The 72089-nt window shown below is 33.3% G+C and overlaps 1 protein-coding gene across 1 annotated transcript; it reads right to left on the minus strand.

The window, feature by feature from the left end:
- Nucleotides 1-12042: 12042 nt before the first annotated feature.
- On the minus strand, nucleotides 12043-55001 carry RGS21 (regulator of G protein signaling 21). The gene is made up of 4 exons (XM_058430928.1): nucleotides 54946-55001; nucleotides 31082-31194; nucleotides 26269-26435; nucleotides 12043-12246 (listed from the first exon to the last, which is right to left on the minus strand). The coding sequence occupies exons 1-4, from the start codon at nucleotides 54999-55001 to the stop codon at nucleotides 12043-12045; spliced, it is 540 nt and encodes a 179-aa protein (XP_058286911.1).
- Between the last annotated feature and the right edge of the window lie 17088 nt (nucleotides 55002-72089).

The following is a 72089-nucleotide window of genomic DNA, read 5'->3' on the forward strand; positions in this document are numbered from 1 at the left end:
AGACACCTACAATCTTGATTTGTTATGTGTAGCTTGTAGAGAGGAGTGGTGGAATATCTAGGCACACCGTATCTCCACATTCAGATTCAGCCATAGTAATAAGGAGATCAGTGAATACCAACAGATAAGTCTAAATCATTTATTTAAATGTGGAGCTGGCTGGGCATCTCTCCTTTCTTTCCCCATTTCTTTGCTTCCAAAGGTATGGAGGAAAGAAAGGAGAGATCACTATGAGTTTCCCCCATTCCTTTTCATGCGCTATCACTCTGTCTGGTAGGTTTTTAGGACCAGTTAAAGCATAACTTTTCCCTCATATTTCATTTGAGGCTCTTCCTATTCCAAACAAACACATAGGCACACACACCCAATCTTTCTTTCTCTCTTAAACTTCCCACTGCCCCACTTCATCAATACACATACCCACAGGGCCCTCTATCAGTGAATCCCTACAATAATTTCCCTATAATGTAATCAGTGAAAGTAATATATTATTTAACCCGTTGAAATAAGTTTCTACCTCTTATTTACTTTTCTATCCTTCACAGTTAGGAAACAACCTAACGGTTAGTTATTTCCTAGACTGCTTAATGGTTGAAAGGACCATTTAGATGATTGAGCAAATAGATGAATGGATGGATGGATACATGTAGAGACTGGAGCAGTAACTCTTTTTTCATTCATTGTCTGTCAACTTGGATTATTCTTACATTCCAACAACAGATTAGGTAGGTGAGAGTAAAAACTCTGCAGGAAGAAAATAATAGCAAAATAAGCAGCAAAATAAAATACACAGAAAAACTTATTGCAAGTACTCATCCTCATTCTTAGATGTTATGCATCAACATGCCAATTTACTTAGACATTTTTGTATTTTGTGGAGATTTTTGTTAGTGTTGGAGCACAGATAGTATAAATTTTAAAATTTTAACACCAAAAATTAAACTAATTTTAATGTGTTTTGATAATAGTTTTTCTTAAAACTTCTTACTGTAGTATATTTAGTGCATGCATAAATTATATCTGTGTGCTGGATAGATTAGCAAATTGATAGGCAGCTGTCTTGTGCCACTTATAGAGGAAAAGGTGTTTAATTATTTTCAAAATTTGTATAATACTAGAATTTTGTATCATCCTCAATATACACAAAATGATTTAAACAAAGGGAATTATGGCTTTGTTATACTACAGCAAAGGGTTCTCAGGAATACAGCAACACAGTAAATGAAGCTGACTTTCAAGTGGGCAACCTTGCTCATCTGCAATGTTGCGTAACTACGATATGGAACCACAAGTAGTGTGATACAACTAAAACTATGTATGGTAAATTCAGGATTTACAGTGATGACTTCTTGTTAGAAGACAGCAAACAGTAGATTTGAGAGCAGTAAAGTTTCAGTTGAGTAATCACGCTTGTGACACTTATTTTAAATGCAATCTGTTTAGCCCAAAGTATTACCAACTTTAGAAAATACACGCCTCTTTCCCAGGGCATTTCTCTTAACCGTTTGTAGGCAGCCTGTTGAAGAGCTTTCAAAGAGAAAAATCTCATCTCATACAAAATAATGTACTTTAATATCTTTTCATTGAGTATATCTTCTCTAACAAAAGATGACTATTACCTTTTCTCTATCGATTATTACCTCATGCTCTCAGGGAATGGCTTCCTGCAAGGTCAAATGTGCCTCTATAGTCACAGTTCACACAACAAAATGTCTGAGGATTCTCTCCATGTTCCTTGAAATAAGACTAGTTATTTTCTACTCTTTGGGTGGTCGTTAGGACACAGTTCTTTACAGGCTTCTCACATCTTTGCCCATTTTGCAAGCAGAAGCACTGACTGCTTTGGTTTTGGTGCAATTTTTCGAGAATATTTGTATAGCAAACGACCTTGGAAAAGAGGCATAGTGTCTCTCTCCAGAGCAGAAGATAGGCATGTTTACTGCCCACTATAAAAGATTCAGGTACTCTAAGCTTAGCTTTTCTCTTTTGAAACGCAGGCTGCAGAGTTTACAAGTATCACCTGGCCCTCTGAGTATCATCCTGTGGAAACTGGGGCTTGAAGTTGCTGATTCTCTGGCTACTATTATTAGTAATACATATTACTAATAGTAATGTATATTACCATTGTTGTAAGCTATAACATATTTTTTCCAGTTCTAGGAGTCTGTATCTTCTGCTAGTATTCATGAAATCGTAGAAGGCTAACTTGTTAGCTTTAAAATAGGGTAATATATCATTCACAGCAAGGAAGAATGGTAAGGTAAGATATATTAAGCACTGAGACGTAGAATTAATTATGCTTTGGTTTTAACACATAGTTGTAACATATGTTCACTAACGTCTGAGTTGTTATATGGAAGTTTAGAATACTACTAGGAAGAAATGCTTCATTATAATATAGTATGTGCATTTATTCAGTGTTATAGCCAGGGTAAAATTATATTTACATAATGTATTGCATAGCTCTTGAAAGCCAGTACACTGCCTCTTTTTGTCAAGAAGTTGGTACTTAGAATTCTAAGTTTAACATTTTAATCTTGAGAGGGAAGTAATCTTAAATTAAACGTTTTGCATTAAAAATTTTTCAGATATGTCCTACGTAAAGTTCTTCAATTACTTCCATATATTTCATGTTCCTAAGAAATCGTATTTTTCCTAAGCATCTATATGAAATACTCATACTTAATAAAATTTTTTTCAATTCAAATATGATTTATATTAGAAGTTAGATCATTTATATATGTTTAATTAGTGCTATATTATTTCAAATTCATGAAATATTAAAAATTATTTATAAGTTTGAGATTATTCTTTTAAAACTATTCTGAGGCCTAATTTGAACAACAATTTTAGATAACTCAAGTACAGTTTTATAATGCATGCATTTCATAAAATAAAAAAATTAAATACCTAAAGATTTAAATATCTTTTATTTCATATTATAGATTTAATGAAGTAATTCAGCATAATCATATTGTTATTATATATTCAGAATTTTGAATTACCTGAGAAACACAAATGCAGTGGGATATAATAGCATTCTTCCTGTGCAAATTTATTACATTTTAATATTAATTTATAATAGTCAGTGTCTGATAATTATAATGTTAATAGTGAGAAATGTGTTTGAAATTAATGAGTTATGTGTATTTCATAGGTTTTCTTTTTTCAATGCCCTGCCTTTCATAGATTAACCTGGATATGTTATCAGGGACTGGCTATTTTTATTGTGGGAAAGTGAAATTTTACTCTGAAGAATCAATAGTTTAGTAGATTTTACTCTCAAAAATATGCTTTATTGTGCATTGTGCTTTTTTCTCCCTTGATTCATCTCTGGTTTTTGTTTCCGCTACTCTTTTCATATTTACTCTTCATTTACTCTTCATTCCAGGTTTCTTTGCTTTTTCCTTTTAGCTTTTTACTCTTAGACTTAGACATTGACTTCTTAAAGAACAGCTTCTGATTGCAACTACCCAACATAACAGTGAAAAACAATAGCAACTGGACTCCTTACTAAATATCTTTTTTTGTATAATGTAAAAGGAATAAGAAGGTGAGATAAATTCTTTGAAAAATAGTTCACCAAAACCGTATGTTTGTGAATGTGCTTGTGTGTGTGCATCAGCGTGATTACGAGACTCAAGCCCCAGCTATGCAGCTTGCTTTGGGACATTTAGCTACTTAACTCTTTTTTCCCTGTGCTTTCTCATTTATATAGTTAACAAATTATCCAAAATTTGGAAATAAGGCAAGGGAAAACTGCGATTTTTTTTCAGTGTCACAATAAAACATTGTGCCACAGACTCACTCAGGGGTTATTTTATTGGCTAGGGTAGGCGGTTGGCGAATTTTAACCCACAGGTGAAATCCAGCCCAAATCCCATGCTTGTTCATTCTTTGAGCTAAAAATAGATTTTGCATTTAAAAAAAGTTGTTAAAAAAGGTAAAGAAACAAAGACAAATATGTGACAGAGACTTGAAGTAGCTCACAAATATTAACATATTTACTATCTGAGCCTTTACAGAAAACATTTGTCTACCCCTGCTCTAAAGGAATGAAGCATTGTTTGATTTAACTATGTACTATTGATCAGGATTCAGACTCAGTGAAAGCAGATGATAACCAATAGATTAATAAATTACAAATGATTTTTGTCTCCTGGTGAGGCAATGATTTCTGTCTGCTTTAAAAAAAAAAAAACCAACCCAGCCGGGGGCTGTGGCTCACGCCTGTAATCCCAGCACTTTGGGAAGCCGAGGCAGGCGGAACACCTGAGGTCAGGAGTTCGAGACCAACCTGGCGAAAACTAGTCTCTTCTAAAAATACAAAAATTAGCTGGGTGTGGTGATAAGCACCTTTAGGTCCCAGCTACTTGGTAGTTTGAGGTAGGAGAATCGCTTGAACCCAGGAGGCGGAGGTTGCAGTGAGCTGAGATCTCGCCATTGCACTCCAGCCTGGGAGTCAGAGAGAGACTCCATCTAAAAACAAAAAACCAAAACCAAAACCAAAACAAACAAAAAACCCTAAAGGACATAATGGTATTACTCTTTAAGACATTAACCATTTTCATATATCACTTTGTAATAGTATTTCAGCATCTTTTTAATTGGCCGTAACTTCTTCAGTCTCATTCTCTTTTGAAAAAGCTTTACTATCCTGCTGGTTTCCTCATTAATTAAGAAAATAATCTTATTGACATGTCTTTATTTTATATTTGTATCTGAATCATCTTTTTAACTTTTAGATATTTAAACGTCAACAATAAATGGGCAGTCTGCCACTTTCCTATTTAGCTATCAGCTCTTTCAGGGTTTTAATACAACATGGTCTTAGACAGTAAGTGGACTCTATTTGCTCACCTTAAATATCAGTCTAGATGTTCTTTTAACAGAACTCCAATTAAGAACCTCTCAGGGTTATTCCATTCTCTCCAGATTTTTCAAAGACCATTTTTTAGACTAGTTTTAGGTTCACAGCAAAATTAACAAGAAAGTACAGATATTTCTTGCATCTGTCCTCATACATGCATAACTTCCCCATTATCAACATCCCCAACAGAGTAGTATATTTGTTACAATTGATGAACCTATATTGACACATCATTATCATCTAGAGTCTAGATTTTACATTATGATTCTCCATCTTTTTGATAATCATGTTTGTGGAATAGTGAATTCTTATTGCTAGTGCTCATCTGCTGATACCAATAGAGTTGTAGGTTTATCAATGACTGTCATGTTTCTCTTTTTCCTCAAGCTTCTTTATGCAAATTTTAATTATTGTTGTTTCATGATTTAATTAAATAATATACAATGAGATGAAATCAGTGCAGGGGGAGATTTAATTCAATGAAGTTGAAATTGAATGCTTTGCTAGGTCTTTGTTAAAGACATAGGTGAATTGCTAAATAATTGCCATGCAATTAAGTGTGGGTGAAGCAATAACAAGAGATTGGTGTGTTTGGCTGTGACCAGGCCTCTACTTGGAAGCATCTAATTTTGAAAACACATGTGCTACATATAAAGCAAAAGTTTGCCTATCAAATGGATAGTTTTGGAAACATAAAATAAGTCATGCTATTTTGCCTCTATTTTTTATTGTTCAAACTATCAAAATGGAAATATCAATACCGATAAATCTGTACAAATAAAATGGAAACATGGAAGATCTGCTGAATCTTCACAGCTTCTCCTATTGACATGAAATTTTTTCCTATTTATCAAAGGATATTTATTTATAGAAAGAAATAATTTTAGAAGCATTTCAAAATAAATGTTTTTTTAAATAAAATTTGTTCGCATTTCATAAGTAGGTTCCAGTGATGAATGAGTACATAAATAATTGAATAGACAATGTTGCTGATTGGGGTTAATTAGTTTAAAAGCCCATTCCCAGGGAGATTCTTCTCTCCTTAATCAACCCAAAGATCCAGGGTGCACTTAGTGAGGCATTCGGAAGGCATGGGGGAGCAGGTGTACCTTTTGCTCTAAATAGCTGAACTCTTCTCCTTTCTCAAGTAAAGAATTCAGGCAACTACTGTAAGATTCTGAGTGCTGACTCCACAACTAGACTGGGGTTTCATATACTTTTTGCATGCTTTGCCCATGCTTTCTCCTTCTCTTCTTTGCATTTTTTTCACACATCAATTTACAATTTCTCTTTGTGAAGTCTCTATTGACTCTGGTTTAACTAGTCTATGTCTTTACAATTATACATTGATATATAGTGATATGAATTACCAATATTTATATCCATGTACACTATCCTGCAATTAACATTTATGCTGTAGCTTAGTTGTATATTTTATGTGAAAATAGAATTACTTTTCTTCTGTGAAAATACTTTGAACTATGAGCTGTTATCCAAATGCTGTCTTTTCAGTTTACTGTACACTTTGGAAAGACTTAGAAAAATCTTTTTTCGCCTTTCCACATTGCCTACCTCAGAAGCGTTAATTCAGTGAGAAATTCTTAGAACTCAACTAGTCAGACAGTAGTTATTAAATGCTTAGGCATTTATAGTCACAGTCCTTCAAACTTGAGTTAAGAAATGTCCATTCACATGTCAGGGCTAATGACTGCATTTTAATCGTGGAATAAGAAGTATGTTCTACTTATATTTAGCCTATTTTTTTAAAGTTATTGATTTAGAAAATAGATCTTCTGATTTGATTAACACTGATTTCATTTTATGTTTTTCTGAGGCTTTAATCCTTTTTGAAATGGAGATACTATGAAACACAACTTATATAGACTTAAAAATAGCCAGGTGATATATGCCATTAACACTTTCGAAAAACAGAAATTTAAACAGAAACAGAGTTCATTAAGTAAATATATGTGTATATTCATATATGCCTGTAACCTTAGATTTTTCAACAAAGTTCTAAATTTACTTTAAGCTACTATGTAATAATACTATTTAATTTCCACTGGCTTCTACCACTCAAAAGCCATTTTCCCAGATGTAGTTTCTATATTATTTAATTTAAAACACAGTTAAGACTCATGGATTGAAATTTCAATCAATCTTTAACCTTCTAGTGTTAGGGTTTATTTACTCTTTTAAAAGACTGCTTCTAGATTAAAAACAAACAAACCTGCAAAGGAATCTAGAGAATCATTGGACAGCAAACAATACTTTAAAAGAAAATTTTTAGCAGGTCAATCATAACTCCAACAGTTTAAATCTCCCTTACAGTGTTCTTGGTCTTTTACATTGGATTATGGTATATTGTCATAAAAGATTCATATTCAGATATTAAACATTACTTTGAGTGATTAATAAGAAATTTATTTTTTCTACCAAGTAATAGGCATTTTCTTTGTCTTTTCCTTATAATATGTAAGAAAAAACTGTTATAACTTTGAATTCATGATTATATCTTTGGGGTAAACATGATATATTTGGAAAGTGCAATAAAAAGAACAATTTAAAAGTATCATGACCAAAATATTTACTTCTTTAAAGCTAAAACTGACACTATAAAAATAAGATATTTTAACTAAAATCTATAAGAAGTCAATGTAATAATATTTAATATAATTTTAAAAATTTAACTTTTTTCTTATTCGTTTTTAAAAAGAGCCAGCTATTTATTATATTTTATCTCTAAGCCATCATCATTTATAACATTAATGATCTAAATATTACAGCTTATTTTCCTAAATGCACAAAAGAAATAAAAGTATTAAAAAAAGAACTCAAATCATATTCATAAAGAATTAATTGCTTTAAAATCCTTATTTGTGAAAACAGAAATAAATGAAATTATGTTTTATGTGAAACTTCCAGGAATAATTAAACAATAATCACCCAAGAAAACAATGTGCATTGAATAAAGCAATTTTTTTCTTAGAAATACTCATAGCTGACTTTATTCTAGATATAACACAAATCATAAATACTCAATGGCTACCCAATAATCTGATTAAAATTCATTGGACATATATATATATATATACACACACACACACATGTATATGTATATATACATATATATGTGTACATATATATTTTTTCTTTTCCAGATATCTAGCCCTGTTTTTGCTTCTTGAACAAAAGAAGAAGAAAGGCTAATGTGATTTCTTTAAAAAAAAATGTATTTTTAAGTAAATGTTATTTTCCCACTTTCTGTTATACTTGGAAACACACTAATATATGTTCATTTATTATTAGAATTAATTATACATATTTCAACACACTCTATAAGTAGTATTTATACAGAACATATAAAAATTTCTCCAAAATGGCATAGCCTAGGTAAATAAGTTATCACTTAATATTCATTCCTGTTCGTTGCCCATTAAAATGCAGTGGCAAATCTGACAAAACAATAAGAGGAAGCTAGCCTGTGTGACTCTTTATTCATATAATAATTGATTACTGCTGTGACAACATCCCACCTTTTTCACAGTTATGAAATGAGTTCACTTTAAATTAATTGGCATCACCATGAAATAAATTACCTGGCCGTGTGGTTGGCAAGCAAATCAGGCCCACATTTGATATAACTGGGGTGAAACTGTTATATAGGGATTGTGTGAGTGAAAACTAAAGATATGATTTTTACATAGCAAATAAATGGGCAGAGACTATCAATACTGAGACCAACTTGTCTGGTTTTGTTTTTAAGGAGAATTTTCTGTTTTCAGAATAAATTTCTTAAGTTTTCCAATAATTATGTATTTATGTTAAGCATAGCCTACATGATTGGGAATATTGGCTAATTATCTTCCATATAGACAAAGAAAAGAAAGTTCAATCTAAATTTCAAGTCTAGGATAATGAACCTAAACTTTTCTTGAAATTTCAGGAAAGAAATCTAGACCATTTTCCAAAATTATGGCCCAGAATGCTACTATGGTATAAAAGGCCAGGTTGATACTAGGCTTCATTAGAAGGGATATCAGAAAAGAAACTGAAAACACTTTTTTCTTTCCTTTTATTATATCAATATGTGTTTTCATCAACAATATCCTGAGTACACATAGTTGCTACACCACACAGAATTTTAAAAACTGTAGAGCATAAAACAATGAAAGTGGGTAGAATGAATTCTACATATAGGCAGACTGAAGAAAAACCCAAGAAAGAAAAGCAAATTTGGGAAGGTAAAGTTGCAGATGAGATTATGTTTGTAATGCCCTAAAGATTTTAGATTTTTACAATATAGTATTAGAAAAAACTTTGATTATATCTTGAGGCAGAAATAGATCTTTTCTAGGCAAATATAAGAAACTGCATATAAACTTAAAAGAATCATTATGGATGGAATTATTAATACTTGAAATACAAATAAATTCAAAAGGATTTTAGATAAATTCATGGATTATGGCTCTGTAATTCATTGTTAAAAAGGTAAGATTAATTTAGAACGATATCATTTTACTTCTTTAGGTCTGACTAGTGGAGGGCAAGCAGAAATTTCATTAAAACGTATTCTGTGGAAACTATCGGAAAGTGGAAAGCACTGTGCTTGGAAAAATCTTGCAATTTGAAGGTCGTTTCAATTTAAATATCTTGTTAATTATATTAATGTTTTACTGCTTACCTTAGTTTTTAATGTTAGCACCTCATTTCTTAAAGTTGATGGAAACATTTTTAGGAAATGACATTAAACAATCATTGAATATTTAAATATATTTTCAGGAATGTTAGTGTTATTCATTTCTTGCAAATTAATTTTTTTACTTAAAATTTCATCCATAAAATTACGCATCAATGATAACTGATGAAATAAAATAACATATGGCATGAAAGAGACCACGTGTGTAAGATGTATATCTGATATTTTGTTAAAAATCCTGACTGATAAGTGTTCAAAAACCTGCAATTGTTTTCTTTTATTTAATCAGAATACCTAGAATTGTCACTCCGGGCGGGAGTGAGTTGAGGTGGTAGGTGTTGTTATTGAGGGTCTTTGGCTGGGATTCTATTAGAGGTCATTTAACATCCAATTTTCAACAAGCCATTTTGACACCAGCTGTATTTTTTTAGGTACTATCAAGCACCTACTGTTTCTAGGTAGTGAAAGTTTGATTTGTGTCTTCTTTCACATCATTAGAGAAAACTTGAGAGGCAATCATTTAACATAAAGTCTTGCTCTATGGTAATGAGAAAGAAGTTGCAAACTGACTGTAAAGAGAAAATTGAAATACCTGATGAAAGGGATCATGCCTGGGTATTTGAGGATTAGTTGGAATTTAGATTCCAGACCTCAGAACAGTTCTAAATTGGAGAGGTGACTACACTGTTCTGTCAGAGCAGGGAGCCCACGTGGGGAAAGCACTGCTCTGACCAGCTTGGTCACTTACTTGCCTTGTGATCTGAGGAAATAACTGAGATTTTTTTCTTTTCATATCTAAAAGTGGGAATGTGATTTTAATTTCTAAGTTTCCTTTTATCTTCAAAAGTCTATTTCTTCTCTGAGAATAATTTTGAAGTTTCCCATTTAAATAGAGAGTAAATTAAGGTTGGAATCTCTAGAATAAATGTTAAAAAGTGTAGCTATTTTCCACTAAGTGCACCTTAAGGCACACTGAATGCTTCACAACCAATTTCTATTTGTGCCTTCTTTTAAAGAATTTGCAAATGCATGGGGAATATTCTATTTGCATATGTTTAAATGTTTATTTTTCATGACGAAGGGGCGACAAAATTTTGTCTATCAAATGAGTAGTTCGTGAAAACATAAAATAAGCCATGCTATTTTTCCTCCATTTTTTAATGTTCAAGCAATCTAAAAGTAGAAATATCAATACAGATAAATAAATCTGTGCAAAGAAAATGGAAACATGGGAGATCTGTTGAATCTTTACAGCTTCTCATATTGAAATGAAATTATTCATATTTATCACAGGATATTTACATATAGAATGAAAAAATTTTAGGAACATCTCACAATAAATGCATTTAAAAAATTGTATCCCAGCACTTTGGGAGGCCGAGGCGGGCGGATCACGAGGTCAGGAGGTCGAGACCACGGTGAAACCCCGTCTCTACTAAAAATACAAAAAATTAGCTGGGCGTGGTGGCGGGCGCCTGTAGTCCCAGCTACTCGGAGAGGCTGAGGCAGGAGAATGGCGTGAACCCGGGAGGCGGAGCTTGCAGTGAGCTGAGATCGCGCCACTGCACTCCAGCTTGGGTGACAGAGCGAGACTCTGTCTCAAAAAAAAAAAAGTTTGGGTTTTATAAACAAGTATCAGTGCTAAAGGAGTGAATAGATACTTCCCTACAATTGAGTAGATAATGTTGCAAATTTTTAAATTTTATGACTTGCTATATACTTCATCTTATAAGGATTTATCCATGCTCCTTAGTCTTCCACTTTCTTTTATATTTCTGTTAACATAGGAAAATCAGTATTCCCCACCCTTGAGGCCTTTTTCATACATAACTCATCACATTTCATATGTGATGCCACTGAATTGAGCCAAGTGATATATTTTGAAAAACTTTGGTCCATGGTGCATTCAAGACATACATATAAATGTGTATACATTCCTGTGATTTTTTAAAAAAATAATTTGAGAGGCGTAGCAGTTTCAATAACCACCACATTATTAGAAATAGTTGGAAAGAAATGGTAGAAAAAAAACAGTTAAATATATTAAATGAAGGCTTGTGTTTTGGTTCAGAAATTCTCTTTTTACAAAAGTGAGATTTTTTTGAATAAAGCAATGGTATTTAAAATTGTGTATATGATGCTTAAAAGTCTTTCATTCCGCCACGTGAAGAAATGTATAATTCCTTACATTATAATGTAATAAGAATATTCAGTTTTGGTTTAAGACTATATTGTATCTCTATAAACTTTCTTTGTACTCCCCCAGTAGGAAATTAAATAGCTGGTAAGGCAAATACTTTCTAAACAAATGAGTTAGAAATTCAGGCTTGATGTATAAAATGTTATTCGTCTGTTTGGGTAAAAAATGTTTTCTAAATCCTAAAAACAAAGCAAAAGACAATGCATCGTGCTTGTATATTTAAAATGTTGTAGCCCTGAAGTATAGTGATTAATTAGTTAACTTTTACCTTCCTCACAAAAAAGGGAGCCATTTTTTATGATTTGGAACCTGTTGGCTATTTACCAATTTTTTATAAATCTCTGACTTTAGAAATCGAGGGAAAGAATCCTTGGCCATGAGACAATAGATTAATTTCTGAGCCTCATCAAAGCATTTGAGTGTTGGTTCAGCAATATTCTTTGAGATGAGGTCTCTGGTACTGAAGTCAATGTTAATCTGTGGAAAATAAGGTTGCATATCATTGGATTAGTTTAATCAAAGAATATATAGTTTATACATACATATTATTTGAAATTCTTTCTAAACACAAAGCTAATCTGATGCAAAACAGCAGAAAGGTCATGTATTCCTTTTCTAGAATGCAGAATACATGCTTGGTTTAATTATTTTTCTTCCATGCTTGAGAGGGGTAGCATTGACAGGAAACAGTGGTAAAACCTTATTTTGAGATGTATTTTTAAAAAAGGCAAAGTGAAAAAGCAAGCAAAATATTTTACGACTTCACATTTTTTTTCACTTACCTTTTCTTTTCTAACACTTTGACCTCAGTACATAAAATGTAATTTTCCTAGGCAGAACTATTACTAGAATTTATTAGGTTTGAATATACCAACTCATTCCCATTCTCCATATTTTCCTTTGTTCCTCACAACACTGCTTTTCTTTCTAATTTGTGTTTCTTTTTGTTTGACAAATGGATCAATAACATCCCCTCTTTACTGATTCCCATCTCTCCCACAGAACATGTGTCTACATATAATCTCCCTGTTTCTTTACCATCACCACACATAGGCATTTCCAGCGAGGTCTAATGGAGATCTATTACACTGAAACACACCATTCACCTACAAATATGTAAAATGCTCCAAACCTTCTTATAGAGCTACTAAGATCCCCACATATTCCAGGATATATTCTGAGAAGCACAAAGGTTTATATCCAAGTTATCTAACTTAAACTGAAAATAGTCATGAAGTTCAAAAGAGCTTTTTTTTCTTTTGAGACAGAGTTTTGCTCTTGTCGCCCAGGCTGGAGTGCAATGGCACAATCTAGGCTCACTGAAACCTTTGCCTTCCGAATTCAGGCGATTCTCCTGCCTCAGCCTCCCTATTAGCTGGGATTACAGGTGTGCTCCACCACACCTGGTTAATTTTTGTATTATTAGTAGAGACAGGGTTTCACCATGTTGGCCAGGCTGGTCTTGAACTCCTGACCTCAGATGACCTGCCTGCATCGGCCTCCCAAAGTGCTGGGATTATAGGGCTGAGCCACCGTAGCTGGCCTCAAAAGAGATTTTAATCTTAAAATTAAAATCTCACCATAGGCGGGTTCTGTATCTGTCTTATTCATCATTCTATTTTCTAGCACTTAGCAGAATACCTACCACATAATAGTCAATCAATAAATATTTGTTAAATGGAATTTAAATGTCCCTTGGAAAAATGCAGGAGATGGTAAAAATGTTAGAATTTTGGAGTCTGGAACTATAAATGACAATTTATGGTGCACTAAATTGAGGTTAAACAATAGGCACAGACCCCTGCAATCAAATTCCTCCTCAGCTACTTACTTGCTGTTTGCATGAGTGAAGCAGTTTCTATAATTTCCTTTCATTTTCAGTTTCCATAGTGTTAAAGAGAATAGTAATAGCACCTATCTTAAAATGTTTTAAAGATTAAATGGCACAAGAATACCAAACTATTTTAATATTATTATTCTAGGAAGAAAAGAATAAAAAAAAAGTAATTTGAAAAGAATCATCAAAAGGCCACTATTTGCTCATAGATCTTTCCTTTCCTTTGGGACTTCAGTTACTCATGATCCCAGAATATACCTCCACTTTTCTTCCTTTGATTACCTTCTTGAGTCCCTCAGCAAAGTTCCAGAACAAGTGCCAAAATAATCTTAAAGGCCTGAAAATCTGGAATCAGTTGTCCATTTATTATACCGGAAGATGGTGCAGGGCAGTGGAAACACTTGGGGATCCTTTTCAAGTCTGTTCTCTAACACTTACGACTTTGGTGACCTTGGGTGAGTTAGCTTAATATTTCTGAGTTTCTGCTGCTTCAGTTTTAAGCTACTGATAGTTTTTGACCCAGTGATATAGGAATTAAAGCAGGATGATCCGTATATTTATTATTTCACAAAAAGTTTTGAGTGTCTGTTATGTACAAGATGCTGCTGTATTTGGGGAAACAAAACCAACAACTAAATAAATGTTTTAGATTTAAAGTTGAAAGATAAGAAGAAGATGGTGCTCTAAGAATCTGGGGAACAACACTTAGGGCAGAAAAAATAAACAAATAAACACAGAGACCCTAATGCAGGAAAAGAATTGCTAGGTTCTAAAGAGCCACTACACCTTGATAGCTAGAGTGTAGGGTGTAAGCAAGGAATTTTTGTTATAATGTTGTAAGAGGAGATCCAGGCCAGGTCTTGTAGAGCTTATGTGCTGTGTTCAGGACTTCTTATTTTCCTACTAGAAGCAATAGAAAGATACTGAAAGGTTTTGTGCAGTTAAGTGGCACGATAACTTATATAATGAACCTATACAGTGTCTCTGCCTCATAGTGGGAATCAATAGTGGCTATTATCAAGATCTTGTAGTGGTTTTTAGACATCTACTATAGTCTGTTTCATAAACTTATCTGGTGTTGTGGGAATATGAGAATATATGTAGCCTGCTTCTTCAATTAACTATATTGTGAAGTCTTTAACAGCATCATCTGTGGTTTGTTTAACTTTATATTTCCCCTAGTGGTTAAGTAGAGGAACCTAACCTGTTTAGACACTCATCAAGGGAGTTTTTTACTGACAGCATGGCCAAAGTGTGCCTGCCAAACAGTGCTAGCGTATTATTATTATTATTATTGTTGTTGTTGTAACTGAACACCTATAATAATTCCTCATTTCCTACTTAAAAGGTCCAAAGCCATGATTTTGGCATTCATGGCCTTTACAATGTAATACCTACTTACACATTTCTTCTCTTTTATGTGTGCCCTGTATTCCCATCAAGCTAGACAATTCCACTTACATTTCTTGTATATTCTTACTTTTAAACATTTCTCATAATATCTCAATCAAACTGAGAGTCACTCCTTTTATCCTAAGTCTTTCACAAGTCTTTTTGTCTTTAAGACTAAATTTAACTAACACCTAACATTGAAGTTTATGTGTGGATTTTTTTTCTTTCTGATCTGTTAAGGGATTTTGCATTGCTAAGATGACATTTACATTTTGAACATGCTTTACTATGCCTTGCACACTGTAAGAACTCAATAAATACATGTATAAGCAAGTGAAAAATGGTTCTATATTTGTTCAAAATCATGTTTAAATTTTAGGGAGAACTCTTCAATTTCAATATAATAATGCTAATTAATATTATTACTGAAATATATTAACCTTGTACTTCTGACTTATGCTCGTCATTTTTCTGATTTGCCTATTTTCCTACCAAAGAACTGCCAGCATCAGCAATTGGTAGCTAAGTGATGAGCAGGTTTACTGTTCTCAGGAGATGATCAGTAGTCTTATAAAGCTGTGTCTTGGCAATTCAGCTTAATGTCAGTGACAAAACATCACACCTCCATGTTTATGTAAATGTAATTATATTTCTTAAAGTTGTTCAAACTAGAAACATAGGAATTGTCTCTGACACCTCTTTTTTCTCTGATCACTTATGTTGTGTGTTTGTGCGTGTGCACATGCACATATGAATGTAAATTCTTTTTTTTATTTTCTAATTTCACAATGGTCTTTTTCATTCTCACTCATTTTTCCAGCTTAGGGCTTTATAACCAACATTTCCCTAAGTTATGGAATTGATAATTTATCTGATACCTCTTTTTACAGTATTTTTCCCTTCTGAATACAATAAATAATATTACTAAATCAGTTTTACCAAAATATAACTTTTATCATATAAAAATTCAGCCGAAAACCCATTATTTTCTATAACATAAAAGTTAAACATCTCACTGTGGCATTTGAGATTCTTCACACCCTGACTTTAATACGTTGTTTTGAAATCAACTTCTACTTTTTCCTATTGATATACATAAACTGGACTACTCTCTGTTCCCAAAGTGAATATTTTACCTAAAACTTTTGTTTACACTGTTTCACCATCTAAAATTCCTTTTGCCCCCATAATTATATCCTGTACAGATTGTCCTCCACCTTTATCATTTACCTTAAGTTGAATATCCTCTGAGAAGCCTTCCTTGTTCACACAAAGAAAGTCACTATAATTTCCTTTTTATTATATTCAATTTTGGTTTAAAAATCTCCAGAAAATCGGCCAGGCATGGTGGCTCACGGCTGTAATCCCAGCTCTTTGGGAGGCTGAGGTGGGCGGATCACCTGAAGCCAGGAGTTGAAGACCAGCCAGATCCAACATGGTGGAACCCCATCTATACTAAAAATACAAAAATTAGCCAGGCGTGGTGGCAGGTGTCTGTAATCCTAGCTACTCGGGAGGCTGAGGCAGGAGAATTGCTCGAACCCAGGAGTTGGAGGTTGCAGTTAGCCGAGATCGTGCCACTGCACTCCAGCCTAGGTGACAGAGCGAGACTCCGTCAAAAGAAAGAAAAAAAAAAAATTCCAGAATTGACTTTTTAAACAGATTTGAATACAAAAGCTTCTGATAATGTTAAGTATTAAATGTGATTATCAGAGAAAGATTTGTCACTACAGATGGATTCAATAGTTCATGAAGTGGAATTAAGCTGTCTTTAATTTACTATCTTCTCTATTTCTTTTACTAATTTTTTATTCTCCACAGGTCTTTGAAAAATATAAGCAGAGCATATATATATTCTCCAAGTTCTGCCTCAAGTCTTCTCTTTCTAGACTTTTTCCTTAGTGATTTTGTCTTCTCCCGTGGCAAAGTATTTTGAACAATAACATCAACTCTAAAATAATCATAAGGATACTTCAGGATGATTATTTTAAGTGTAAATAATATGTTATTTTAATTAAACATTAGCACTGATGTGCTAAGTCTTCATATGGCTACTTTATGCTAAATATCACACACCCATATAAGATGGATAAAATTATCCTCTTTTGGTGGCGGAGGGGAGAGTCTTAACATATTTTGGAAAGCTATCTACTTTATTTTTAGTAATTTTTTCAATTTATTTATTTGGAGTATTTATGGAGTAGGTTCTTAGGAACTGTGCTAGGATTTGAAGATAAAAGATGATTAAGGTAAAAAGTCAATCGAGAAATCAGATTTTGAAAAAGTAACCCAAAAGAAAAAAATTGCTTCCCTAAAGAAAAGCTTTCTGACGGAAATGAAATTTTAAGCTGGTTTTTCAAGTAGTATTATGACTACGAAATATTAAAAAGGAGACTTGCACATGGAATGGTAAACTGGAAGAAGCCCTGTGGGTTTTGAGAAGAAAGATAAATCACAAAAGGCATAAAGGTGCCAAATCATGTAGGACATTGTAGGTCTTGTTAAGGACTTCTTTACTTATTCTGAGGCCAATGAGGAGAATTTTAAGTCAGGGACTAATGTAGCCACATGTTTGAAAAAGCATCACTGGCTCCCATGTGGTGTAATAGCTGGCTGTGGGTGAAGGAAAGAAAAATTAGGATACCACACCAGGAGATCAGGAGGACAATTGATGGTGAATTAGGTTTGGTAATGTCACAGAGAATAAAGGGAAGTGCATAGATTTCAAAGCTATTCAGAAAGTAGAATGAATGGGACTTGTGATTGAATAGTTATGAGCTAGGGCAAGGGAGAACATCTTTTTAAGAATAGCTGGATATTAGAAATAGACTAAAGAAAGAGATGACAGAAAATGCTGATGGATTGAATATAGGGTATATGAGAAAGAGAAGAACCAAGGGATGACTTGACTACAAATTATTTAGCCAGAATAGTGGAAGAACAGAGTAGTTATTAACAGAGATAGAGAGAACTTGGGTTGGAGAAAGCTTTGAGCAGGAAATCAGGACTCAGATTTAAATTTGTTAAGTTTGATATTCCCTTTAAAAGCCATAGAACTAGAAGATATCATCAGGAGAGTGAGTGGAAGCAGAAAATAGATGAGGAGTGTCTCTTCTCATTATAATACATGTTGGATTATGAGTAGGAACAGGAAAAGAAATGGTGAAAGAGCAGTCAGTAGGGGAGAAAGAAATCCAGTCCTAGAAGCCAATTTAAGATATTTCCATTAAGAGGGAGTCATATGTTTTGTTAAATGCCCCTAGAAGTCAATTCTGGTGATGTATGGAACTATGCTATCAAGAGTGCCTTATCTTTCCTTTTCAACTCCCTTGAAATTTTAGTAATATAGATATATATATATATATCTTACTAAATAATATATATATAACTTACTATGTGTGTATATATATATAGAGAGAGATAGAGAGAGAAAGTTACATATTGAGTTATATATAATTGTCTGTCTATATATAACTGAAATATTAAAGAGGAGACTTGCACATGGAATGGTAAACAGGAATATATATATACACACACACATATAAACATATACATATACATACACATACATACATATTTCTTCCTTTAATAGAGTCACTCCTTGGGACATGTCTGTGAACTGCACTCTCAACTTGGCACTCCTCTCAAATGTGATTTTTGGTTGTATTCTACCAGAAGATATTTGGATACATTTCTATCTCTAAAAGTAAGACAGATGAAATATTGAGTTTGAAGTATACTGAAGGTGGGACTCCATCAGGAGGTGACGCTCTAGAAACTCATACTTGCCAGTTGCATGTTGAAGGCACTCCTGAGCCTCTTGGAAGCTACAGAGAAGCTTAGACTTTGCCGAGCATCTCAAACTATGAACTGCAGAGTGTGGGCTGAACATTATATCAATTAATCAAAAAAACAGTGCCGTATGTATTTTATTTACTGACATAAATAGCTACTTGTATTGTTTGTATGGATACCCTTTGGTTTCATGACTTTCAATATTATGTTTGTGAAACATAATATTTTATTTGCTTATTTTTCAAAAGGTCATAAGTTATCTTAGATTTCTGAAACCACTACACTGCCAATCTTAGAAAACAAGACACAGGATTGTGGTTCTTAGAAAATGACAGCTGAGATGTCATCAAAACCATTTAGAGGCTTTTAAATCCTGTCAGTTTTGAAAAGGTCTTGACACAACTGACATTGACAACAATCCATTGCATTAAAATGACTGCCTTATGAATGATGTTTCAGGTAGTTGTGTAAAACAATTTTATTATGAAGACCCAGGATGTTTTAATATGCTTGTGATTTTTGTTAACTGAAAGTGATGCAATCCAAATTTATTTTCTCTACACCAGCAGTCTTAAATTCTTTTGGCTTTCAATAAATTACTTTAGCAGAAAGAATATATTTTAAAGTGTACCTGTTGGCTCTCTTGTGACCCTAATCTGTGCTTTATGTATTTTTACATAATTTGAATGAAAAGTTTTCAACTGTGCTCTCACATTCAAATTAGATAGCCTTTCCTCATTTAGAATGTATAGTGTAGCAGGAGACTGTCATTATGCAAAGGGTGTGTGCATGCATAAGTAAAACGCCTTACAGAAATGGAGCCGGCAGCATCTTAGACCTCATTCACAACCGAGCTTAAAAATTACTATTCAAATTAAAGCCATCTATAATCATGTTTTTGGTTACATAATTCTTTTAATCACCACTAACACCTCAAGTATTACTTCATTTTGGCATCATTAAAAGCAAATGAATATCCTAAAATATATTCTCAAAGGTGGCTATTAAAGTTGAATATAACAAAGTTTGTAACATCTAGAAGGAATTCATCCCTGCATAAGACTGTATCCTTTTGTTGTCATTGGCTTTGGAGGCAGAAATAGATGATACAAGGTGGGAGGTAAGATTAACACCTTAAATTGGGAAAGAGAAATGAGAGAAATATAATTCAAAACCATCTTGATTAATTAGACAAGTAGTCAAAGCAAAGATAGAACTGAATAGAAACCAGATGCTTCTCCAATTTCTGTGGTGATAAAGGAGATGACACATATGAAATCATAACATGTACGGATGGCTAAAAATAGATATACAAAAGCTACAGTTACACTAGAGCAACTGAAAGGGAATCAGATTGACCTGTTTCCATCACCAATCCCAACATGCTAAACTAAGATCATTTTAAGCGGCACAGAGACACAGAAGTGTAAAGAACACCTGAGCCTTTTGTTTTTGAGTTGAAATGCAGAAATTATTTTTTGAAGCACAGAATGATTCTGCAGATTATTAGAAGAAATACTTCTGACACTTTTTTCCTTCTAATGTCATATTTGAATCTAGGCTTCATAGTCTAAGAAGTTACACAAATTAGAGAGAATATGAGAAGAGAAATAAAACTGTTGATAGGAAGATATATTGTATGTGACTAGATAATTTTATGCTTCTGCCTTTATCATAAACATCAAGTATCCCAGGCTACGTCATAAACACTTCAAATTAGTGGTAGATCTAGGGGAAGAAATTTGAAACTGAGAAGTGTGGGCTGAAGACCTCCCTCTCCATGGATCTTAATGACTGCAGGGCTCATCATTTTATCTCTAAGCCTCAGTTTTTCACCTTAAAATGTGAATGAATATAATACTTCCCTAAGAGAGTGAACGTGATGACCAAATGAGATAATCCATGTAAAATGTCTGTACAGATATTATAGTTTCTTTAGCTCTCCTTTTCTCTTTCTCTCCCTCCCTCTTCCTGTGTCTCCCTTTCTTCTTTTGAAGGAGAGCTCTTTAAGAAGGAATGAATAAAAATGTGGAAATCATTGGGATCCAGAAGGTGCAGTTAACCTCAATTTATACTTGAACACACACAATACCAGGCTTCTTTCACTGCTGGACCAGTCTTCTAGGCATTGGCTAGTCCTTTGCTTGGCTCTTCTTCCTCTTCCTCTCCTATCCTTCTCTCTTCCCATCTTGTCTTGTTTCCCTCTATAGTCAAGTTTCTGGTCAAAGCTTACCAGTTACTTCTTCGAAATACATTCCCTGATTCTCTAGACTTGGATTTTCCTGTTGCAAACTACCATGTCACCTTATATTTCCTTGTTAGGACACTCATGGAAGTTTATTATAATTATTATTTTTTATCTGGTGTCTTTCTACCAGAATATGGGGAAGGATCTACTCAGGGACCATGACTGTCTTTCTCTTAGTTGCACCAGCATAATGCTTAGCAGATAGTAAGTATTCAAATATTGATTAATGAACAAAAACCGAGAAAATTAACAAATAAGCACATTATATCCAGAGATGATTCTGTAGTTGGGGGAGCACTGTTGGCTACCAGTCACTAGTAGGGCAGAAATAAGCTACTCAAAATAACATCAACATATAGAGGAAGTGGCATTTAAAAATGCAAAGGAAAAATACGAATATAAAATGCAGATTACAAATTGGCATCACAGTAATAGGATAAAATGCTTCTAGATGCCTATTTTCATGGGCTTTTTCTCTGTCAACAACTCATATATCTGTTTCTTCCCCTAAGACTCAATTTAAAATTATCCTTATTTATAATGAAGGTCTTATCTCAATATGCTGCTGTCTCACTGGTATTTAATTACCATATCCTTCCAGGTAGCATAAAAATAATTTCATCTTTGTTTTGCACTTAATCATTTGTTGCTTTGCCGTTTTCTCTAGTTCTATACACTTTAGTTTTTAACCCAACTATATTGGAAAGTTCTTTAGAGTCAAACTAAGGTTTCTATTTATTTTCTTCCATTTCGTTATCGAGAGCTGCCTAGCACAGCAACACATTGTGTTATACTTACGTGTTTATTATCTGTTTTCCTGCCTAAACTGAGCTTCTCTTCCATGGAGGGATTTTATCTTATAAGGATGTGACTAGGCACATAATAAGAAACATTTATTGATGTGAAAGATAATGTGACTCAATAAGCAACACTGTGCTGCATCAAAAATGAAAGTAAGAAGCCAAACACAAGTATTAAAAAGTGTCTTGCACAGACCCATGAAGATGTACTTTCCTTTATAACTATAATTTCTTCTTTGTTTTATGAGATATATTGTCCTCACATTTGGTAGATACATTTAAGAATTAAACATTTTCTGCTGTTTTTTGACTTAAAAAACTACCAATGTGTTTTTTCCTGGATTGTTGACAGTGTGAAATTGAATTTATATAATTTTTAAACATTACACCATGATATGATTTGATACTATTTTCTAATTTCATAGAATGACAATCAACATTAAACATTTCTCTTTAATGACATATTTTTCATCCTCTATGACTTTCTTTTCAATATAGAGGAATGATGACATAAATACAATATATATTTTAAATGTGTTAATTTCTTCGTTGAATATGAAAATATTATTAATATTTTTCAAATATTATTTTCTCAAAGTTAAGTAATATTTTCTTGAAAATTCAATAATCTGAAATTAGCAATCCAAACTGAAGCAAAAATAAGCACCAGTTTAAGAATTTTTTTCTTTGCCACTCCCACATTATTAGTATGTAGAAAGTAGAGGTACTTAAAAAATATCTATTGTTTCTCTAATAATTTTCTTATTTTCAAGTCACTTAGTCACAATACTTGGGTCATGATTTTTTTTTTCTGCTGTATTTTCTCCTGAAGCCATCTAGGTACAATTTACTCAATAAGCAACTCTTTTTATTTGGACCCGGCAATTTGCAAACTCATTTTTATAATATGTGTTCACATTTCCACTTCTCTTAAGTCTTAACATTGCTTATCTACATATGTTCTTAGAAATAAGCTAAGGGTTGTTTCAATAGTTAGTTTCAATAGCACTTATCGTGACTTGTTTAAAGAAAGAAAGGAATTAACATTCCTTAAAAACCGTTCTGCATGGTGTAAACCCTAGACACACTATCTCATGTATCATTCTCGTTTTTCTTATGTAAATGTATCATTATGCTTTTTCAGATGAGGAAACTGAGGCAGAGAGATAAATAGCTTATGACAGAATTACACAAGTGAGGGATCAGGATTTGAACCCAGGTCTAGATAGCTCCAAACTTTAGTTTTTCTGCTACATCATACTAACACCCTATTAATTTGGGAACCAGAGAGAATGTAACACTTTAAAGGAGAGGACATAAAATCCAGCTAAAATTACCATCTCTCATAGAGACCTGAAAGTTCAATATATAGTCTTTCCTATTAGAGTAGGAAACTGATGCCCATTAGTAATGTCAATTTATAGTCAGGGATAATTTAGTAAGTTTCATATAGTTTAATTGGAAATTGCCCAATTGCATCAGTAAATAATTATTAAGTAATGTTAGCAATGAAATAGGTGAAATAAAGATATAAAACTTTGAAAAGAAAGTAAATGGGATACAATAGGCATATGAGTAACATGACCTTGTTGTTCTTTATTTTACCAAGGAAACTGGTTATAATTTAGATTCTTTATAAGAGTCTGTTATACAACTACAGTGTAATATAGAATATAGAAAAACAGAGAATATTCTTATATAAATCTCATTCTTGATTTAATTTTCCACTTGTGCAAATCATATTTTCCAACCACCTCAAATATGTCACTGAGTCTTGTCAAGTCTGCCTACTGAATATATCTAGAATACATTCCATCATTTCTTTATCTCCACTGCTGCCTACCTATCCAACCTCATCCCAACTCCTCTACTCACGTTAGCAATATCAATACGCCTGCAATTTCTGGAAAATGCTAGGGAGCTTTATACATTGGTGCTCTCGGTGCTGGATTAGTGTTTCTTCATTCATTCCTTTCATAAAATATGACTCATTTTTCATGTGTGAACCACACTGCGAATCTAACTTTAACTCTCCAGGTAGATTAAATCACTCTTTCCTACCAGGCTAATAATGAACTTTAAATGAAGCTTTATTATTATATCACCTATTGTGTATTTGACTAGTTTTATTACATGTCAGTCTCTTCTTTCACTCTGTAACTTCACTGTGCGAACAGATACTCAAAAAATCAGTTTAATGAATAAACATACTAATAGCATCACTATATTTAACACATAACTGATGAACTATAGAGAAATACCTTGAAGATTGCAATTGGTATAATATATAACAAGCAAACTTCCTTTAGTAATTTGAATAGGAAACAACTAATAGAAAATGATAGGAAACAGAATAAGTATTTCATATATATATATGTATATATAAACATAGGGTATATATATTTATACTTGCATATTTTCAGTTAATTTGGTAATATCTAATAGCATTTTTAGAGATACTTCAGGGAAAGACTATAATTTATTATTTGAAAAGCAGCCTTCAATTTAATTATAGTTTGTTTTATCAAAATTAATTAGATGGACAATCTATAAAAAGCTGTGAAGTTTTATATCCCAAAATAATAGCTATACTATTTAGTTAAATTATTACAATATAAATTAATTTGGAAGAAAGGGTTAGGAAAATAAATAAAACTATTTTATCAAAATTGATGGTTTATTATATGTTATAACCTTAAATTCAGCTATAATTAAAAGATGACATTTTGTGTTAGAAGATTTTTCACACACAATGTTTCAAAATATTATCCTAAAGCAACTGCTATTAATTAGATGAATTCATAAAGGAGGAAAAAATATGACTTTCAGACCAATATAACAATAAGTAGGATATCTTTAGGGTTAATTTCAAAGCAAAATGACACATCAATCAACCTGACAAATCTTACATGCAACATTTTCAATTTTCCAGAATTATTTATTGATTCTTAGATGATGACTTGGAAATAAATGTTGAAATAGCTCTACAGGAGTTAAAGTTCTTTTTCCACCCCGATGAATTCCAGGCCATGCTTCAGTGGTTCACGTGACTGTTAATGTTATACTAGACTAATATATGCTGCAGTAATTAATGTCTATCTAAAACTTGAACTATGGTAACTAACTTTGTGTCTCATATTTTATGAAAGTGTTTGCATTTCATCTAGTCTATCTTTTTTTCCTATAAGTACAACCATCCTCTCGTACCATGAATCCTCGTTTTGCATCAGAATACATAGTAACTGTCACTTATAAAGATGTCAGCATTTTACCTCTGTAGGAAAGATGACTGGTAATAGTAGTTGGTTTGGTACTAGTAGTTTTAATGGAGCTTCCTGTTTGTAAGTTACTTATACATTAACACTCTCTGTTTATGTAATATATTCAGCAAGAAATCCAAAGCAGTTTACAAATATAAATTACTTAAACTTTACAGTTAAAATTTTAAAAGGATTTGAAGATGATTATGGTTTTGGCTCTGGAAATTAAATCAACTATAAATGAGATATTACACATATAAAACACTTTTGGGGGGCTATTATCAGAGTCATTGCAGGTTTCTCCCCAAGGCTCTTTCTAGTTTCCTGATTTTTTTTTTTTTTTTTTTTTGAGACGGAGTCTCGCTCTGTCGCCCAGGCTGGAGTGCAGTGGCGCAATTTCGGCTCACTGCAAGCTCCACCTCCCGGGTTCACGCCATTCTCCTGCCTCAGCCTCTCTGAGTAGCTGGGACTACAGGCGCCCGCCACCACGCCCGGCTAATTTTTTGTATTTTTAGTAGAGACGGGGTTTCACCGTGGTCTCGATCTCCTGACCTCGTGATCCGCCCGCCTCGGCCTCCCAAAGTGCTGGGATTACAAGCGTGAGCCACCGCGCCCGGCAAGTTTCCTGATCTTTAAGCAGCACAGGTGAGTCCTGATCACTTGACATAGAGCCCCACATCTTTGGCTCAATTTTACCATCAAAGAAATAAAGGCAAGCAACATATTAATTTGTTTAATCCCCACACATTAATTTGTTTTTAAATATTCGAGAATGTTATCCATATTGACTTTGTCTAATTCCTAGTTTAGCAAAATAAAAACAAGAAACTACACTGGAAATTCAACAGCATTTTGAAGTAGGATTTATATTGGGTTGACTTTAGCGCTGTTTGAGATATTAGACGCTATTTTTCAAGGGCCTGAGTATTGTTCCAAAGAGACAGAAATATTAGTCATACCTAGCCCATAATAAGTGTTGAAAAATACTTACTGAATCAATGAAAAAAAAGAGAGTCATCTTAAGGAATTTCTCTTGGAATCTACTGACATTTTCTATTTAAACACATAGCGAGAATTTGATTATCTTTTAGATGGATTTAAGGTCTTCTAATTGGGAACAGATCTGTTACAGGATGACTCTTCACTGTTCTGAAGGGGTTCACTCACCTCTTTAGGTGCATCAGCTTCAATGAATTCAGAATAAATCATCTTGGCTTTGGAAGCAATTTTTTCTGTATTTTTCGTTTTCTTAAAGTCTTCACAGGCAAGCCAGAACTCAACATTTTCTTCACTGAACTCTGATTTTAGAAATGTTCGAAAAGCATCTAGACCAGCTATGAAATATATAAGAAAAAGTTTTGTATAATAGCTTACAGAGTAGTAATATGACTGAAATGAGTACATTGTATAGTATGAGCATTTACTGGATATTCAGTGGCAAATATTTATCATTCCACCTACACGTAATGTATGTTTTAGTTGCTAACTTTAGAAAACTTTATTTTCAATCAGTAATTGTTAACATATATATCTTATATATATAACATATATATAAGCTATATATATATAAAACACATATATAACACATACATAAGCTATATATGTTATATATCATATATGTTATATATGCTCTCTCTCTATATATTATATATATGCATATATATTTCTACCATTAGCTTCATTAACAAAGAAAACCTGTACTTTTTCTTTCTGTATTTGAGAAATCTAGAAGCTATGTTTAGGAGATCTTGATGGTAGTTACTTCACAGGAAGCCCCACGGATTTTGCTTTTAAGATTTATTTCACTACGCTCAGGTCAAATTAATTATGTTATACTCAATTCAGGGTAAGAATATCTTTGTTGCTATGAGTTGGTGCAGAAACAAAGTTTGATGCTAACGTGTTGAATTGTATTGGTTTGGGCTTAAAGCAAAGAAGGAAGAGCTAGCATTTATTAGTTTTGGGTAAACGTATAGGCCAACTCAATCTCAAAACCAGGAAAGTAACTGGCAACATATTTGATGTGAATGCTTCTCCCCTTTATGTGGCAATGAGCAACTTTAATTCCATAAGGTAAATACAAATACGTAGAGTTTTTCTCCAATGTTGCCTTAAGGAAAATATTGATGCTTCCCATTCTCCCCTGTAGTACCTGTTTATAGCGTTTTCCTCCTCCGCCCAGGTATTATGCTTAGCATGTACTTCTCCAGAAACTTTAGATCAGAAACTGCAATGGAGTCACTTATTCACCCGCATGTTTGCTTTCACTTGATTATGATATGCTCTTTTAAATGTAATAACAACAGGCAGGGCTTGCAGTCGGTGATTCCCATGAGTCTCACTTCTTTCCCTTATCTTACTTTCAGTCAAATTGACACTTATATCCCTTGCTCCTAAAGATATTTGATGTTGTGACCACTTGTTTAGACCCTTCCTTCTCTATTTTCCTCATCAAAATGGGCCAGGAAACATTCTTCTTTTGTATACCCAGAGCTTATGTGAGAAGGTAAGGGCCTCTAGTTAGACAACAGGTCAGAAAGATCATTATCACATTCCCACTGTGGACAAAACTAAACCAATACATTTAGGTCATGTTATTCAGTGTCACAGTTTGCCCCCTTTTGCTGGCTGTCTCTATTTTTGAGAATGTATATCTCTCTGAGGAGTAAAACACATCAGCACTTTTTCCACTCAGAGAAATTTGCCTTCCAAAACGTTGGTGGTTTTCTCCTCTTGCCAGGGAGGCCCCCTTTGCATGTGCTCCAAGCAGCTGCTCCTTTCCTGCAGGCGGAGAGAGTTAATCCTTCAAGTTCCAAAGTACAGGAGGAATAAGTTTATGGAAAAGCAGGGGATAGGCAAAATTGGCTAAAGAAATAGAAAACAATAAGAGAAAAGTGAATGAAAACAGGCTTAAGTCCATTGTTTATGGGTTGCTGCCTGCAGAATGCAAAAGTGAAGTTTATAAAGATAAAATAAAAAAGGACTTCCTGGAGCAGAATTAAAGTGTCTAAAAACACTGGATTAAAATAGATTTAACAGATTTTTTTTAAAGTTATTTGAAATAAGTTTGAAATAACAAGTCATTGCAAAAGGTAATCAGGTACCAATTAAAATTCTTGGTTGAAATACTGGAGTGTGTGGATGCAGTTAATATATGAGCACTATATAAAAATTCAATTAACTTCACATTCCTTGCATTTAAAAATACATTCAAGAAGTTTCTGTGACACCAATTTAGGTTATAAAAATCCTCTTAGTAATACTCAATTAAAATTGTTCTTGAATTCAGTTCAAACAATGATGAAATTTCAGAGATCTAAACAGAATTTATGCTAAGATGTATTTTTATAGAGAGAATAAAGTGTTCTTTAATAATAGAGAAAGAATATTGCAGATTCATGCCTGGCAATATTTTATATGTGCATCATCAAGGCATATGGAGCTTCTCCCTAGCAGGATTTTCTAAATGCATCCCAGAGAGATGGGAAGTTAGAGATCAAGATACAATTATTATTTTCCCTTGCTCTCCACTTTTAATGACGGGCTACTCTCAACTAAAAATTAATATCTTTCCTCCTCCTGTAGCTTGGTTTAGAACCCAATGGAACAAAATAAACAGCTTAAAAAACTCAACCTGAGGCTAGTTATCTGTATCTTGAATATGATATTTTGTTGATTTACTCTCCTATACATACAGTTTGAATGTTCAAAAGATGCCAAATGATTTTAAAGTAACAATGCTACATAAAATTAAACTTATTATCTGAGGGCACTCTCCATAGAATGGAATGCTTACTGGTTAGCATCAACAAAGGGCGTTAAATGGAATATGTCAGCATTATGCGGTGAAAACTAGGCTAATGCCTATGCTTAGTACATGCAAAGTATGTCTGCAAATCAACAAAAACAACTAGGCAATTTGGTGAGTCCTTTAACTGTTTAAAGCATTAAAAACCATTCATACTATTGCCATTTCTCTGGTATTATGAAAAGCAAAACCAAACAACTGTTCAGATGTATATGACTTTTCTATTTCATGTGGGCGTGAAATATAAAATCCCAGAGGGTATGCAGAGGAATGAGTTTGCCTTCATCTCACCCTTCCTGCCTCTCCTCTATAGTACTGTTGTATGGACTTCCACCACTCTGGAGCCTTCTGAGTCACAACACACAGAGAGATAAATTCAGTAAGCCTTTTAGCAAACTTGATCTGTCCCATTGGTTATACACTTAAGGAGAAAGGAAATACACCATATAACACTTAATAAACTGCAATTCCATATTCACATCTCTTTAATATATGCTCTTAGGTTGATTCTGGTAGTTATGTGGATCCTTTGATGTTTATACTCTAAAAATTAGTCACCTACAAATAATATGTTTATAGTATCTAAATTCTTCTAAGTCAATCTAACTTTATACATAAATAAGCAGCTGTGAATTATTCAGCTCTATTGTGTTTTATATTTTTCTAATATTCTAATTTTTATTCTTTATGAATTTAAAATAAAATGCCATTTGATTTATACAAATAATGTTATACTATAAACATTTTCTCTCTGTGTTTCACAGTGTCATTTTTCCTTATTCAGATGAGATAGAATTGCAGATTATTTATAACACAAACAGAAGTTATACCTTTGTAAATGATTATTTTGTATGTAAGTTGTGTTGACTAAGATATTTTATTAAAGACTAGGATGTTTTATTTATAATTGGCCAAAATTGCCTTACTGAACCATTTTATCAATTATAAATACATATTCACACATATACATATTAATACAAACATATACATTTAAATATGTTTTCATATTCACTGAAAGAATAACATAGTTGATATAAAGTACTTTAAAATATTTTTTATTTTGACCAACAGTGCACGTAAAACAAGTGATTTATTTAAATTTTCAAATTTTTCAACAGTTTGTATGTTTCTTTCAACTTGTACCAAAGGCAGTCATAATGTACATCAAATTATAGTGAGCCAGCTGTGCGCAGTGGCTCATGCCTGTAATCCTAGCACTTTGGGAGGTCAAGGCAGGCAGATCATCTGAGGTCAGAAGTTCGAGACCAGCCTGGCCAATGTGGTGAACTCCTGTCTCTACTAAAAATACACATATTAGCTGGGTGTCGTGGCATGCTCCCGTAGCCCCAGCTACTCGGGAGGCTGAGGCAGGAGAATCCCTTGAACCCAGGAGGCAGAGGTTGCAGTGAGCAGAGATCACGCCACTATACTCTACACTCCAGTCTGGGTGGTAAAGCAAGACTCCGTCTCAAAAAAAAAAATATATGTGTCTAGACACACACACACACACACACACACACACACACACACACACACACACAACACACACACACACACACACACACACACACACACACACACACACACACACACACAGAGCAAGCTGAGGGCTAGCGCAGTGGCTCACACCTGAATTGAATCCCAGCACTTTGGGATGCTGAGGTGGGTGGATCACCTGAGGCCAGGAGTTTGATACTAGCCTGGCCAACAAGGTGAAACCCTGTCTCTACTAAAACAAAAATTAGCCGGGTATGGTGATGCATGTCTGTAATCTCAGCTACTCAGGAGGCTGAGACAGGAAAATTGCTTGAACCCGGAAGGTGGAGTTTGCAGTGAGCTGAGATCATGCCACTGCACTCCAGCCTGATTGAGAGAGTGAGACTCTGTATTAAAATAAAAAATAATAAAAAATGTTAAAGTGAGTCTAAGGAAAAGGAAAACTTCACTCGCAAGTTTGAATTTTCCTTTTGTTTTAATGCACAGAGTTCCTATAAACTTATTTTAGCCCCAACCTGATTCTATTTAGATTTCAGATTTTTATGAATTTATGTTTCTTAATAATTTTATACTTAAATGATTAAACTCTTACTTTATGATATGTTACCAACTTTAAGAATTTAATAATTTATATTTAATTATTGTATTTTAAGCCCATTATTAGTTAGATCTTACCTTGGTTGGCTAAAAGTGTGTCCATATTTTCAGACCATGTCATTGTTTCCGCAGTTGGTGACCTGTAGAAACAGCATCTAACCTTGACAATAGCATTGTGATCTTTTTCTTCTCTAACCAATAGTAATATTTGAGTTATGTGTATTTTGAATTACATCATTCAAATGAACTTCACGCTGTTAAACAGCCAAATGTCAAAAAATTATACAATGCTATTTACAGTAGTTATAGGGACATAAAGTGGGATGTAATTTGACATCAGCAAATTATTTATTAATCTAGCTGACAGTGTTAATAATATTTGAGAATTCTTAAATTCTAATAAAGGTATAAAAGATATCGGTTCTGTGGATCAATGGTGAATTTCTTTTCAACTATGAGTATATTATTTGTTAATTTATGTGACATTACTCTAGTCAAAAAGTTATGATAGCAATGGTGATGAATAAACTATTTTCTAAATTTTTATAGTGTAAAGATTATTTCACAATTATGCATCTCAAAAAAGTTAATGTTTTAAGAATTTCTAGCATGTGATGAACTTGAAAACATTTCGTTCGTAATATTTCAAAACGTCTTTACTTACTCTGAGGCAGCCTTTATTTCTCTTTAGACTGGTATAGTTCTAGTTCTGAGTTGATTTATTTAAATCTAGGAATCTGTCAAGACAGAGTAATGTCTTTTCCAAAGCAGTCAAAAAATTTGTAGACTTAAGTCTTCTGAAGAAGGTTACTTTTGGGGATGTGGTGTAGAAATAATAAATCAGGTTTAAGATATAAATTTTCTGAGATGCAAATATATCATACATTATTCCTCTTAATAAACAAAGATCCTGATGAAATAAGCCCCCATTCATAGAAAGCATCTGCTGCCCAGAAATAAAACCACGTTGGATTATGTAGCTGTGATGTGCAAATGACTTAGTTATGGAAAGAGAGAGTCCAATTTAAAGTTTGTATTGAAATTACCAATAATAAAATAGAGAAAAACTCATATATCACAATTGTTATACAACTTTTGCATTTGCACGGCAAGATAACTAATCTTAAATATACTAGTGTGAAGTGATTCCTATGCTTTTGTATTACTTCCTGTAATTTGCTGCAGTTTTTATAGTTTTTGCTAGGATTGATTGTACTTCCTCTACTGATGCAGTTGTAGTTGCATCTTCAGTTAATAATGGTCATCCTCATTGAGGACACATACAGAGGACAATGTAGCTAAAAATTCATTTTACTATTTTCCATTACTCACATTTCCAATCTCAAATTTCCTTCTCCTGTTGTAGGCAGCTGACTTTCCTTTCTTACTTGACTTACTAAACTTGGGGACACAGATAACCTGCGAAACCATTTGGAAATGATGTTTTATTTTTTTCATTCAAATAGACACAGAAATTGGGTTGTTCAGTTTCTGTCTTTCATAAATGGAGGATGAGACACAATGCTAGATTTAATTTTACATTGAAGAGATTTTGTGTACTCTATAACCTGTTACTCAAATAAGCTTATGTTATATTTCATATAACTCAAATATTAGATCTTATAGGAATTCTAAAGTTACACGATCATTTAAAATACACATGCTTAAAAAATATTTCTGTTTGTATACTAAAATTTGGTTGTTAGCAGGCGTATTCAAATTAAAGCTACTTAGACCTGTGGAACATATGCTAATGAATAGGATAGAGAGGAACCTGGCCATGCACAATGCCCATTTTGAATGAGGAACAGGCATCCAGGAAAAACTGAAAAATAAAATCTAGACAAATTCATTCAAAGATGAACATTTATATTCCCATTAGTATGTAAGTTATCTGATGACAGGACTAAATGTTATTTTCTAGCACCAAGAACAGTGTGCCTGGTCTATGAAATATTGAACATATTAACAAATAAACAATGGATGACCAAACCCCAAATATTGACACATATTAAAGCCTTCAATGGAAGAGGGTAAATGGCCTTCAAGATGCTGATAAATTATAGTGATAAAAAGTATTGAAAGGTATAGCTAAATTGTATTAGCTTCAAAGACATAGAGTGTTCTGGGCAAGAGAAGATGAAAAATAATGTGAAAACGTCACTGGATCATCATGGACCTCACTCTCAACTCTGAGGTATGTGAGGTTGGAGAGAATAGCTGACATCCATTCTAGAAGGCAGTGTCCTTTAAGGACAGACAGGTTTTACTTAAGTCAAAAGCAAAAAGGCATATTCCATGAAGATCTTTTTGGATATAAAGGAGTATTTATAGAATGAAGGTATTTACATGAAAAATAGCTATTTGTATTGTCTTCATTAACGTAGAGAAACAGTAAAAGAAAGAAAGCAAAGTGTGGGAGATGGTGTAGAACCAAGGATAAAAGAAAAATTCCTAATGTTTTAAATTACAGAGAGATGCTAAAATGTTATAGATATTTTATAGATATAGACATGGAATACTATAGATAATAGAATTAGTTATATGGGTATATCCTAGTATTAATCAAGGTCCACAAAATGCTGACATTGTTATAAGGAGAAAAAAATTGCCCATCAGCTCTGAAGGAGTACCTCTGCTGGTGTGTAGCAATGCCTGGAATGCCCTCAGCTCATTCCTTTATAGCCTATTTCTTATCCAGAAGGTTAAATTTTGACTATTTGAGATGTTGAAAGAGTTGGAGGTAACACAGCATTTACTTTTCAGAAATTAGGTGAAATGTAACTATTTTAAGGAGTAATGCTTGTTTGTTGCCAGTTAAATTTGTAAAATTTGGAGTTTCCTATAATTCTGTGAAAGCGCAAATTGATGGTATCTATGAATAAACTGAAATACAATATTTATAATAGCACTAAAATGCACAACTATGTATTGGATGTTTACAATGTATACCACATTGTGCTAAGTATATCATAGACTTCATTTAGTCTTGAAAATAGCAGTCTGTTTTATTCCAATATTACCAATGAGTAAAGAGGTTCAGAGATACAAATAAGTAGTGCAATATTCCACAGACAGTAATGGCCAGAGTTAGAATTGAAACACAAGTGTGTCTGCTTTAACCCAAGTTATTTCATACTTCTTAAATGGATGAGTTAGTACATATATATTTGTACTTTATTCATGTTTTGGAACATTTATAATAACTATCTAAAAAGTGTTTTTTTCTGCAATAGAGATTTATCATACTTCATAGAAATATTATATTTCCTCTAAATTATAGGTAAATTGTGGTAACTGGCTGCTCAATTGAAAGTTTACATGAAACAGAGATTCTTAAAGCTTGTACACTATCAAATAAAAATAGGGCATTTCTTACGGTAGATGAGAGTAAGAAATATCACCTTCTGTTTTTAAAAAATGTAACTACATAAATGTTAAGAAAGAAATCTATTGAATAAAAGTTGGAGAAAAAAGAGGGTGGTTGATTTTAAACTCTACTGACTTGGTTGACTTTTACTTGGTATGTGCTACCTGAGAAAATGGACAATGGCCACTCCCTCATTTCTTTTTTTCTTCCTTTTACTGAATTTTAACAGAAGTTTTGTCTGGCTCTTTTCATTTCTGTGTTTATTTCCTGTAAAATTGTGATGCATAATCAGAGTAAGTTTTTGTTTGTGTATGATTTGCCATGAAAAGTCACTGTGTATCTGAAGCCAAAATTACACTTAGTATTTCATGGGGTTTTGGCTGATTTCCTTTCTATTTTCTTCATTAAGCAAGTGCCATCAAGGCCAGCAGTACCCATATTATATGTCCAGAGAAGAGCCAGGCCAGATGGGAACTGCGTGAAAGCTACCAGTTATCTTGCTAATTGTGCCAGCTAGAACCAGTTGTATTGCATTAAAAAATGTGGAATCCAACAACTTAGCTGTTCACACTCAATTAGCAGTGTGCTGGAGAATGGAAAATTCAAGCAAGGAGTCCATGTGCTCCAGGAAGTGACAGCTGCTTCCTTACCCAGCATTTAATATCCATGTAAAATTTTTTCAATAAACGTTGTGATAATTTTTGCAAGGATCATGTATATCTTATGTCTCTAATTCATCTCATAATTTAAAAAAATTACATAAAGAAAGTTCAGTGGTCTATCTCCACTTCACAACCTTTCTTTAGCCCACATAAAGAATAAAGTGCAAAAGTAAGCCACAAATTCTTGACATGTTTTCAAAAAGAAGAAATCAATAGAGAAAGGAGAAAAAATCAGGAAGAAAGACAACAATTAGCGTATTTATCATAAATGAAGGAAATAAACCATCGAGACTAAAAGAAGCCTCAAGTGTTTCATTTGTACATCTTCTGAGATAAAAATAGCTGGAAACGGCAACTCACTTCACTGGCATTTTTCGTTCCACTGTCTGTCACAGATGATGCCGAGTTTCTCTTTCTGACTGATCTTCAAGCTGAAGGTAATGTGACAGCAGGAACATTACAATTAGTATGCAAATACCTATCCCCTGGGTTACAAATTGGCATTCTTTAAATCCTGCTATTCTCAGCTTTTTTCTTTTTGTTATTAACTCTTCACTGGTCAAAGCACTTAGACTTCTAAGTAATAAATAACTCTTTGAATAAATCTGACATTTCTCTGAGTCTGTGGCATAATTGAAATAAATTCCATCTGAAAGTTTGTTTTCTGAAGTTCATATTCATCTGTTTACAAGACAACTATTGTTCACGGGAGATTAAATCAATATATAATGATATACATATTTGAAATACATATATTTATAATTAATATTCACCTTTAAGTCTTTAATCTGCCTAAGAGATCATTTGGTTTTCCTTTGTTCTTTGATTTTCAGAGAATCTGAGGAGGGCTCTACATTTAGCATACTTATCTTAAACAACTGTATATGTTTAACTATTTAAGCAATTTTATTCGTGAACTAAAATGTTCTAATATAAGACATTGCAGTCTTCTTTGAAATTTATGCAGTTTTTATGGATTAATAACATACATTTCTCTCTTTTAACCATGGATCTCATGTCATTTTATGCCAATATTTCTTTATGCAATATGATGTTTAATGTAATAAGGCTAATATATTTATCAAAACAAAGACCATATATTGGCAATTTTAATTATAGTTTAAGTTTTGTAACTTCATGCTTAGTCAAGCTTTTATCTCAATGTAATACAGTTCTTTGGTAGTAAAATTCAACTGGTATGTGTTTATGACCCTCAATGTCAATTAAAAACTCTTGAAAGATTGACAATTTTTCAGGTGGGAGAAAGAAAGGAGTCAGAAGAAGGTAGAAAATGTCCTTCTCCTTGACTTACCATGGAAATGCCCTAGTTGATCTGTAGAAATGGTTAGTATCAGTGGCCCTGAACTAACGAAACTGAGAGAAGTAGAAGAAATGACCTAAAAAGTTAGCGTATCATTAAGAAGGGAAATCATCAATTAGCTCAATCCCTTTTGTTAATTCAAGCACCACTAAGTAATGTTCTTATGATAAGCAAAAACTGAATCATTAAACAAATTTTGACTTTTTGTTTTGCTCAGGGTGGATAATGAAGTATTAATTTTATAATATATGCTTGAAAATAGTACAGTTTGGAAAATACACTGTCAAAATTTAAAGACCCTCTTGGTTAAAAAAAAAAAAGAACCATGCAAAGTCTTTAAGAAATAGGAGCCAGGAATAGGCTTATTTTACATTAAAATGTGAAAACAAAAATTTAAATTTCTATTTTGAGTTTAGTGCAATTGCAAGCATGCTTTTTCTCATAAATCCTTCCACAAACCACAATTATTAGTTTAATGTGCACTTTCCATTCCTTTCAATCTTCTTTTCATTGTTTAGAAAAAACTAATAATTCAATTTTATTTATCAAAATGAAGCCTCATAATACAATGAGCAGGTGCGGAAATAAGCTTTCTTATTAGGCTGAATGATGCTTTATAGCATTCAATGTATCTTGACAAAAGATTGCCATATAGATACTGTTGGGACATCTAAATACCATCAGCTTTTGGTCCAATGGGTTTAGGCTCCATTATCAGAGGTTATGCCCAGTGTGATAAGCTAAGTATACAACCCTCCCTGAAAAGATGTCTGTGTCCTAATGCCTGGAACATGTGAATATATTACTTTATGTGACAAAAGAGAAGCTGATTATCCTAGATTATCCTGGTGGACGGGGTGTAATTATAAAGGACCTTTTAAGAGGGGAGAAAGGAGGGTTAACGTCTAGTAGTAAGATATTTCGGGATGAAAACAAGATGTTGGAGTGATGTGAGAAAGGGGTTAAGAGCCAAGGAAGTTAAGTGGCCTCTAGAAGCTGAAAAAGGCAGGAAAAGAGATAGTCTCCTCAAAGCCTCCAGAAGCACCCAGCCCTGCTCAAACCTTGATTTTGACCCAGTGAGACTGATTTTGGACTTCTGGTCCTGATATGGTTTGGCTGTGTCCCTACTCAAATCTTACCTTGAATTGTAGCTCCCATAATTCTCACATATTGTGGGAGGTACCTGGTGGGAGATAATTGAATCTTGGGGGCGGTTTCCCCCATAGTATTCTTGTGGTAGTGAATAAGTCTCATGAGATCTAATAATTTCATATGGGGTTTCCCCTTTTGGTTGGCTCTTTCTGTCTTGTCTGCCGCCATATAAGATGTGCCTTTCAGCAGCTGTGATTGTGAGGCCTCCCCAGCCACGTGGAACTGTGAGTCCATTAAACCTCTTTTTCTTTATAAATTACCTAGTCTCAGGTATGTCTTTATCAGCAGCATGAGAACAGTCTAATACAGGTCCCCTGGACTCTGAGATAATAAATGTATATTGTTTAAGCAACTAAGTTGGTGGCAGTTTTTTACAACAGCAATAGAAACTGAATACATCTAGGGACCTCCCCTCTTTAAAACCCTCCTTAAAAGAAGGGAGGTAAGTAATAAAATAGGCATAAATTTTGAGACAAGAGTAACAAGTTCATATGCAAATGTGGATTCTTCATCCTGGACAATAACCTTGACCTTTCTGAGTCTCTTTGCTACTGATAGTATTGATAATACCTGTCTCACAAAGTTATTGTGTGAAATTGAAAGAAAATATAGCAAGCCAACACGTCTTACATAGGATTATTTATATATGCTTATTTATTTTGTTTCCTTTCTCCTCATTTGACAGTCACAGAACCATGGTAAAGATAATAATATGAGAGATCTTATGGACAATACTGTCATGCAATCAATGGGAATTTCTGTGGAAAGATATGAGATTTATTCTGCAATATTTTTAAATACTTGTATAAGAAATCATAGATAGGTGCCGGAGGAATACAAAACTTTAATCAGACAGTATAAAATTGGTCATTCTGGAGAATTAACATGATGAGAGTATGTGTGGAATAATTGGAAGACTGAGAGGCAGATGGGAAAGTTAAAGATCATGTTTAACTCCATAATATATATATATATATATATATAATTATATACATACATATATAATATACATATATAAGTTTTATTTGTCAATTACAAAATTAATTAATTTAAAAAGTAAAGGGGAATTAGCAGAATCATAGAAGGTATTTCTTTTCAGTTTATGGGTTAATGACACAAATTATACTCATAAACCACTTTAGAGCTATAGTATTTTTGGGAACTGGACTCTGCAGTCAACTTTCTAGTTTAAAAAGTTACATAGTTTTTTCTCCTTGAAATTGCAAAACAAAGTTTAAGAATTTTTTTTTTTAAAGTATAGTATGCTGGTCCAAACATGAGAGAACAAGGGTGGCTATAGATGGATGGAACAGTAAACATCAGTGGTATTACGTCTGTGCAGAGGAGATGGGATTAAGAGGGTCAAAGGAACAGATTTCTTGAAAGAATGGTGATTCCACTCATGATCATGGCAATCCATTAAAAAAACAGGGTTAGGAAAATCAATACATAAAAAAAGTTTAAAGATATGTAGAACATTTAGTTATGGTTTGCTTAACTTTCCTGTCAGAGGTCATAGTAATTTCATAGGCATATTCAAAGACAATATAGAGCATTTAAATCTACATGAGACCCCTCTATTAACCTAAGAAACTGCTGCTGTTTATACTTCATCATTAAAGGTAGGATAAAAAAATTAATAAGAATTTAATTCTGCTACTTGCAAAATTTAATTTAATCAAAAGTATCAAATTTTATCTTGATACAAGTGCTAAACAATGTTCTTTTTTTTTTTTTTTAAATTGCTGATTTGATTGTATGATATCCAAGTGAGAATGTCATAAAAGATTTGTGGAAAAAACACCATAGCAGTTAAAATAATTGAGGATTTTAACCAATAATAGTTAAAATGCTTCAGACATACGTGTCGGAAACTTTCTGAGCATTATCTCCTTGGTTATTATTCTATAAGATAGTCAATATTTTTATTCATATTTTAAATATGAGGAAACTAAGACTCAAAGAGGCTAAATAACTTGCTTAGGGTTGCATAACTGGAAAGGAGAAGGGCTAGAGCAAGACTGAGTGGGGGCAACTTGGTATTTAGGTGGTAGTGATAGTTAAATCTGTTAGATTTAGTTTAGCAGGTGAAATGACAGAGAAAAATGGCGCTGAGAACTGAGGGATTAAATGTTCATTTATTCAATAAATATTTAAATACTTTAGTGACTGCTGAATGTAGAATAACACTTATATTTTAGGAATAGAAAAGGGAAGTGAACTAGGGAAGAAGATTTAATGCAATAAGCCAGAGAAAAGTTAAGGGTAGAGTGGGGCATGGAATTTCCTTTAAAAACACTGTTCACAGCCTTTTGGGAAGAAGAAAGAATGATCAAGAGGTCAGGTGACAAAGAGAGATTAAGGAGAATGAGGAGCAATAAAATACTGTGAAATTTGTTAAGATGGTCTCTTGCACAGGTCACAGCAAAGGAGATCAACAAGAATCAGATTAGATGAGCAGGACAGTTCACCACAAAATTGCACTGATTGTTATTTGCCCATATTACATTTCTATTCAAATTATAATAGGAAAGGAAAGATTAATTATTTTTTTATAATTGTCTTCTTAAATTTATATAATAGGGTTATATAAGTGGTTCATTTTAGGACTAAATAATTTGAAAGTTAATTTTCTTTTCATAAACAAATGGGAAGAGAAAATTATATTTTCTTGATTCTGCTTTGCCTCAAGTTACTGCTGTATGAGGTTCAATTTATAAAGCAATGAGCCTGAGTTGTGCATGGTTCATCAATTATTTCTGAGAGTGGTTCTAATGGAGAAGTTAGAAATGTTTTGAGCAATGGCGATACCACTGAAATGTGTCTGATCTCCCAAAGTGGCTGCTTGGAAATATAATGCTCATTTGGGTGTATAGTTCTTAGCGTGCTTGTTGACAAATTTGTCGCATTGCTTGCTAGTCACACTTCATGATTGTATGTCCTAAATGTATTTTCTTTGTGTTTTCTTAGAACATGTACTATCATTGATAGTCAAAGAAATATCTGCCTTAGTAAAACAAAATATTTAGAAGTTTAAGATTTCTGATGTAAGTAAAAATGTCTTTTCTTATGTTTTAAAAGTAAATAACATTTTTTCACTTTAGTGAATTCATATACCTCAATGAATTAATTAAAATAGTATGACAGATATAGAAGTATTGTATAAATTTAAAAATCAGCTTTTGGAAGGTAGAGAATGTTTAAATCCACATTGTAATCTCATAGTCGTCATCATATTTGTTATCATTTGATCTGTTGCAATTTTCTTTTACTGTAGCTGAATATTTTTAGAACACAAAGATAAATAATCATTTAATTGACCCCTTCCCCTGTGTTTTACATTTCTGTGTTGCCATAGTGTATACACAGCATCCGTTAAACTATTCTCCTGAGCTAACCTTTCCTGTCTTTACTGTCTGGTGAAGACCTCAGTATTCAATGCAAAAATATGCAAGGCAGAGTAGCAGTCATGGGAGAGAGTAATAAAGCTAAGTAATATAATTTTAAAAAGAGTATCTTAACTGAAATCTATGTACACACTTAGCCAAATTTTTTTATTAACTTTTTAATAAAAAATTTAATAAGAAATTAGCTCAATAGAATACCACAGTCTGGGTAGTACGATTCTATTAGGTAATATCACAGTCTGTGTAGTGGAATGTTGACATACTGAGAAGAATGATTCTTTGTAAATTCTAGCATTTTAAAAATGTACAATATTTGAGATGGTACTAAGATTCTCTTAATATTTTAAGACACTGATGCCTAATAAAAAATGGAAGTAACACAAATTTAAGCTATATGTGTCTATTACATCCAAATACATTTTAAGTATAGCATACAAGATCGTTGACTATTTTATAAGGGAATGGCTCAATACCTTTTATAATATATTACTAGAATAAATTGTCAAAGCCATGATATAAATTAAAGTTTATTTAATTATGTTTTTGCAACTATATCCACATTTCAACTATGGATAACTTGTACCATCCTATTTATAAACTATTCTGAATAGAAAAGGAAAAAGACAAATAAAATTCTCACGAAGCCAATCACTTTTTTTTCCCTCAAATCATAGCAAGATTATTTTTATTTATTTTCTTCATGACCAGGTATCTCCTCCTGCATGGTCAGTTTGCTTTCACATCATTTTTTTTAATCCTTAACTTGTAAACTTCATTTTTTTTAAATGGAGAAGGAAAAATGGCAATTAGAAACTATTCACTCTTTCTTGCAAGTATTATAAAATACCTGGCTTGATTCTTAGGGATATTCAACCATTCATTTTTTTGACAGGTTAAATGGGTTTCTCTTAATATGTAGATTATTGCTGAAATAACTCTCTTTTTAACAGCATAAAGAAGGCAGGAAGTCATCTAATATGTGCACTGCCAGGAATCAGACAGTAACCACATCTTGCATTGAATTTATCATTCTTTGACTACTTGAGACTTTTATTTTATTTTATTTATTTATTTTTTAGATGGGGTTTCACTCTTGTTGCCCATGCTGAGTGCAATAGTGCGATCTCAGCTCACTGCAACCTCTGCCTCCCAGGTTCAAGCGATTCTCCAGCCTCAGCCTTCCAACTAGCTGAGATTACAGGCATCTGCCAGAATGCCCAGCTAATTTTTTGTATTTTTATTAGAGATGGGGTTTCACCATGTTGGCCAGGCTGGTCTCGATCTCCTGACCTGAGGTGATCCACCTGCCTCCGTCTCTCAAAGAGCTGGGATTACAGGCGTGAGCCACTGTGCCCGGCCTGAGCCTTTTAATCTTCTGAGTAGTGGTGCTTTAGGCTTCACTTATAGACTGGCTACAGGAAATTCAGAAATGTCATACATACATTAATTTTCAACTAACTGATTTTTAGATAATATGCTTTACACGGAAGAACATTACACAAGTTGTTAATCTGGATGCTATTACAACAAATATACTTTGTTCAACAGCAACTAAAAAACTTTTTTTTTGTTGATTTCCCACTGATTACCTAGAAGTCCAAAATGCTGGCCTGGTAGTATGTAAACTGTTTTTCTAAAACACAGGTGTTTGTGTTTTTGTTTTCCCTCTCAGACACACTGACTGAAAGTCCCACTGTTTTATAACTACTTCTGTTCTCGAAATTTCTTCTACTTGGAATTCTTTACCCAGTTTTTGTCTTCTGTAATTTCTCAAGGCATAGCTTAAAAAGTTTCCCCTCTTAGAAGGCTTTGGTGTTCTCCAAAGAACCAACCTATCAATAACCTTCAGTTGGTAGCATTGTGATGCTGCTGACTACGTATTTTCTACTGCAATATCCAGTGTTCCAGTCTTTTTTCTTATCTAAGGTAGAGACAGTCTCGTACATCTCACAGCATATGGCATGGTGCCTAGCACTATATGAATGTTCAGTGAATATTTGCAAAAAGAATAAATGAAATGGATAGGTAGAAAAACAATATGTAAAACTAAGGAACACACTCAAAAAAAAGAGTAACCAAAAATGACGAAGAGGTTCTTAAATAAATTATTAATGACAGTGATCTCTATTAGTAAGCTGCTATCATGTGCAACACACTGCATACTAGCTTTAAAGAGAGTATCTAATTTCATTCTTATAAAAATTCTAAGATCCTCATTATATATGTGAGAAAATAAGCTCAGAGAATCATTTCCTTCTTCCCAAAAGTTACTTAGTTTAAGTGGTGGAGAAAGGATTCAAACAGGTTTAACTGATTCCAAAATCCATGTTCTTTCACGATTTAAAATTTCAAATTATGTTCATCCTTTGCTGCAACAAAAGAATAAAAGTAGCAAGCTTTATCCTGATGACCCATGAAATGATTTTTTTTAGGGAAGCTAAGCTCTGTGAGAATAATACAAGAACAGGTTTATTCAGGATCATACCTTAATACTGTTATTTGTAGGTCTAGATATGGTGATAAATATTTAATTAGAAGAGTATACGGAACACATGTTAAAAAGAGGATTTGTGCAAACTCATTAGGCAGGCTTTCAAGCTTTGTAATGACATAAGTGACAAGTGGATTATGGTTTTTTTAAAAGATGTGTCAACCCAATCTTGTTGGGGGAAGGGAAAGAAAGTGGAGAAAGAGAAAAAAAGAGATGGAACGCATATTCTTTTGTAAATTTAACAAATGATTTCACATGCTTCATGCTGTTTATTCTGTGGGATTGTTCTCTTAGTAGTTAAATATACACACTCATAAATACCACATATTTCCTACTGTCCGTTTAAAATTTGCAGCTCATGCTTTATTTCCAATAGCTCTTTTCTCTTCAGCATCTGTGTTTTTCTGTGTTTTTTGTGTCCCAAGTTTCTTACATATATTACAACACAATTCAGAGGCCTCTTTTTTATTTTATCAAGTTTTTAAGCTTGATAGCTTAATAGAAACAAGATAAGCTTGATAGAAACAATGTCCAGTGACCTTCCATGATATAACTTTAAAAGCATATTGTACTCATTGTTCTATGAAAAGATTTAATTCTTCCTGAAATAGAATTCAATATAGAATCCAATTCAATTCTAAAACAAAAATGGAAGAATGTTAGTAGAAAATACTTCATAAACTGTATTTGATCTTGACTGTAATAGCATATAACTATTTATTATCTCTTCTTTAAAGGTGATAACCTAAAGTGAGCATTAAGATTTTTTACTTATGGTTACATGAGAAGTACGCTTTTTAAATTAATAACTGCTGGATGTGGAATTGAAGCTCAGGTCTCTTTAAGTCCAAATATACTTTCTACTACACTTATGTTGAAAAGTTCACTGTCTAGAAATGTAGCCTAGATTAGCAAAGGCATGCAGACCCAAAGACAATGCTATATATACATCTTTTTATAATCATGATGTGTTTAGAGAGCCATATGTTAAACTTTTTCCAAAGGATTAATAATTTTGAATTATATTTTATGTCATAAAACATGTTTTGTTTTACTTTTTTCAGCTTTTTATTTTGACATAATTATATATTCACAGGAAGATATAAAGACAGAACAGACAGGTTTCAGACCCTTTGCACAAGTCTATCCCAGTGGTTGGCATGGTTTGCATCTTATATAATTATAGTGCAGTAACAAACCAGTAGTTGACACTGGGGAATATGTGTTTGTCCTTTGTCATTTTATCACATTTGTAGATTTACATAACCACCAGTGAAGTCAAGACACAGAACTATTCCATTACCTCAAAGATCTCCCTCATGTTATGCCCTTATAGTACCTTCTCTGCATCATCCCTAAACCCTGGAAACCACTCATCTCTCCTTTTTTTTTTTGTCATTTTGAGAATATTATAAAAATGCGATCATACCTTACATGACCTTTTGAGATGGGCTCTTTCCAATCAGCATAATGTTCTCATGGTTAATCCACATCATTTCCCATGTGACTAGCCCTTGCCTTTTTATTGCTGAGTAGTATTTCATAGTACTACTTAAGGACACTTTTCTTGTTTAGGGGTTTTGATCTATGACACATAGAGCTGCTATGAATAGTGTAGGTATTTGTATAGACATACATTTTATTTATCTGGATTAAATGTGTAGGATTACAATTGATGGGTCCTATGGTAAGTGTGTGTTTGTGTGTATGTGTGTGTGTGTGTGTGTGTGTGTGTGTATTTAAGAAACTGCCAAATTACTTTCAGAGAGACTATCACTTTATATGCTACCTGCAGTGTATGAGAGGTGCACTGTTTCTGCATCCTAATGAGATTTTTGTTTTGTCATTAAAGACATTTTTATCTGTTCTAATAGATCGGCAGTGATAACTCATCTTGGTCTTAATTTTAATTCCCTAACAGCTCTTGATGTTGACCCTTTTCTTCGTGTGATATTTGCCATCTACATGTTCTCTTCAGTGAAGTGCCTCTTGTATTTTACCTTTTCTCTAATTGAATTGTTAGTTGTTATTATTTTTTTAACAGTTGAGGTTTTTTTTTTAATTAAAACAATTTTTTTGAGACATTTGGATAGGAGGAGAGTATCTCGCTCTGTCACCCAGGCTGGAATGCAGTGGCATGACTGTAGCTCACTGACTGCAGCCTTGAACTGCTGGGCTCAATCCATCTTCCTGCCTCAGCCGCCGGAGTAGCTAGGACTACAGGTGTAAGGCACAGGCCCCATGTCTGGCTAAACTGTTGAGTTTTGAGAATTCTTTATGTATGGTAGATATGAACTCTTTACTAGATATGCAGCTTGCAAATATTACTTCCTAGTATGTGGTTTGCCTTTTCATTCTCTTAGCAGGCTTTTTCACAGAACAAAGGTTTTTAGTTTTCGTAAAGTTCAATTTATTGTTGTTTCTTTTATGAATTGTGCTTTTGATGTCATGTCTAATGACTCTTCCCCAGGTCCTAGATCCCAAATACTTTCTCCTGTTATATTCTAACCATTTTAGAGTTACATTTAAGTCTATGATTCATTTAAAACTAATTTTTTAAGTATAAGATGTGAAGTTTTGAACAAGGTTGACTTTTTTGCCTATTGATATTCAATTGATAGTTTGGCAGGGATTAAATTTTGGGCTAAAAATCATTTCCCTTTATAATTTTGATCGTACTGCTCCATTGTCTTTTTCTATCCAATCTTACTGATTACTGATCCATATAATTCTCATTTCTTTGCATTTTTATTACTGGTATTATGAGATATTTTGATTCTGTTCCTTTGCATGGTTCTTTTTTCATTTACTGAATTATCTTTTAAATATGGAGCTTTATGTTCAGATCTGGGAATTTTTCTTTCATTATTTTAAAAAATAATTTTCTCTTTCAATTCTGTTTTCTTTTTTTGTACCTTAAGCTTATCAGTTAGATTATGAACATCCTGAATTTTACTTCTTTATTAGTAATTTTTACCATGGTAAGCCCTCAGTCTAAGATTCTACTTCATTTTCCCTGTTGTATTTTTTTCATCAAATAATTTCCCCAGAATTAAAAAGGATTTCTTTTTATTTAAGACCGTTCTCTAAATATCTTCATTGTTGTGGATATATGCAATGTTCATTCGTTTAATATTACTTTTAAATGGTCTCAAGGGAAAAGAGATAAATACATTTTCAATCTTTTAACAAAAGTAGAGACACTTGTATCTAAATTTTTAAAAAATATTTAAAGTAGTAAATGTTTCAAAATGTTTGATTATTTTTCTAACTCATGATTTTCATAATCTTCTAGTATTTTATCAAATACTTGTACCTTAATTTTTAAGTTACTCTCATTGTGCCACTCATTAGGTTTTTAAGTATGTCAGACTTTTTGAATAATATGTTTTAAAGTCAATTTAAATTATACACAGTCTTATTTATTTATTTAGAGACAGAGTCTTGCTCTGTCACCAAGCTGGAGTGCAGTGGCATGATCTGGGCCCACTGCAACCTCTGCCTCCCGGGTTCAATCGATTCCCCTGCCTCAGCCTCCCAAGTAGCTGGGACTACAGGTGCCTGCCACCACGCTAATTTTTTGTCTTAGCCTAGAGACGGGATTTCACCATGTTGTCCAGGTTGGTCTCGATCTCCTGACCTCGTGATCTGCCTGCCTAGGCCTCCCAAAGTGCTGGGATTATAGGCGTGAGCCACCACACCCAGCCACAGTCATACTTATTTAAAATAGAATTTTTTTAAATCAGATTACTTACAACTTTTTGATCCAGAAACAAGGAAGAAAATAAATTCCACAAAATTTGCATGGCTGCATACAGCCGGACATTAACAAGAATGTAGAGCTATTATTTATTCAGGGATTCATATATTCCATTATAGTCTTTCTTAAAGTAGTCTAGTTGAGTAGAGCCAAAACATATTCATCAACCATAGGTTTGAGTTAGTACCACATACACAAGCACTGATACAATCTACTACATCATAATCACCTAATTAATTACAAAATACATCTCAGTGCCACATTCCCAACTATTGCACAGATACACTTGGTTACCCCTCAGCTCATCAAACTCAAAGTGTCTAAAACTGAATTCATTTTCCATTGTCTATCATTCAATCCTTATTTTTTGTTTTGACTTAACTATACTTGTAGTCACTAAAATTAAAAGCTTCAGAGTTATCATTAACATAACTTCACATGAAGATAATGGCTTGTCAGGTCTCATTTAGATATCTCTCACATTTATCTATAACTCTCCAACTCCAGCAGCATTCCCTTTGTCCATGCCTCACTTCTTAGTGATTAATGCATCTCTTAACTAATTGTACTGTCTCCAGATTCTTCTCCTTCCAATCCATCCTACATATCTTAGAAGAGTCTTACTGAAAAACATAAGATCTCATTTTTTTTTGCCCTAGATTCTTACATGCCTCCATAATTTACCAAATTTTGTGTAAACCTTTTAAGACGACTTTCAACATCTGCCAAAATCTGGTTTCAACCTGATTTTCTAGATTTTTTTCAAAGTTTATTGGGTCAAAGTAGCTTCTACTTTAGGAAAATTCTCTTCGCCCCCGTATTTTTCTTGAATTCTGAACCATTTCGTACATCTGTCGGTATTTTAAACTCCCTCTGGAATTGATTTAACCTCACCATCTTTAGTTGTCTAAATTCTACCCATGGATTTCAAAGCTTTGTTTCATGATTTCCCATCTCTGATCCACAGAACTGGAAATGATCTCTTGCTCCTCTGAACTTTCGTAACACCTATTATATGCTTTATCACTTTCTATCTTGTGTAATTCTAGTGTGTGACCATGTCTTATCTCTCCTTTTAGACTTCTTATTCCATAAGGATAAGTTAAATATTTATTCAGCTTTAAATTCTTCTCAACAACTAACATATTACCTCATATATAACAATACCAGTTGATATATAATATTAATAACAATGTTGGATGTAGAAATATAAAATGTTCAAAAATTTATATTTTTCTTCCTCCCTCAACCTTTAGGGAGCTCTTCACCACATGATTCTAGCTTATTATAAACAAGTATAAAAGACGAAATTTATCACTGAATTAGAATACTTCTGTTTAAATCAATAAGCTTGTATACCTAATCCTACTTATAATATGGAAAAGGCAAAGAATGTCTATTCTGTGTGTGTAGGTTTTTGGGGTTTGGAGCATGATTCAGTTTTTTTTTTTTTTTTTTTACTTTTCCCTGCCTATGCTGACCTCCTTTTCTCATCTGTACTATTGCCTGAGGCAGTAAGATTATAGCACAAAGATTTGACTACAGTTTTATATTAATTGCATGACACACCTCATTTGAGAAACATCTCTCTTCTTCATATAATCTATGAAACTGCCTTAGTACTTTAATTCCTTTGTTACAGAAATTCTTTTAAGTTAGAGTAATAGGTCATTATATGTTTTTATTTTTCTTATGTAAGTCACAATTTACATAGATGCCCCTTTTCTCTTAATAATAAGCAGAGAAATTAAAGGACACTTCCATATTCTTTTCAAAATAGAATCAGAAATAGAAAAAATGTAGTTGTGGTACACAGAAGGCCTGGTTAATCTCAGAGAAATGGCCTAGGGAAGCAAAATTAACAATGAAATGAACTATACCTCTGCTCATAATGAAGCTAACATATATCCAAGGAAAAATGAATAGGTAATTGAATTTTATGCTCATACTAATGGGATCAGTTCTGTATATTTTAGATATTCAGTATCACTGAATTCACTGAGGTATTATCAATTTATTTCCAGTTAAACCTGACAATATTGGCCACTAAAATCTATGTAATATCTGTTAATATTAAATTTGTGATTTATGGTATCAAAAAACTTATAACCTACATCATTATGAGTGATACTAACTTCCCTGATTGTCTTCTTGTTTAAAAAGAAAAAAAATGCTCATGGAATTGTAAAGTTGATCTATGAGAAATAATGTTAAATTGTATAACATTTTAAAGGAGTAAGTTAATTGAATTTAATCATATTTACAATGTGAATGTATGAGACTTCAGTATCAAGCTTTAATATTTCTATATCAATAAATATGATTCTTGAACATAATAGCTATCCCCTGTAAATTATTTGTTGATTTATTTAATCAATCCTCTGTTAAACTTAAGGGTTATTTCTCCTTATCCGCTATTGTAATACTGTGACGAACATCCTAATGTACCCATATTTTATACATATATAGTTATATCAATGTAAATTCTTAGAAATGAGATTGCTAGATCAAATTTTATGCACAATGTATATTTTGATAATTATTTCCAAACTTCCCATTAGACACTCTTTACCAATTTGCTTTTGCAAGTCCTATTTTTCTGAACTTTTCCAACGAGTTTTTATCATTTAAAATAAAAGTCTTTGCCATTTTGATTAAAGAAAATAATATAATGGCCTAGCATAGTTGATGGCCTGTTTTGTTAAGATTCTTATCTGAAGCTCAGAAACATTTAACTTAGAAAAACATAATGAACCATAGAGACAAATTATTAATTCAATTACTAACTTATTAATTCAACTACTAAGCACTTACTCTACAAATAATAAAATCAACTAATTTCAGGTAACCATCTGTGTTTAATTTTTATCTCTAATTCTTATACCTCTTATCCTGTATATTGAGCTAATACATTTTACATATGAAATTAGTATTAATTCCAATAGTCTTGTATCATACGTCTGTCCCTGGCTGCCCTCGGAGCCGTGCCCAGCCTGGCATGCATATGCGGTGGTTAAGGATACAGTTAAAGGATCAATCACGTGTGTCCATGACAGAGACGCACGCGGCCCTGTATGCCTTCTTTTTTAAAGTTGAGAATATGGTATTCATTTTGCCTATGGGATATTGTTCACATTGCCAATTACATGGATTTTACTCCTCAAAGTAAAGACAACCTTATTGGTTTCCACTTTGATCAGACAATATGACTTAAATATAAGCATTTCATGAGAAATTGTAAATCTTCAGTTGCTATAGAAGTCAGAGTCTTTATTTTTTGCCATGTTAATTCATTCCTCGTGTCATCATTTCATGCATATAACAGGGGATATATCAGGCTTTCTATATTTACTAAATGCTCAGTTTGTTACTTAATAGAACTTTGCTTTCCATATAGCAAATTCTTGTAAGACTGTTTTTTGTGGCCGCGAGCGGTGGCTCACGCCTGTAATCCCAGCACTTTGGAAGGCTGAGGTGGGTGGATCACGTGAGGTCAGGAGTTTGAGACCAGCCTGGCCAACATGGTGAAACCCTGTCTCTGCTAAAAATACAAAAATTAGCCAGGTATGGTGGCACATGCCTGTAATCCCAGCTACTCGGGAAGCTGAGGCAGAAGAATCACTTGAATTTAGGAGGTGAAGGTTGCAGTGAGCTGAGATCATGCCATTGCACTCCAGCCTGGGCAACAAGAGTGAACCTCCATCTCAAAAATAAATAAAAAAAATTAAAAAAAATAAGAATGTTTTTTAAAATGCAATAATTTTAAATCTTATAGACTTTTGAGATTTAGCATTATTACTAGGTTTTTACTTTCTGGATTTCTTGCATTTATATGATCTATGTATTTTATAATCTACTCATTGCTAGAATATTTTGTTGTCACTTCTTTTTCTGATGCTTTTTCGGAGGCTACTGTCATTTTCCTGAACTCTGCACATTTTATATTGCACTTATTTTCTTTTTATTCATTGCTCTTTGCCACTTGGTAATACCCATATCAACCTCTTTATTAAGGTCACATGCCGTCTGGGTGACTTGTATGGCTTCTTAGGTCAGTTAAATGTTTAACAATTTCTCTATTATTCGATGCACATTGAAAGACTTTATGTGCTTCTACACATTCTATTATTATTTTTGAAGGAAATGGATGACTTCTCTAGGACTCGTTGAAAAACCATTTTATTAGAACATAAAGTGGATTTTTCTACCATCCTTGACAATACTCTAAAACAGGATAAAAGAGCCCTAGAACTTTGTGTGTGTTAGAACTTTTTGGAAAGCTCTTTTGACTTTACTATCTATAATATTAGAATTATGCAGATCTGTACATTAATTTATTGGCATTCTTTACCTGCTGTGAACAAGTGGTTAGTACAATTTATGTCCTTCTTGACTTAAATGATAGGCACATAAAGATGCTACTTCCAAAGTTTGGGGAGAATATTGTGTTTGAAAACAGTTGTGTATATTATAAATACAAACTGAGTTAATACATATTGCATATAAAATACTTTTATTTCAACAGGACTCTATCATTGTGTGCATTTCCATATTCTAAAACTGAGAAAATTGTATTTCACTTTGCATATTCAATTTCTTGAATTTTATTCATCAAAATAAAGACAACTTTCTTGGCTTTCATGTTGATTAAGCAATATGACAAACATAATGAGTACACACATAAGTACTTTTCAATTTATAAAATTATTTCCTTATGTCATTCCAAGTTGTTAAAAATAATTTTGAGGTAAATATTATTAACTGTATTTTTTAGGTGTGGAATTTTTCTTAAGTCATAAAATTAGCAAGCTGTAGAGTTAAAATTTGAACACATTTTGTTTAGCCATTTTTAGAGAGTCTAATTTGGCTTCTTTCTTTCTCTATCCAGTTCATAACACTGGATACAACACCATTGTGTATATCATAATGGCTTAATGTATTTTAAAATAACTTTTATGTCATTAAGTGGTATAACATAAAAAGAAACATCATTATTTTAAAGTCATGTCAAACCTTTTTACAAATCTAGTGCCACAAAGGCTACCTAGATTTGTTAGTCCATAGAGACAACAGTCATTCCATATTCCTTATATTTAAGTTGTAATATTTGCAGGATTCATAGCTTTCAAGTATCCATTATGAGTCACAGAAGAGCCATATTTTATCTTAATAATGTAAATAATTAAAATCATTCCTATAGAATACAACTTCTGTTTTGCAAGGTAACATATACAGATCCATATTCTTTCTGCACGATCTGTCTACAGTTAATCAAATAACAATTTTTATTAGTATCACAAGATGATTTAAAACTAGAAAACCTCACAAACTGCATCTCAGAAAGGTCTAATGCCCAGAATCTCTAAGGAACTTAAACAATTCAACAAGCAAAAAACAAACCAATTACAAATTGGGCAAAGGACATGAACAGAGACTTCTCAAAAGAGGACATACATACAGCCAACAAGCATATAAAAAGTGCTCAACATCACTAATCAGAGAAATGCAAATCAAACCACTATGAGATGCCATCTCACACCAGTCAGAATGGCTATTATTAAAAAGTCAAAAAATAACAGATGTTGGCAAAGTGACAGAGAAAAGGCAACACTTATACACTGGTGGGAATGTAAATTAGTTTAGCCTCTGTGCCGTGCAGTTTGGAGATTTCTCAAAGAACTTAAAACAGAACTACCATTTGACCCAGCAGTCCCATGACTGGATATTTACCCAAAGGAATATATATTGTTCTACCAAAAAGACACATGCACCCATATATTCATCGCGGTACTATTCACATTAGTAAAGATGGGTACTCAACCAAGATGCCCATCAACTGGGTAAAGATAATATGCTACATATATACCATAGAAAACTCCACAGCTATAAAACAGAAACCAAATCATGTCCTTTGCAGATATGTGGCTGCAGCTGGACGTCATTATCCTAAACAAATTAATTCAGAGACAGAAAGCCAAATACCTCCGGTTCTTAGTTATAAGTGGGAGCTAAACATTATGTCCATGTGAACACAAAGATGGGAAAAATAGACACTACCTACTGGATACTATGCTCACTACATGAGTGATGAAATCATTTGTACACCAAACCCCAGCATAATATAATAACCTAAAATAAAAGTTGAAAAACAAAACTAAAATAAGATATTCAAGCCAGATCATCCTTATTCCCAAGGATAGTGGAAATTAAAAACGGAGAGAAGAGGCCAAGATTTAACTCTGTTATCACCAAAAGGATTTTTGTAGCTTATAGAGTCTCACCTTTCCATCCTTCTCTTAGACTCATCAATTTCCTATTTTTCAATTAAACTTCTGAATGATTACCATGCTACTAAGACATTTCTTGTCCTGGGATGGACTTTGTAGGCTTACCTTTGATGAGATTCAATACAAAATTTTTTAACATCGAAGTTAGGATAAGTAGTGTTTAGTAAATACGAATAAAGCAAATGTAATTTTTTTCTATGGATGGAGGTTTTTGAATGCCAAAATTTTATAATTATGTGTGTGTGTGTGCGTGCACATCTGTGTGCACGCACACACACATTCCTCTGTGAATATTTTTGGTGTTTTATGGGCAGATTTCCAACTGCAACATAATCATTATTTCAGTTTTTTCCAATGTGAAATTCACATTGAAATGAAATACTATTCTTAAGGGAACAAGAAGTCATATGCTTGATACTCAGTTCAATTCTACAACTACTGCTATATGAAATCGTTGTTAAGTGCAACTGCTAATGCCTTATCTTGCTGTGAAGCAGATCTCTTTCAATAGAGGAATCTAAACAAGGAATAATTATATGTAAATGTAGATCAGTAATCAAACTGAAGTGAAAACTCGCCTAATGAGAAAATTGTTTAAATATCTTGTAGAATTGGTCATTCTAGAGCTTTACTAACTTCATTTCAACCAAAATATAACTAAAGATATTGTTAGTAAAAAGACCCATTGATCCTTTAATATTAAAGAAAACTCTTTATGCTGTTTTTATGAAGTTATGACTGTAGAGAAATAAACGTGTCTGTGGAAACAGTTAATAATGATTACATGTGTATTATTTCTATCTATATTTAGCTATATATTTGCTTTTCTTTATTAACTGTGGTATTTCTTAGGGATGAATAATGAAACATGATGCAAACATTTACATGAGGCAAAATTAGTTTTTTAACAATCAGTTTTTTTTTTTTTGCTTACAAACAACTTTTTTGAATACATTTCTTAGCATAATACTTGAATCTGTCTAAGGAATAGCCTGATTTATAATCTCTGGGCTGTGCATTTATGATTTGGAACTTTAGTTTTTATTCATTTCTGAACCTATGCATTCTACTTGGATCATCTTAATAACTTTTTGAGTAATCTTCAGGAAATTTATCCCCATCACTTTCAGGCTGATGTTTGTCCAGTCTTCACCTGCAGTTCAACCCTTCTTCTGAGCTTATTATCATTTCCATTGCCACTTAAAATCTCCATAAGCGTCTAAGTATCTATATGCTCATCATCTTTGCCCTCTATCCACATGTCTCCTTCTATAACTTTTTTTCCCAGTCAATTTTTCAATCATCTACTCAGTGACACAAGCAAATCTGGGAGTCATTTTTCATTCTTCCCTCACTCTTGCCATTATCTATTTTCTTCATGTTATATATTTTCTTCATATTTCCTGATTTATTCATTTCAGTTTCTCTTTACTTTCAGTAGTCTGTCACAACTTTTGCCTGACATTCCTGCAACAGAGCCTTAAGTGCTCACCTGGCAGCTTCTCTTTCCTTTCTAAAGGCCATACTCCATAATGCAACAGGATTCATCTCTGTGAAAAGCAAATCTGAGATTATGTAGTTGCCTGAGCAGATGCCATGCAAATAAATGGAATTTCCTTCAAAGCCAAACTTTATGCAAAGGCAGAAAGAGGCAACTGCGTTTGTGGGGTAAAACAAGGAGTGACTACACTTTCTTCATCTCAAACTTCTCTTGTTGCAAAACTAACCTGTATCTGCAATTTCCATCTTCCTCATCCTTTGTATCAAGACACAAAGTCTCTTTTAAAAACACAACACTTATTTTTTAAATAAACTATTTTGGAATAGTTTCAGTCTTACAGACAAGTTGCAAAGATGATATAAAATCCAGATAGATGCTTCATCCATCCCCGCCCCCTTAATATTTTACATCATCATGACAGGTTTTTAAAAACAGAAGTCAACAGTAGTATATTACTGATATTTAAACTCTGAAATTTATTCAGATTTCATCTGGTTTCCCACTGATTTCCTCTTTCTACTTCAGAATCCAATCCAGAATATCAGGGAATTTAAATAATGCTTTTTTTGACAGAGAAAACTTTTTGCAGTTATTAGAATCTTAGTTTAAGACAGTTTAAGACACCCTTTTAGAAGGGTGAACAAATAGGACAATCGGCAGTGAAATTTGGGGAGACGGTGTTGGGGTGTTTGAGTGGTGTGCTCTAGCATGGGATCCTGGCTGGAAGTGTCTGGCATTAGTGGAAGAACTTGGGAAACCAGGTAATGCCACGAGGAGATTTGATTTAGAAGATACAAATTAAGGGGATTTTTAGAACACAAAATGCGTTGTTAGAAACAAACATTTCAGTTGTATGTTTGAGAATGTTTATTGATTACATAGAAATGGATAAAATCATGAGTCCAGCCTCAGAATGGGAAAGTAATTGTGGAAGTAAATGAAAGCATATGTGCCATTCATTAGAACTGTGAATTTGTAAATTTCTTCCTAAGAGAGCCTTCCTGTGGCATTTGATGGGCCTGTTGGTCTGGGAGTGTGAAAAAATATTCTGAGGTTTGGAACAATTAATTTGATTGATTAGATTGATCCTTTCCATGATAGGATTTTTTTTTTGCTGATACAAAATTTATAATGAATTTTAGATATTTGAATGTCATGCTTCTATATTCAAATGAATCTTCTCGGGTTCTAAAGGAACTGAATATACCTTTCTTGTGAAGTCATGTACATTCCTGAGGGGAAAGATTGGGTAGTTGTCAACTTCCCTGGAAGTTATCAGCTGCAGTCCCCTGCAAGGGGCAGGATATTAGATTAGCCGTTCCACTTTTAATTTCCTGGGAACATATTGTGTGTTTAAAAGATACTATAAGAAAAATCTGCATCAAATTACTTTTTAAAAATGAGACTTGCAGAAGATTTACTTGCTATAATCTCAGTGTGTGTGTGTGTTGGGGGAAATTGTGGGTGTGTGTTTGTGGTTTTAGCTGTTTTTTATTTTTTAGTCAAAGTTTTCAATTCTAATATAAGGAGCTACTCAAAATGAAAGATTTATTTCAAGTATTGAAAATAAAAACATACTCAAATATCATATTCTCTTCAGATCAGGGCTCTTTTTAATACATCAAAAAGTGAGTATGTCAGATTCATGAGAAAATAATTTGATTTATACTAATTGTACATGCATATGGTACATCTTTTAACTTATGCTCATATTATAAATATACAAATGATTAAGAGTAAAAATGGCATTAAAATAAAATCAATAAGAATTAGCTCCTTTTTATGAAGTGTCAATAACTTTTTAATTTATTTACTTTTGTAGTGTTTGGTACCTAAAATTATAATCAGAAAACAGCAAGGATCAGGATGATTTTATATTAGAGTTAGATTTCATCAGTATGCCTGGGGATTAGAAAATCCCCGAGTTATAAAACTTGCCACCAGTTCCAGTGAAAATTCAGCCTTAATGTCAAATCATTTTAAGTTTATTAGGCACTTGTCATAACACTAATTATAAATTAGATCATTTTATATTCTCGAGATTGAGAAAAGTAATTAAATTGGTGGTTTCATTAGTTGATGGACAGTTTTAAAGAGTTTATTTCTTCTGGAAAATCAAGGTGTATTATTCTTTCTGTTTCTAAAGAAGTGCTTATTAGAAAAAATGGGGTTGAATAGAAATCTAAATCTAACAGAAAAGGGTAATTTTGTCATGAATATTGACTTAATTTTATTAATAGCTTTTAATATACATATTTTAAAGATATGAAGTCTTAGCTTTATAATTTAAATATTAGGATATTTCTTCATTAAACTGAAAATTCAAATTCAAAATAGATATTTAATTAGATGAATTAAAAATATAGAGTCATGATAATATTACCTGTTATACAGTCAGTCCTTTAAAAATATGCTAATTGCAAGGTTTATAAATGATATGGGGAGTCAGAGTTTTGTAAATCCTTAAGCATTATAATTAGTCTTTAGAATCTTTTTTTGTTGTTGCTGGCCAGACATAAAAATGTACAAATGTTTAATTTAAGGTCAGCCAAGCTGAAAAAATATAAAAATATTTTTAGTCAATTAGCTAATTCTAATTTGACTTTGTTTCTTCTCATGTTATTTCTTATTCTCTTTTTTTTTCTGAAACTGCTAATGTAGCAGTAGGAAGTTAAACTAATAATATAGTAAATCATAAAAGTCATCTTCAAGCAAAGTTTTAGCTTTACCACTGGTAGCCCTGCTTTAGATTGAATGTGTTTTCTTACCAGGAAATTCTGGAGAGGTTATTACAACACACCCTCACACATACACATACACATACACGTACACGTACACGTACACGTACACGTACACGTACACATACACATACACATACACGTTCCTTTACATTTTACATGGTCTGTGCTGGAGGATTAGCATTTATTTTCTACTATATGAGGTGCTCTGATTCTCAACCTCCCATGCCACATTTGTGATGCTGAACATCTGTGTGCATGTATTCTTGCAAAATGTGTGTTGCAATTTTTACGCAAATATTTTAAACAAATGTCATTGTGTGATATATTTCATTTTGCTTCTTCTTAACTTTTAAGTTCGGGGTACAAGTGCAGGTTTGTTAGACAGGTAAACTTATGTCATGGGGGTTTGTTGAACAGATTATTTCACCCAGATATTAAGCCTAGTACCCATTAGCTATTTTTCCTGACCCTCTTATTCCTCCCACCCTCTATTCTCTGAAAGCCCCAGTGTGTGTTGTTACCCTTCTGTTTCTTAATGTCTTTGACCTGGTATTGTGGTTTTAAAACGATCTATCTATATTGCTGTGTGACCTTTGCTTTTAATTGCTATAATATACTTCACTGTGTGGACCCATCATCTTTTCCCTTTACCCAAAGGCTTCTGACTTCCAGCAACCACAGGTAAAACACAATTGAGTATCCTTCTTCAGCTCCCCTTTGTCACCATTTTTACATGAAGAAACAGAGGCATAGAGAGTTGAATAATCTTATCAGAATTGCACAGCTGGGATTAGAACTAGTCTAATGGCAGGCACGTAGAGGAAAGAGAACCATCAGTTATTAAACATCTACTATGTATCACACATTGTAGCAGAAGTTTTATGTCAAAAAATCAATTTTATCCACTTAGGTGCCTTATGTAGTAGCTAAAATGACTCAAAAATAATCAGAAAAGTAGCCTGAATAATCACAATTGATAATTGGCAGATTCAGAAGTTTAGTTAATACTGGTCATCCCTTAAAGCTCATCTTGTTTTTTAATTAACCAGTGTCTCATTTCAATTAATCTATTATTTTTAAAAAATATGGACGTAAGGTTGCTTGATTACCCAGGTATTTCTCTCATTTTGGAAAATTGCATACATAGCCTTAGCAAAGAGCATATAAAATTCTTCCCAGATATCAATTTTTATTTGCTTGTTTGTTTTCTTATTTTTGGATAATTTATAGCAGCAGAAGAAAGTTTTATACACACACACACACACACACACACACACACACGCATACATATAGATTGGAGGATTAATTTTCCTGGCAAACAAACATTTTGAAACGACTGATATAAAAACAAGGTGGAAGGGATTCTCATGTTAAAAGCTTATTGGATTATTTTTTGGAGTTTTAGAGAAAGGGTTCTGTTCTCTCACCCAGTCTGGAGTGCAGTGGTGCAATCATAGCTCACTGCAGCCTTGAACTCCTGGGTTCAAGTTAAACTTCCCTCCTCAGCCTCCCAAGTAGCTAGGATTACAAGTGTGGACCACCACACCACACCAGGCTAATTTTTAAATTATTTTTATAGAGATGGAGGTGCAGAGGGGACCTTGCTAGTTTTCCCAGACTGGTCTTGAATTTCTAGCCTCAAGCAATCCTTCCATTCTGGCCTCCCCAAGTGCTAGAACTACAGGCATGAGCCACCGTACCCACTCTTGAACTCTTGAAATGGATTTTACTCTGCCCTTCCTTTTGTTTATTGATTTACAGATAGACACCATGACTACATAAAATTATTCCCATCTTTCATTTATATCTAAGTAAAAATTACTAGCTGGTTTTATGGTGATAATGACATGGATCAGCAATAGTTCTTGGAAGTGTTATTTTTCAAAAAATTGTTGAATAAAAAGGTTTTTTTATTCTTTCAATAGACATTTTTTTCCTCCAAGCTTGAGCAGTGATGAGTATGATGATTAATCAATATCATTTTAAGTACTAGAGTGGCACCTGAATGATAAAACCCATCAATAAAGACAGACTAAGCCAAAATTAAGAAGTAAATGATATCTGACCTAGGAATTTCTCCTTTAGATACGACGTTCTCCCTGTTTTTCTGCTGGAAGATAAATCTTGGGCGAGGACAACATCGCATAAGGGCCTGAACAGAGTTGAGCTCAGCGTAAAACTTCCTACAGATTTTGCTGTTCTGGGAGGGATAGAATCTAGCCCCAAGGAGGGGGAAAGTTAGAGGCAGTCTGATGGGGTGAGATCCTGTGATGTCCTTCAAATCAAACCAGAGGAGATTGCTTTACTTCTTTCCCAATTGCTCAGAGGCAATTAGCACAAGTAATTAATAGTGTTACTTCGAGAATGCTGCGGCTGCTTGATTTATTTTCAAATCAAATAGAAAATTATAGTGTCCCCTTAACAAATTCACAGGTGTACTTGACATTTCTAAGTTTAATGACTAGGTTTTTTTAGATAATGCAATATTTTGACATTGTCTTAAAATAACAGGATATTGATTTCTTAAAAAGGCAATTATATGATGAATATATTAATATTTGCTAATATTTTAGACTATAATACATTTTAGAAAGCAGGAGAAAGGGTTGCCAGCATTTGGTGTAATAAGTTTTAGGGCATAGTACAAACCACTAATATGTCATGCATATACTTTAATACATGTACTAGTAAATGCCAAAACAAGGCAACACCATTTCATCTTGAGTTGTGAATGCACATGTTGACTAAAAATTTTATGAAATTACAAATTAAATTATATAAACTAATTTTAAAGAACTTAATATAAGTTATAAGTTAAGACTTTACTTAGGGTGGTATGAAGATGCATTTTTCAAAATTATTTTAAAAATAAAATTTGAAGAATAGTGAAAGTACTAACTGAAATATATCTTTAAAACTTTAAACATTGTCAAAGTAGTGCTTTTATCCTATCAAGTTCTACTCAAGTCATTTAACCATATATAAGTAAAGACATAAAAATAGTAATATTATATTTAATGTGCTTTTGTATGCTGTATATAACATCTTTCTCACATTTTCTTTATTTATATAATTCATTACTTTCAGGTATGGTAATTGGCCACCTGCTAACTGTGTGTCCTTGAGAAAGATGTTATTATTACTACTTGTTCTAGTTGCTTTTCTAAAAGGATATAAGAAAAGTATGAGATAGATTTTTTTTTTTACATTTCTTCTAGCTGTAAAATTCTATGGGTTCTATAACCCTATGTCATGTCTTTTTTGTCTGCCCTCCTGTGGAGTCTAATATCCTTTGTTCATCTTTTTTACAAATTTGAATCAGACTAGTTGGCAAAGTGTCAGTTCTCTGACAATCTGTGATAATATATTATTTTGTGCAAATGTTACCAAATGAATAGCTAGTAAAATTTTTTCTTTTTATGATTCCAAACTTGCTGGGTTTGATGAATAGGATCTAATATTTGGCATCTTTATCTCTAAATGTCATCAATTTAATCTTTGTAACAAGTTCATTTATATAATAAACTTTAAATCTCTTTATACTCACACAAATGCAATGCAGGGGAAATCACTGTCCTTGCTGTCTTGATTCCTTCTTTGTTGACAGGATAGATGAGAAAATCTGTGCTTCTTTCAGATGAATTGTTTTCCAAGTGGTGACTTTTCTATATTAACATGCTCCCTACCATATATTTTTCTTTTCTACACTATCTTCATATAACCACATTATTTTTGACGTTAAGTTTAATATCTAAACGCCATTGAATCCATTCCATAATCAAGACATTTAGATTCTAGTTAGTTTTAATTTGAAGAATTTTGGTGGTGTTCCTATCAAATGTATAATAAATTTAACAGTAACTCCGACTATCTGAGTCTTTTTTTTAAATGACGTGGTACCTACTTGTGTCAGTGTCCTAAAATCTTCACATTGTGAAGTCACATACATGTGGTATGGAAATTATTTTTTCATTCAAAAATATGTAAATCTTTACTTTGCAATTGTACTCTGATAAAGTAGCTCCGTTTGAGGGAAAAAAAATAAAACAAGCCTTTATTTTTCTTCTGAAGGCAGTATTTGCATGGCTTTCATATGGTATACATGTTTGCATAGGAAATTTGTCTTTAGTTTCACATCTGCCCAGATTATAGCCTTTAGTTTCAATGATTCAAAGCTTATGTGGAAGACACTTAAAATGCTTAAAAGCTACATACTATTATTTTATGATTTCAGCTAATCAAGACATAACTTTTAATGTATAAACAACATCTCTATCAAGTCAAGCAGATAGTGAAGGGAAATTATCAAACCATGGTCTCTTTTTTAAAGTAATGGGCCTAAAATTAGACAGATATACTTGAAGTGGTGAAAGAGGAAAATATTATACAACCACTTCATCTGTCCAGATTATTTGAGCCTTTCCTGTATCAATGAAATATCAGCTGTTGCGGTGAGATCCTTTTAATGCCCATCCTATTTTATGATCTAGATGCATTGAAGATTAATTTATTGAATATGTTTTGTTTTCTATGCTGTAACACTGGCATATCAAAAACTCCAATAGATTGTCACATTTTAACTCTTGACCTTTGGGTTTTAGTGCAAATAATTAACTCTTTACTACTCACATACCCTCAAATGTATTTAAGTATTATTGCAGGAAAAAATATATTGATTTACTAAGTAGTTTATTTGACATTTTACTAAACTCTGTTAAATATATGCTATGTGTGTAGTATTTGAAATGTGATACATCTATAAAGGAAAATATTTAGCATAATTGTTTGTTAGCTTTACCCAAACAATTTTGAAAGTTATTTATTTTCTTTTTGTCTCAGTGTCTGTATACTTAATGTCCCTCATGTGCCACACACAATGACTGAAGAAAAGTAAGCTTCATGAGAAGAAACATTCACATAGAAATTTTGATCAGTTTCTCAGAATTAATAAATCAAAGGGAAATGCTGATACTGTGTAATAAATTTGGCCATATGTAACAGACTAGCTTTCACTAATACAGATCTGTGCCTCCTAATGATGTTACATTCAATAATGAACCACATAGATGATGATGATCCTGTAGGATTATAGTACTTTCCAATCTTACTATGCCTTTCCTATGTTTAGATATACAAGTACTTGCCTACAGTATTCAGGACAGTAGCATGGCTTACAGGCTTACAGCCTAGGAGCAATAGGCTATGCCATATTGCCTAGATGTGTAGGAGGTTATGCCACTTAGGTTTGTAAGTTCATTCTATGATGTTCATACATTGAAATCACCTAATGACGTATTTCTCAGAATGTATCCCTTTTGTTAATCGATACATAACTGTATAAGTATGCCATTTCATTAAGCAAAACAAAACAAAAACAAAATGGGGCACTAGATAGCTCAGGGAAAAAAACAGAAAACAAATCCTCTATAGAATAATAGCTCTTACCTCTTAAGTTCTCTGTAATGATTTTGATTGCATTTTGAAATGCATATTGAACGTAATGAATTATTTTAATTCTGATTAGAGGTAATGACTTACTTTTAAGTCTGATTTTTTTTTTAACCTGTGAGTAGTGGTAGTCTCATCCAAATAAACAGATTTTATACTACTTTTCTGAACCAGTTCAAATCTAAAACTAAGTTACCAAATACAGTGTTTTTATAGGCAACTGGTAAATTCTGAGAAAAAGTAATATTGTAGGTTTTTTTTTTAACTCTCAATTTACAGTAATTGTTTAGAGAAAATGTTTAGAGAAATGACAAATAGGGATGTGCTTTGGCTACTTTAGTCAAAGTCTGAGTTCAGCTACACACTATGTACATTCTTGTGCCAGATAACCTTTAAAAACCTTTATTTTTCTATCAGTAATATATAGAAAATAGGATTGAGTTCTTATACCTATTACAGTAAGAATTAAATGAGGTACCATCTAAGCATTTATCAAAGTGATCACTACATGGTAAACATTAACACATGTTAGCTATTACTGCTAAGGAAACTATTTTAATACTTAAATTTCATATGACCATAAAAATAAAATTTAGAATATGATTTTTAATCATTGTTGAAAAAAGAAAACACATTCAAAATATGCTTAAAATAAACAATCACTTCTCAGCCTTTTGGCTAAGGTCAAGTGTAAAAGGGACACAAATGTAGTTTAGAGCAAATTTAAGTGACATGGTTAAAAAAAGGAGGTAATCACAGTATGATAATCAAGTCAGATTATTTCACTATCACAAAGAAAAAGTGAAGTTACAGAGAGAAGTAGTAAGACCTTAGTAACCTAAATCCTACTAGCTAGCCTGTGGCAAAGTTTTGAAATAGAAATGGTGAATTCTGAGCACAGGGTTAGAAAGAAAGGTCACCTGAATGATAGAATTATGCATATTTTCTACAGATGCAGGATTCTAAAAATGTGATTTACAGAGTTTATAGGAAAGGCAGTCAAGGAAGAAAGAACTAAAGATACAGATTGAGGTTTCAACTGAAGCATAGTTTAGGCAGGGCTATGGGTGTTGTGAGAGAAATTTTAAGGATGAATGTGGTAATATATATGAAACACTCTGTTCCCTGGAAGAAAGGTTCTATAAAAACGTAACATATTGCTGATTCTTAGAATGAATGGTGAAGGTTGAAGGATTTTCAGATGTAGGGAAAGGGCACATTCACAACCCAGTGAGAGGCAAAGGATATTGGAAATGGAAGGTCAGAAACAAGAAAGGAAAAATAAAATTTGAATGCTTCTTACAAGACTACACACACACGCACATGTACACTACAGTTTTAAACAGAATTATTTTCATTGGAAATACTCTGTAAACTAAGTTTATTGATTTCCAAGATAGCTTCAGTTAGAATTGAATAATTTAAGCACATAAAGTTAAAGTGAATATAGTGGTAGGGGTGAGGAAAGAAAGAATTTGGTTGGATTAATTGTCTAAGGAAACAATATCATAAAAGAAATGGCATAATAAAAACAGTAAAGAGATAGGTTTTTGAATAAAAATTATTTTGCCAAAAAGTTCAAGAAAATGTTTTAAAGGATAGAATTTAGAACTGTTCTAAGAAGTTCTGTATATGGTAGATAAAGCAATAGCTTGCCAGAAGATATATGGCCAATTTTAGATACATAAAAAGAGTTGGAGAAATACAAGGAAATTAGAGTGTGCCACCCAGAGTGTCTCATGTGGAGCTGCTGATTGCATGTCCGGATCTCATAGTTGATGCAGAGGTGGCTATCAGTTAACTTAGCCAACAGACACTTTTGAAATAAATCAAGCATCCAAATTACAAACAGTATTGAAATATGTTATTGAAGGTGTATACCTCCTTAGTGATTTAAATCTGGATGTAGTATTGATGCTCTAATTAGAATACCATATCGTATTTTTTCTAAGTAGTCTTATCAATTAGAATTTTATAGTTAAATGGAGATCTAATAATTAATGTCTTATGACTTGAGGAAGAGGCTTTGGAAAACATATTTATCAAATGCTCATGGGAAACAATTCAATCCTATAGTGTTATGATAAATTCCAATCATGTGTTTTGTAATGTATCTGAAATATACTTGAAAAGATAATGGACTTTTCCATTTGTAACACCCATGGCCATAAAAATCTTATGAAAAAGTAATTCAATGTCTTTGAGTTCAGAATGTTACAAGATTCTTTTATTATATTAACTTATCACATATGTAAGTGCAAAAAAGTAAAGAATAATCTAGGGCTTTCCCATTAGTGTTTTTCTTTACTTGCAGAGAGGACGTAATTTTGGCTTTGTTAACAGACTTTTTCTTTTCCCCTTCTTTTTCTTTCATTCCCCCCTTCCATTCACTTATCAAACCTATTTGATTCCACTTTCAAAATATAATCTTGTCTTTACTCACTCACCTCTATCTTCATTATATTGATTCAAGCCTAAACTGCCTCTTCCCTGGATTACTACAGTTGTCTCTGAGCTACCTCTGTGCTTTTTGAGTTTTAATCCTGTAGTGTATTCTCAGTGTGGCCAATTGAGGGATACTTTTAAAATGTGAGTCCGATTATATCACACATCCACTCACACCTTCCCCTGGCTTTCCATCTTGCTCAGAGTTAAAGCCATGTCAGCTGGGCACAGGCTCACACCTGTAATCCCAGCACTTTGGGAGGCTGAGGCGGGTGGATCACTTGAGGTCAAGAGTTTGAGATCAGCCTGGCCAACATGGTGAAACCCTGTCTCTACTAAAAATACAAAAAAAAATAGCCGAGTATAGTGGCAGCCACCTGCAATCCCAGCCACCAGCTACTGAGGCAGGAGAATCGCTTGAACCTGTGAGGTGGAGGTTGCAGTGACCCGAGATCATGCCACTGCACTCCAGCCTGGGCAACAGAGTGAGACTTCATCTAAAAACAAAAACAAAAACAAAACAAAACAAAAAACAAAAAAGGCATGTCCTGGAGTGGCCTGAGCATCCCTACAGAATGTGTCCCCATCCACCTCTCTGATACGGTTTCCCATTACACAACTTTTTGCTTGCTCCACTCTTGGCATATTGGTCTACTTGCTGCCTTCCTACCTGTCCAAGCACCCTTATTCCTAAGCATCTTTACACTTGCTTTTTCTTCTTTCTGAGTATTCCTTCCCCAGCTAGCTATTCCCATGGCTTACTACTGCACCTGATTTACTTAAATGTCAAATGAAGGCTTCTCTGGCCAGTACACTTAACATGGCTAACACACTGCAGCTTCTCCTCCCTAATTGTTTTTTCCCCTTCCCCAGTGTATTTTATCCATAACATATAATAGCACTTACTACCACCTGGTATACTATACCATTTATTTTATTTTTCTGTTTATTTTCTCTCTTACTACTTGACTACTTGAATGGAAAACTCCAGGTAAGCTTAGATTTTTGTTTGTATTGTTTACTTTTGTATCGTAGCACCTAAAACAGTTTATGGCATGTAGAGATTCTTAAAAGTATTTATTAAATGTGTAAATGAAATATGTTACCCCCAGAAGCTGGCTAATGTAATGGCACCTTGATAATGCATTACTGTCTAGAAGTATTAAAATACTGGAGAGAGGTCACTAGATAAAAAGTCAAGGAAGCAGTACTCAGTGGGAGAGGGAAGTTAGGGAGAAAGGATGGCATAAGGGGAATGAAAAGCCTGTGGATATTCATGAAAAAATGAAACTATACCTGTATCAAAATGTCTCATGTATTCCATAAATACATATATCTACTATGTTCCCACAAAAAAATTAAAAAAAAATCTTATCTGCTTTCATAAGTTAACCAAACCCTGCCTGCTTATTTTTGCCAATAGATGTCAGTGGTTGACCATATGAGTGAAATTATTGCAGATACACTTGTTTTATGCCACTCTTAAAAGGCTAGTCTTTAAGGAGTGTCTCATTTCTTAAATGATCCTTTTTATTATTTTACCTTGAGAAGTAATATATATTATGATATGGTAGAGTTGACAAGACGAAATGTTAATAGATTCCCTAATATACTGAAGCTATTGAAATTTAAGGGCTATATGAAGTATTCAAATTAAAATGACTTTTTTAAATGGTTGCTTTGTTTATACAGATTTATGTATATTCCTCCAACCATGCAATTTTCAAAGTGCAAAAGAAATTTTTCGTACATATAGTGTTTTATTCACATTCATGCTTGCTATGGAGACTTTTATCCAGGTTTCAATCAATTTAGTTTAATCCAGTACAATTCCCAAGGCAGTTTGAAAAGAGTTTTATTTTTTAAATTATAAATGGTAATTGAGTAGTCATCATCTTATGTCTTTTAAGAATGATTGTGAACATTGCTTTTAACGTAAATATTCTTGTTCCAAAGTCCTAAGTACCTCCAATGCGATACAATTGTTTTCCATTTTTTGTTCTACTACTTAATATTTTTTCTCAATGTTTATTTCCTTAATTGTATCTTTCAGAATTAAAATTAATGTTAAAAATAAACAATATATGTTGTACTTACATGGATTTATAGTTTCAAAAATACCTGCCAACAGATCTTTAAAAATTTCAAGAATGATATCATACTTCTCTTCTTTGGTCGGTGGGAAATTCACAGACCTCTGAGATATTTAAAAAATTCTCCTAATCATGATTATTTTTTCTAGAAAATTGCTGTTACTATGTTGGACAAAATAATGAGGCAAAATATTTTGATAAGGGTTTTACTGAACAGAACTAAAAGGTGTGCCATCATTTATTGATTAATTCAACATATATTTATTGAGCTTCTACTAGAGATCATTAACTTAAGATGTCTTTTTTTTTTTTTACTATGGCTATCTGTTGCCATGTAAAGGTTTTTTTTTTTCTCTTTTTCTATGTATAAAATAATTGAAAAAAATACATTCAGCTGCGTGTGGTGATCCCAGCACTTTGGGAGGCCAAGGTGGGAGGATTGCATTGACCCAGGTGTTTGAGACTAGCCTGGGCAACAAAGTGAAATACCATCTCTACAAAAATATGAAAATTACCCCAGCGTGGTGACAGGCACCTGTAGTCCCAGCTACTCAGGAGGCTGTGGTGGAAGTTTCACTTGAGCCTGAGAGATTGAGCTTGCAATGAGCCGTGGTCATGTCACTGCATTCCAGCCTGGGCAACAGAGAAAGACTCTGTCTCAAATAAATAAATAAATAAATAAATAAATAAATAAAATAAAGCTCATTGGGTGAAAGGACGTACAAGACACAGAGTTGGAGAAAATATTTGCAATACTTAATCTGACAGAAGTTGTGCATGAAGCATATATAGGGAACTCTTACAAATCAAGAATAAGGCATATAACCCCACTATTACAAAGGGAGGAAAAGGCAAGCACATTTCATCACAGAACATATTAAATGGTCAGTAAACATATGAAAAAGTGCTCAGCAATATTGGTCATTAGAGAAATAAAAATGAAATCACTATATACCCACCATAATGCCTAAAATTTAAAAACAAGACTGTGGAGCAACAGGAAACCCTCACACAGATTTGATGGAAGTGTACATTGTTACAACCATCTTGGAAAACTGGTTGGAAGTATCTTTTAAAGCTGAACATCTGCAAACCTTATGACTTGGTAGTTTATTTCCTAGGTATCTATCCAAAACAATTGCATATACGCATGTATACCGAAAGAGATATGCATCAGAATTTCATCAACAGTGTTATTTGTAAAAACACTATACTAGAAACAATCCAAATGTTCATTTATGAAAGAAAGAATGAATACATTGTGGAGTATTCATACAAAGAAAAAAGCAATGAAAAAGAATGACCTCTTGCTATATGCAACAACATGAATGCATAACAGATTATATTGAGGCTGGGTGCGGTGGCTGATGCTTGTAAACCCAGCACCTTGGGAGGCCAACATGGGAGGATTGCTTGAGGCCAGGAGTTTGACACCAGTCTGGCCAGTATGATGAAACACTGTCTCTCCAAAAAAAAAAAAAAAAAAAAAAAAAAAAAAGAAAGAAAACCGGGCCGTGGTGGTGCACACCTGTAGTCCCAGGTACGGCAGAGGCTGAGGCAGGAGAATCACTTGAACCCACGAGGTGGAGGTTGCAGTGAGTCATGATGGCACCTGTTGCGGGAAGTCAGGGACCCCAAATGGAGGGACCAACTGGAGCTGTGGCAGAGGAAGATAAATTGTGAAGATTTCATGGACTTTTATCACTTCCCAAATAATACTCTTATAATTTCTTATGCCTGTCTTAAATTTTTTTTTTTTTTTTTTTTTTTTTTGAGATGGAGTCTCACTCTTTCACCCAGGCTGGAGTGCAGTGGCACCATCTCGGCTCACTGCAAGCTCCGCCCCCTGGGTTCAAGCCATTCTCCTGCCTCAGCCTCCCTAGTAGCTGGGACTACAGGCACCCGCCACCATGCCCGGCTAATTTTTTGTATTTTTAGTAGAGACGGGGTTTCACCACGTTAGCCAGGATGGTCTCGATCTCCTGACCTCGTGATCTGCCCACCTCGGCCTCCCAAAGTGCTGGGATTATAGGCATGAGCCACCATGCCCAGCCATACCTGCTTTATTGTAATCTCTTAATCCTGTTATCTTCGTAAGCTGAGGAGGTACATCACCTCAGGACCACTGTGATAATTGTATCTAAGTGTACAAATTTATTGTAAATCATGTGTGTTTGAACAACGTGAAATTAGTGCACCTTGAAAAAGAACAGAATAACAGCAATTTTATGGAACAAGGGAAGACAACCATAAGGTCTGACTGCCTGCACAGTCGGGCAGAATAGAGCCATATTTTTCTTCTTGCAGAGAGCCTATAAACAGACATGCAAGTAGGGAAGATATCACTAAATTCTTTTCCTAGCAAGGAATATTAATAATTAAGACTGTGGGAAAGGAATTGCATTCCTAGGGGGAGGTCTATAAACGGCCACCCTGGGAGTGTCTGTCTTATGCAGTTGAGATAAGGACTGAAATACGCCCTGGTCTCCTGCAGTACCCTCAGGCTTATTAGGGTGGGGAAAAAAACCGCTCCCTGGTAAATTTGAGGTCAGACTGGTTCTCTGCTCTGCTTTTTTTCTGTTGTTTAAGATGTTTATCAAGACAATACGTGCACAGCTGAACATAGACCCTTATCAGGAGTTTTTGATTTTGCCCTTTACCTTGTGATCTTTGCTTTGCCCTTTGCCTTGTGATCTTTATTGGCCTCAGGAGCATGTGATCTTTGTTCTCCTTTTTGCCCTTTGAAGCATGTGATCTTTGTGACCTACTCCCTGTTCATACACCCTCTCCCCTTTTGAAGTCCTTAATAAATCCTGCTGGTTTTGCAGCTCAGGTGGGCATCACCGTCCTACCAATATGTGATGTCACCCCTGGTGGCCGAGCTGTACAATTTCTCTCTTTGTACTCTTTCTCTTTATTTCATGGACTGGCCAACACTTAGGGAAAATAGAAAGAACCTATGTTGAAATATTGGGTGTGGGTTTCCCTGATAGGCACCACTTCACTCCAGCTTGAGCAACAGAGCAACACTCTGTGTCAAAATATATATACAAAAAAAAAAAAAACTAAACAAGTAAATATTATAATTTAATTTTATTTATATAAAGTTCAAAAGCAGTTAAAACTAGTCTATGGAGGCAGAAACAACAATACCTTTAGGAGAGATATTAACTGAAGGAGGTCATGAGGGAGGCTTCTAGAAAGATGGTAATTTTCTCTTCCTTGATCTGGATGGTTTTACACAGGAATGTGTACTTTATAAAATTATTGCAATTCGTCTACCTTTCTGTATATGTGCGATACTTCAGTAAATATTTAGTTGGAAATCGAACCGATTACTCTTTTCATAATTGTTAATAGAATAACACTAATACATCTTCTATCACTTCATAAACATCTGTCTATTCCAAGTAAAAGATTCCTTGAGACTCTTTGCAATGTAGGCAGAAGGCTTTCCTCATTCACTCATTTACATTTTTGACCAGTGTCTATATCATATTATGTGGGTGAAAGAACAGGACTGTAGTGATGAAGGCAGAAGTGAGATTATTCTATTTGAGATGCTGCACTAAACAGCCATTTAAAGCACAAAACTAAGCTCTAAAATTTTTGAAAGAACATTATGAGAAAAACACAATGGAATACAGGTTTGTTTGTTTTTTTTTGGTTTGTTTTGTTTTTTACCTGATATAATAAGGCATATTAGAATACGGATCAAACTTGTTACTAGCTCTTAATTCTGAGAGAATCTTACTCTATTTTTTTCTCTTTTTCAAAAATATAAGGGTCATTAAACAATATAATGCCTGTGTTTGTACCATATACATTTACATGTACCCTGTACCATATACATATACAACCAAACAAATCAAATCAAGAATCATGTTACCTATGTGTTTAAATTCTTCCTGGTGATAATTCTTTATATTCAGTTTCTTGTAGATATCTGAAACCTATTATGAAAAACAACGGAAATAGCCAAATTCCCTGGAAAGGAATATTTCTCTGGTTGAAAATATATCACTCCCTCTATATAATAATAATAAAAAAATAAAATAAAATAAAAAGTATATATCACTCCCTCTTTCTTGTCAACAATATTTTGTAAAAAAGTGTTACTTAGTACCACAAATACTTACTGATTGCTTATGTTTTGTGTAATAAGTGCACAACATAGCATTAAATAATAATAGAAACTTCCTTACAAGGAAAACACTTTAAAGTGAGATTCTTAGTGTCCTTTTTCCTTGCTTATTTTGCTCTAATATGACATTCACTTAATGACACACATGGCTACATGGACTACATTCAGTTCATCTTCTCCCAGTTTTTTTTTTTTTTTAGTATATCATTTGTTTAAGTTATATGGCTAAAATAATGGGAGGAAAACAAGTACACAATTTAAGCT

The sequence above is a fragment of the Hylobates moloch genome, unplaced genomic scaffold, assembly GCF_009828535.3.
Source record: "Hylobates moloch isolate HMO894 unplaced genomic scaffold, HMol_V3 SCAFFOLD_18, whole genome shotgun sequence".
Taxonomy (NCBI): domain Eukaryota; kingdom Metazoa; phylum Chordata; class Mammalia; order Primates; family Hylobatidae; genus Hylobates; species Hylobates moloch.

Bases quoted from the DNA above. Each gene is read 5' to 3' on its own strand.
- RGS21 (XM_058430928.1), bottom strand. From the start codon at position 55,001: ATGAATCCTGTTGCATTATGGAGTATGGCCTTTAGAAAGGAAAGAGAA. The intron at 31,195-54,945 runs GTGAGCACTTAA...ACTATTGGTTAG, and splicing joins AAGGAAAGAGAAGCTGCCAG to AGAAGAAAAAGATCACAATG. The intron at 12,247-26,268 runs GTGAGTGAACCC...TATTTTCCACAG, and splicing joins AAGCTGATGCACCTAAAGAG to ATTAACATTGACTTCAGTAC.